The following is a 68,110-nucleotide window of genomic DNA, read 5'->3' on the forward strand; positions in this document are numbered from 1 at the left end:
AGGCGAAACTGGGCGGAGCTACGAGTCCGCAACACCTGAGACCAGGAGGCGGCCACCGCCTGCCCCTCGCTCCTGTGCCCCAGGGACCGGCCCAGCTCAGCGCCTGCCGACGGGCGGCAAGCTGTCGTGTTTCAGACAAAGACTCCACAAGAACAGGGACACGGTCTTTAATAACGTTGGAATTAAAAAGTCGCTTAGTAAAACGTTTACGAGTATTTGTTTCTATCACATCAAAAAAGTTGACAGGTGGTCAGGGTTCTGCTTTCCCGCAGAACGTGAGGAGCCACGTGTTAACACCCACAAATGGGACTACCCTTGGCAGCGTTTCTGTAAAGGGGCCACTGCGTGAGAACAACTTCAAATTAATCAAAAACAACTCTTCAGGTATCAAAGAAATGTGTCAAAATAATTCCAAACAATTAAAATAGAATATATATATTTGTAATTCCAGGCCCTCAAAAGCAATCACGGTAATTAAGAACAAAGTTTTGAATCATTATGATAGAGACCAACATGAACCGTCTCTGGTACCAGAGATGAAACTGGGAAACTGGCATTAGAACCCCCGAGTTACTGGAAATCGCCTTTCCAATGTCCTTCCAACACGCAGGAACCAGGTTAGCGTCCTCCAGCTGGGTCACGGGCCAAGGGCATCCGGGCTGGGGGCAGCTGGGCGCAACCCGGCTGCTTCTGCGCAGGTGTGTTCCAGGCCCCCCCCCACGCCCCCACCTGACTGTCCGCCCAGCCCACAGTTCACTAGAATTCTGTCCGTCTGAACACTTGAATGTCACTGAGAAATAAATCAATGCAATTTGGTTTAAATGTCAGTTTCTTCAAGAACCTGATATTTCAGTTACAGATAATTGAAGCTCCTTTTTAAAAAGAAAATTCGACTCCCTCGAAACCAAGTACTTTATGTGCAGGAAGAAGGCATTGTTAAAACGGCTCAGAACCGTCCTCGGGCCCCGGCGGTCCGGCCGGGCGTCTAGCTCGCGAACGTCTTGCCCGCGTCATCCTTCCCCTTGTACGTCCTCTTGCCGTGCGTGAACGGGATGTACCGGTACTTTATCATGTGCTGGGGACAGAGACACTCACTTTAGAGCGGCTTCACCATGAACTATGTTTCCTCCAAATCTGAATCCTGACCCTCTCCACGCACAGGGCAAGGAAACCAGGGTGCCAACCAGCTTCTAGTCCCCTCCCCACCGGTGACCCAGCAAAACCCTCCTGAGCTCACTGGAAATCCCGAAGGTCTGGGAAAGGTGTCATGACCCCTTGCATGCAGGAAGGGCTAGGGCCGGGCCGGGCTGGGGACCCCTACGACACCCCCAGAGGCGTGGGGATAATGCTGCCCTGGGAGCCATTTGAGAGTGATGTCTGCGTAACACAGGCAGGCTGGTGGGCCCTGGGCTCTGAGCCCCCAGGACGACGTGCCAGTGAGGTCAACATGGCAGAACCGAGGGCCTCGCCCACCGGGCCCCCAGGGAGCGGTCTGTGGGGGACAGCGGCACCACAGGACACATCTGTGTTGGCCACCTTGGCAGCAAGGGGCTGCGCCACGCCCCTGTGGCCCAGGGCTTCGTGGTGCTCCCAGGACAGAGCAGACCCGAGCGGGGTTCCCCGCGCCCCCCGGCGGTGCCCGCACTCACCTTTATTTGCCTCTTCATGGTGATGCAGAAAAGCATGAAGAAGTACATCACCAGGATGGGCCAGAACACCGGCACGTTGAACGCCTCAAAGAAGGTGCAGGCCATGGCCACGAGGATGCCCTTGGTCGCCGCGTGCCTTAAAGCAGGGGAGGAGGTCAGCGCGGCCAGCTGCCCGGCCACCTCGGACCACGGCAGCATCCCTGCCTGGGGCAGCAGTGGCACGGTGTTTCCTACAGAGGGCGCCACGTGGAACCACAACACGGCAGTCCCTTAGTCCCTCGAAAGCCCCCGTCACCTTCCAAAGTTAGAATATGAAATGTTCAGTGAAAACGTGAAACTGCGCAGGCCGACGCGGCGTCTCACGTCTGCCCCCGGGAATAAGCCCCAGGTGCCCGGCAGGCCCCGCCCCTGGACCGCGCGTCGCTGAGACCCTGGGCCCCCCGGGCAGCCCCCGTCGGGCTCACGGCTCTACTGAAAACGCTCCTTGGCGCTCCCGCTCCGCAAGGCCAGCTTCCTCGGAGTGACCTGCAGGGCCGGCCTGCCTGCCGTCCGCTCCCTGCCCGCAGTGCCCTCGCTCCAGCCCTGCACACCCGACGGGCGACCTGCGGAGGGCTGCCGCGTCCCACACACAGCACCAAGAACACAAAGGTGGGGCAGCCTGGGCCTTCGGCTTTTGGCTCCAACAGATACAGGACAGACGAGGTCACAGCCTCCATGGGGTGGGGGTCACCTTCATGCACGCTTCGTGCATGACAGCAGGGTCACCCGTCCACCTGTCCCACGCACCTCATGCAACATCACACAGATGTCACCGCCTCCGGGAGGCCTGGAGGACAAGCCAGTCCCATCCGAGCCCCACCCCAGCACGTCAGTGAGAGCAGGTCTTCCCAAGTCTGCGTCCGCCCCAGAAGGGCCCAGCCCTGCCTCTGTGCGGACACCCCGAGCAGGAGGGCAGGGGAGGCGGTGGGAGGAGCAGCACACAGGCCGGCCAGTCCGAGCAGGGTGGCCAGAGCCCGTGCGCGCGTCCTTTCGGAGGCCACGTCTGAACATACCCAGGACCCTCCGCCCAGAAGCAGCTTCTCTTCTGCTGGTTCCGAAGAGCCACCTGGCCCTGGGCTCGCCTACAGAGGTCCCTGTGACCTGCCTCCACGTCCCACCAAGTACTGCGACTCACATTTTGGATGAATGTTCGAAACACACACAATAAAACTCTCGTTTTTGAAGAAGTCTTTGCTGGCGAACTAGAACAAAACCCCTCTGTTCTCAGTCTTATTAGCCACACTGAGGACAAGCGTCTTTCTCAACTACCCTCAGGAATGAACTCACCAAAATTTAAACTCTGGAAGCCTCCGAATGAAGGGCCGGAACTCCTCATTCTGTTTGGTTGGTAATGAGGGGCCGTCATCTGAAAGGCAGAATCTCCGTGAGACACAGCAGGCGTCTCACCCACCTGCTCCCGTCACTCCGGCTTCTGCGCCAGCGGGCCGCACGCGTGGCACACACGTTTTTGTTACTTAACCGAACAGAACATGGGAAACCTTCAACTGATTTAGAAATCAATTCATTGCTTTAGAAGATTCAGAACAGAATTTCTTTTTTAAAAGAACTACACGTTTTAAACGATTGCATAAAATTAAAATGCAGACCAATTTCCAGACACACGTCAACTGTAGCACACAAAGGGACACGGAGAAAATGAGAACATTGACGGAAAAGGAACAGAGATGCACAAAGCTTTATCTGCCGAGAGTCCAACTCAGAACAGCTACCCCCTCCGGCACGGAGGCCCCCCACGCTGAATCCCCTAGCTGAGCCCCCGCCGAGCACCCCCAATGCTGAGCCCCCCCAATGCTGAGCCCCCCCACTTGCTGAGCCCCCCACACTGAGCGGGATTCAGCCAGACGGCCCCAGCCCTCCCCAGGCAGGCGCCCTCCCCAGCTACACACAGAATCCCAGGCCTACAGAGAAGCTCTCCTGATCATCGTCTAGTTCCCCCAAATGGCAACAAATGGGAGTTGTGTTTCCTTTCAGGTTTTCATCAAATGCTCCACAGAGAAAAACCACCGGCTTCTGGTCAGAATCTGAGCAGCCCGGGGAAGACGGCGAGTGCCCAGGAAGCACTGGGGTCACAGAGAGGAATCCACGGGCAGGCAGCTGCACCTGGGTTTTTCCCACAGTGGCAACACGTGCTGGCAGGAGGGACCAAGTCCCCAAGTCTGTACCCTACCCCCACCTACCCTTCCCCAGCTGGACAGGCAGGTGTGGACACGGCCCTCCTACCTGGCCCAGGGATGGCCAGGATCAGCTTGAGCCAAGAAATTTTCAACCCATCATCCCTGGAAACCAGGGAACGTCCCCACCCTCAGCAGGGCCCAACTGTGTGCGGTCAGAACCCCAGTGGGCACTACTGGGCACAGCACGCTGCCCACAGAAACCTCTGGGCCCCCAAGAAGGGGGCCTACCCAAGGGCACAGATAGGACTCAAGGACAGTCTTGTCCCTGCTCCCACGCATTCTGCCACGCGACCCCGGCCAATCCGGTGACCCAAGGGACCTCCACTTCCTCCTCAGCAAGCCAGGGTGGCAGGAATGTCCACCCACGACATGACAAAGTTTAAGGACTCAACCCACACCCCAGTCTGTCATCACCGACGTTCCAAGTGCACTTTAGACACCAAGAGGACAGTCTCAAAAGTTCGGATGTCCAAGGTTTCTAGAGAAAACGAGGCCGTCTGTGAAGTGCACAAGATCCCAAGCCCCGGACAGAGCCGAGCAGACGGTCTCTACCGTACCTGAGTCCTCCATCAGGGAAGGGTCCACTTTGGGAGAGAGGAAGGCTATGAAAAGATTGAGGTGGTAGATCCCCAAGGCGTAGGTCACGATGTACCAACCCTGCAAGAGAGGAGCCCCCGTCAGAGCCGCCGCCCAGCCCCCGCCCCAAGCAGCCCCCAGCGCTCCAGGAACCCTCCGCCTTGTTTGCGCTCAGCGTCAAAGCGTGCGCGACCTGCTCCCAGTCCGGAGACTGCAACGAGGCCAAAGAGGCACCGTGAGCGTGCGCGACGACAGTCCAACTCCAGGGACTGTGCGACAACGGACACGCCACGGGGCAAAGAACCACCTTCCACAAGGGGCCGCGGGGACACCCGCGCACCCGAAGCCGCCAGTTCCCCAAAGAGCTGCAGCAGGAGGATTTCCTCAGAGCCACGCGCCTGAGCCGGGCCGCCCCACAGGGCAGGTGTGGACCAGGCACCGAAGGACGCTGGCGTGGATGCCGGGCCCAGACCCTGCCTCACGGATGGCTGCCCGCACCGGCATACGGGATCCGAGCCATCCGCTGGGACACGCTGGCTCTGACGCGCGTGGTGGGCCCCTCACACCGCCACACGCTGGTCAGGGCTGTTACCGGTGTTTGCCCAGGAGAAATCCAGAACCGGATCAAGGATGAGGTTAAAAAAACTTGGAGGGACGCCTGGGGGGCTCAGTCGTTAAGCCTCTGCCTTTGGCTCAGGTCATGGTCTCAGGGTCCTGGGATCGAGCCCCACATCAGGCTCTCTGCTCAGCGGGGAGCCTGCTTCCCCCTCTCCCACTCCCCTCCCTGTGTGTGGTCTCTCTCAAAAAAATAAAATCTTTAAGACAAAAACAACAAACAACAAACACGGCGGAGCCAAAAACCCTCCTCGGAAGACACCAAGAGACGGGGTGCCGGCGCGGCACCATGGGCCCGGGGTTCGGTTCATTCTGAAAAGCATCAAGTTCAGCCTGTCAGCCTGCATCATCAATCCTAAAAGCCCAAAAACTGTGCACACAGACGAGGAAATCCTTCTGCCTCCGAACTTCCCAAGTCTGAAAACGACGGACGGGACGTGGGGGCTGAGGGGGCTTCACACCGCAGAGCCACGCCTGCGGCCACGGCAACAGCACACATGGCTCAGAGGACAACTGCGTCCCCACATCACCCGCAGCCCTCTCCCAGGTCTCCGGGTCACTCTTCCCGTCAGAGGACGGACCGAGTTCCCACTCAAACAACAATCCTGACGACAACCACGGTCAACTCCAAGTCGACGGCAGCCAGCCTGCGCCTGCCACCCGGACCCCTCCCACTCCAGAAACAAAGGGGAAAACCCACGTGCCACCAGGGCCACACCTGGACAGCGTGGAGATGGCAGGGGCTCGGCTCCCAGCCCACACCTACCTGCAGCAGGTAAACTCGAATCATGTAGACGAAGCTCAGGCCCAGCGTCACCAGCCATCGCACGGCGGTGTACGGCGTGGACTTGTCGAGCCAGGACTGATAGATCTAGAAAGACAGGGGTCACACGCTGTGGACCTCACAGCACACTTCCCGGAGCACGGGCTTTGCACGTGAAGTCAGCAACGCAAAGCAGCAACCACGAGGACCCCCAATTCCCGACACAGGCCCACCCCTGAAGCAGAATGGGTACAGAACCATCTCTCACGGCATCAGCCCGAGGGGTCGCTATGGGGCCACCTAACTTCACCCCGAGAACACGAAGAACGTGGGCACCTTACACGGGGCTCAGTCTGCGAGTCCCGCGCCTCCCGGAGCCGGCCCCAGCCCCGCCCAGCAGCCCCGGGCAGCCCCAGCCTCCGCTCTCAGGACCATCAGCAGGTGTGGCGCTCAGGCGCGGGGGGCAAGAAGCGTCGAGTTTCCAGAAGGAATCCTTGGTTTCCCCCATACAGGCGCGTGCACGTGTGCAAGCACGTGTAATTCGCAGACACGCGCTAAGTTTAATTTTCAGTTAACTTTTTCAACTCTTAATTTATGAAAAACTTCAACTGTTCATCAAAGCAAAAGTACCCGCCACCTGGCCTTCGATAATTACGAAGTTTTCCAAATGTTCTTCTGTACCTTTAAGAACACACATTTTTTTAAAATTCTAAGCCAAAACATCAGTAGGCGCAACTGCCCAATCAGACGCCCGAAATCAGCGTCTGAACGTGGCTTCAGGCACTGCTGCCCGTGCCAGGCCTCGGCACAGCCCACGGGGACGCCCGCAGGTCAGCGCAGAGCTGGGCCAGGGCCCGCGGAGGCAGTGGCCCGGAGAGAGGACGGTAAGCGCATGGCAGCGGCCACCACCACCCAGGAGCTGAGAAGCGTTTCCATGTTTTTAAAGGTTATTGGGGACAAAAAAACAACCCAAGCGTATGGCAGAGCACACGGTGGCCTCCAAGGCCTCAAGCGCTGTCTGGCCCTTTAGGGAAGGACAGAAGGCACGAGCTCGTCTGCAGCCGCGGGAACGTGGAAAGTGAGGCTGGGAGGGCGGGCGGCCGGCGCCCCGCAGGGAAACGTCCCGAGGTCAGCGGCTTCTCACTCTGTTCAACTCGTCCGCTCGTCCACCAGTCACTTCGTCAACGCACCCTCGAAAACCAACCTGTCCGAGTCTCGTGAAAAATCTGTACACCACGGAAGGTTTCCCATGGACCGAATCTCCAACACTGTCACCTTCGGACATTCTGTAACTGAGAGACAGACAAGAGACTTTAATGAAGACGCTCAGGGGCCTCGTCACTGCGCCCTAGTTTCACCAACACGACCGAGCAAGCTGCTCCGCTGCCCGCTACTTCTCTGGGTGCCTTCGCCGTGAGCCGTCCAGGAAAAAGCAGCAAGAGGGCCGCCCGCGCGGCTCGGCCGGTCAGGTACCCGCCTCGGGATTCTGGCTGAGGTCACGACGCCAGGGTGGGGAGCCGGAGCCCCACGTCGGGCTCTGCACTCAGCGGCGAATCTGCTTCCGATTCTTCCTCCCTGTGCCCCCCCCCGCCCCACGTGCTGAAACAAATAAAACTTGGAAAGGGGGGGGCGCCCCGGCGGAGAGCCAGAACGGTGTGGCACTGGGCGGACTTATGTCTCTGCGAGCGCTGCCCGGCCTGCGCGCCTCCCGCTGGTCCCCAGGAGCGGCCCTCGCTGACCATGGAGTCCTGTGGACACACTTTCCCTGGGGCTGGTCCACACCACAGGCCACTGCACCCGTGTCTCCCTCCTCCTGCCTATTCCTAGGGTTCCCCCCAGCAACCCCTCTCTCCAGGCCCAGGGCTCTGTCCAGGCTGCTCTCCAGGGCACCCGCTGTGCAAGTCCTGGCCTCCGCTCCACGAGCGCCACCCGATCCCCAGCGAGGGAGCCCAGGCCCGGGCCCCGCTGGTGGCAAGTGAAACTGAGCTGCACGCTCCAGACTATTTCAACGAGCTGCTGTGGGTCCGAGGAATTAGCTGACGAGAAGCCCCATAACCCAGGGAGCTTAATCACCCGTATCTCACTAAGGACGAGAGTCTCAAACAGTCCACGCCACTGGCCCAAGGTCAGGAGCTGCTGTGCCAGACCTCAGCCTCTCCACGTGAGCACAGACCAGACGACGGAGGTGCTGCTGAAGACGCCAGGAACGCTCAGCACTGCCTCCCACTACCTGCGGGCAGCACCTCCCCGACGAGCCCCAGGACAAGGTTGGGGCCGGGAAGCAGACGCAGACTCCAGCTCCACGTCCGTGCCCCAGGCTCCTGCGCTGTACGACTGGGCAGCCGCAGTCTCCTCACCCGGCCCTCGGCGCTCCTGGACCCAGAGCCCTCCCAAGCACACGGGACAGTGAGGCTCACAGAGGCCGCAGGGACCCCACGGGCCGCAAGGTGAACCCACACCTGCCCAGGGCCATGCTTCCCCGTCACACCCTCACGGTAAGCGCTCGGGACACCCTCTGTCCCATACGGAGTCCGCAGGCCCACAGGACCCTCAACCTCCAGGGGAAACTTTCAATTACAGCCGAGCGACTGAGACCACCTGGGCGGCCGCCCCGCGTCACGTCCACGTTCCAGGTGTAACTGACTCCGCTGGCGCCGTAGGCCGGGCAGAGGGCCAGGCGTGTCCAGGAGCGGACGGGGAAATGCCCTTTGCCCTCACGAGACGCAGGAAGAACGGATGACTGAACCGAGCTGATGACTCACGGCCCCCGGGGCCCCAGCTCCCAGGAGGTGCGTTTCCACACTCAGGTGAGAGAACCCTGTGTTTCAGGACGGGCTGGACCGGAACGCATTCCCCGGGATGGCCAGCCTCCCGGTGCAGGCCACAGCCCGGCCGGCAGAAAGCTAGAGCAGCAGGCGTCCTTGTCCTGGGGGCCCGCACAGGTCTGCTCCTACCTGCCCACAGGCCGCGTTCACCAGCAGAACACCCCGCCCCAACGGAGGCAGGGGAGGCAGTGGGAGCGCCTGGCGAGCCCTGGACGCACGCACTAGGGCCGGACGCCTGCGTCCTCCAGAGGAGCGCGCAGAACCACTGCAGACGCCCGTCCGCCGGCAGCGGCTCTCCACGTCTCAAGGAGACGGTCACAGAGACGTGAGGAAGCGCAACCTCCCTTCAGAGTCCAGTCCGGCCACTTTCGAGCAGGACGGCCAGGGCGGCCCCTCGTTCCAACCTGCGAAACGGGGTGACAGCACCTCAGCGCTCTCCTCAAAGGCTTCTCCCGGGGAGTCAGCTGTTGAGCCTGAGCCTGGCGGGGGGAGCGCACCGGCCCCGCCCCGCACAGGCCCACACGGGAGCCCCTTCCCTCTGCTCAGCTGGAAGGCGGCCTCTGCGGCGAGGCCCGGCCCGCCAGCAATCCGAGTCCGTCACCCTGTCTTTACTCCGCGACAGTCAGTCTCTGACTTTCATCCTGTTTCTACGTCGCCTGTCAGTGCGCCCCTCCCGCGGAACCTCTGGGCCCCGGCTGCCTGCTGCCCCTGAGAAGGCCCGGCCCACGGCCGGCAATCGGCAGATCACCTGTTGGGACTCCAGTTTCCTGCGGACCCGCGTACACACGGGTCAGAAGCAAAATAACACCATTCCCAGGACACACCGTCCGTGTCACGCCGGAAACCCTGCACAAAACTGTGTGCCGCGTCCTGGGCCCTGCCCCGTCTGCGCTCCCCCAGCCGCGAGCGCCGCACTTAAAGCATCGGAGCCGGCGGCCAGGCATCCGGGTCGGGCCCGCTTCGCTCCTCCTCCCACGCTCCTGCCAGGTGCGGTGCGGGGCAGGGCAGGGCCACCGGCGGCCTCCGGTGCGTCCCCTCCGCTGAAACGCCCTTCCAGACGCCACCACTCATTCTCGGCCGAACCGCCTTCCCGGGCCAGGGCTTCTCCCGCCTCGGAGCGTGACTGTCCTGGACGCCCGCGCCTGGCCGCGACCGTGGCGCCCCCGGTGACCACGGCGCCCCTGGCCGTGGAGCTGGGTCTCGCTCACGGGGACTCCAGCCGCCCTACTGAGAACTATCTTCGGGGAAACTTTGGGGCTCCCGGGCCGCCCCTCCTCTGAGGGCACGAGGGAGCGGGACCCCGAGAAGGCTCGGGGCGAGGGCGGCCGGCCATGGGCACCGTCCGACGCGAAATGGGCCCGTGGACGAGGGCTTTGCGGCCGCGCTGTGCAGGGTCTCCGGAGATCACCTTGAGCAACCCCACTCGCCGCGTCGACGCGCCCCTACCCGAGCCCCACGGACGAGCCACGGGCCCGAGGAAGGACCGACGGGGAGGAGCGGACGTCGCGCCCGAGCCGGAGGAGCGCAGCCGACCCCTCCCTGCGCGCCCGCGGGTGGGGGCGGGGGCGGTCCCTGCGCGCCCTCGGGGTTGGGGGGAGGACCCGCGACCCCAGTCTCCGCCCGGCCTAGCCCGCGCTCCCGCCCGCCCGGACACCCGCCGCCCGCCGGCACCTCGCCGCTCCCTGCGGCCGAGCGCGGTCTCCGAGGGCCGCGGGAAGGAGGACGCGGGCAGGCGGCCGCGCCGGCGCTTCGCACGGTCGGGAAGGGCCAGCCGAGCACTTCCGCTCTGTCCTGTGCGGCACCGCCTCCGGAGCCTCCAAGATGGCCGTCGGGGCGGAGCCGAGAGCCTCCAACCATTTCCGCTTCCGGTGCGGGGCGCCCGGGCCGTTGGCTGGGCGGTCCCCTCGGCGGAAGGGACGTCATGGCGGAAGCGCTCCGTGCTGCGCATGCGTAGTTGCGTCTAGGGCTCCGGGCCGGCACAACTCCATTCCAGAGATTGCTATCGCCCAGGGACTTGGCCGACGGGCCAATGGAGGAGAAGTTTGCGGTTGCTAAGGAAACCCGTAGCGGCAAAATGGCGGCTGCGGGCGGCGGGAGCCCGAGCTGCAGCCAGCCGCTCCAGGACCCGCCGAGGCGGCCGCCGCGGGACGGTAAAGGCTGCGGGCCGGGACCGGGTCTCCGTCCGCGATGCGGGGGGGAGACGGGCGCGGTCCCGGCGGCCGCCGCGCGCTCTCGACCCCAAGCCCAGCCGGCGGCCCCGGGGGAGCCCCGGCGCCCCAACCCTGGGAGGGGCGGCCCCGCGGCGGACGGGCTTCCGAGCTCGCGGAGCCGAAGAACCGTGTTGGGGTAGAGCCCGAGCCTCCCTGCGGCGGGTGCCGGAGCCCGGGGACTCGCACGCTGCCCGCGGCGCGGAGCTGGGGGAGGCGCGCCCCGCCGTCCCCCCGGGGCGCGGGTGTGGATTTTGTCCCGGGAGCGCGAGAGGCCGCGGGGAGCCGTGCCGCCCCCTCAGCCGGCCACCGTCGCCGCTCCGCACGCCGCGGCCCCCCGGGACCTGCCCCACGCGCGCGGCCCCCCGCCCCCGGGGCTCGCTGGCCGGCCCGGGACCTGCCTTACGCGTGTGCCTCCCTCCGCTTGCAGGCCGCGGCGTCTACGTGTACCCGAACCCCTTCTTCCGCTACGACGGCGAGTGGAGGGGAGGAAGGACGCACGGTGAGGAGGCGCGGCCGGCTCCTCCGCGGCCGCGCGGCCCCGCACCCGAGCCCGGGGCGCCCGCCGGCCGCGGCCCCACAGGCCCTCTCGCTGGTGCTGGGAGCGCCGGTCCCCGCAGGCTGAGAGCTCACCGGGCGGCACATGCCCGGGGCCCGAGGAGCCCGCAGCCCTCCCCGGGGCTCCGAGCACCCCGGGCAGGGGAAGCCCCGACCTAAACATCCTCCCTGGGGTTAGCTAGTCTGTCTCTGCCCAAGTGGACGTCGCCCTCTGGTTTATTTTGACGAGTAAGAGATCGCCCAGTTTCGTAGTATTCCGCGGCTACAAACGGAGACGTGCGGGGCCCGCGCGCCCCAGGCTCGCGGCGGCGGGTCCGTGGTAGCCAAGCTGTGGGACGAGCCCGGCCTCCGCCCCGGAGGACCGGAGAAGGAAGACGCGGTCCGTAGTAAGGACGATTGCTCAGCCGTCTAAAACATGAAAAATGAAAAAACCCGAAATCTTGATATTTGCAAGTATGGGGAAGGAACTAGAGGGTATTACCCGAAGGGAAATAAGTCAGAAAGACAGATACCTGTGACCTCACGCATGCACGGATCGTAAGAAACAAAACAGACGCTCGCAGGGGAAGGGGGTGAAATAAAATAACGGTGAAACAGAGAGGGAGGGAACCCACAGGAGATGCTGAGCTCTAGGAATCAGTGAGGGCTGCGGGGGTGGGGGGGGTGGGCATGTGGCAACGGGGGACCGGCATGGAGGAGGGCACCTGCCGGAATGAGCCCTGGGTGTTGTGTGCAGCTGACGAACCCCTGAATTCTACCCCGGGGACTAGTACCACAGTGTACGTTACCTAAGTTGAACTTAAACAAAACAAAAAAAATGTTTTTTAAGGGAGAGATTATCTACTTATATGGAAAATCTCAGCATTAAAAGGAAGTCCTGAGCCTGAGCAGACGGAGCCCCCCCAGGGGTGGGCCCCAACTTTCCCGTGTGGACGCACACACAGTGTGACGTCTGTTTGGGGATTCTGCCTGCTCACGTCCTCTGCCTGGTTTTCTGCTGGAGCACTGGTCTTTCAGCATTTTCTTATGTAAGCTCTTTTTGTGTCTGCTTTTGTCTGAAATCTCTGCTTCTCTTCCTCTGGGCCGGACATGCAGACTCGTGTCTGAGACCTTTGCCAGAGCCTGGCCTGGACAGCAGGGTTCCCCCTTTTTCTTTTTCTTTTTTATTTTTTTTTTAATTTACTTCTTTTTTTTAAGATTTTATTTATTTATTTGACAGACACAGATCACAAGTAGGCAGAGAGAGAGAGGAGGAAGCAGGCTCCCTCCTGAGCAGAGAGCCCGATGCGGGGCTCGATCCCAGGACCCTGAGATCATGACCTGAGCCGAAGGCAGAGGCTTTAACCCACTGAGCCACCCAGGCGCCCCTGTTCCCCCTTTTTAAATGTTTTCTTGAGTGCCGCCCTGTATCCACAGACTCCGTTTCTTCCGGCCCTGGTGCTGGTGGAGGCCGGGTGCCTGCCGTGTCCCCTCTGAGGAGGTTAGGATGGGACCTCCTGCACTTGAACGGCGCTGCTGTCATCCCGGCTGAGACAGTGGGTCTTAGTTATGTGTCAAGAGCGTTTTTATGAGAAACGTGTATGTGGGTGAGTTTGCAGAGAGCAGGCGTGGATGAGAGGCAGAGCCGAACACGGGCCTGAGAGCTTCAAAGCCCAGGTCTTCCCTCGGGGAAACCAGTCCCGCCACACGTGGGCAGTGGGTGTTTCTCCGACTCCGGTCTGACTTCACATCATGATTTCTTTCCCCAGGCCAGGGCAAGCTGCTGTTTAAAGACGGGAGTTACTACGAAGGCGAGTTTGTGGACGGGGAGATCACGGGGGAAGGCTGCCGGTTCTGGGCCTCATCAGGTTAGGGGGGAGACGGGTGCGGGCGTGCTGACTACTCTCTCACAGACTGTCTCTGCTGTAAGGTGTCCCTGGTTTCTGGGTGCAGAAGGCACCTGTATTTGTGAAGTGTGGGCCCCCCGTTTCCATCACGTCCCCCACATCAGCAACATGCCAACCTAGGGCCGGGGCAGCCCCTCCCAGACCTTCTCGGGCAAGCGTGGTGGTTGTTCTCCGTGGAGGGAAGGCCCACCCCCACAGGTTCTGACCCACGGAGCCTTTGCCCTTGGGCACCGGTATGCCGTGGAGAGGAGATCTGCGCCCGCACAAGTCATGGGAGGGCGGGACCGAACCCACCTAATCCTAGTTTCTCCCGTTAGCCACAGTGAACAGGAGATGAGGAGACTCGCTCACATGTTCTGAAATGGCACTTGCTGCCCCCGTTGGTCAGGGCTGGGAGGGGCAGGGCTGGACCCACAGGGATGCAGGAGCAGCTCTAACCCAGACTGCCCTTCTCCTCATCTGCACCAGGGGACACCTACTCTGGACAGTTTGTCCTGGGAGAGCCTCAAGGATACGGCCTCATGAAGTACAAAGCTGGCGGACATTATGAAGGGGAGCTCTCCCACGGCCTGAGAGAAGGTCCGACGCCCACAGGAGCCGAGTGCGGCAGGGTGCTTTGTGGGGAGCCCTGGGCCCCAGCGCCCCGCCCTGAGATCTGACTCAGGGCCTGACGCCCGCCCAGCAGAGCCGGGCGGCGCTCTTCCCTCTGCCCCCAGAACCACGTGCAGTTCCGTGGGGGGCCGTGGCCCGGGAACCCTGCCTGCTGGGGCTGAGACCGTAGGGCGCGCCTCAGTTCCCTGCTGTGCTTAAAACCCAGCGGCTCCAAAAACCACCGTTGAATTACTCGCCTGCAACCCTGGGGCTCAGCCGCCTGTCCCTGGCTCCGCGAGGCAAGGCTTCCGGCCCCACATGCGGTCACCCCTCCGGTGGCAGCGGCGGCAGCTCAAGCAGGCTGGGGGTCCTGGACCCTGGCCCGGAGCCTCAGAGCTGCTGGGGGGCGAGAAGCAGCGGGTCCTCTGCGGACAGGCTGCTGGACAGAGCCAGTCAGGAGGGCACAGGCTGGGGGCGGAGCAGGGTCTGCCCTGGGGGGTGGGTGGGTGTGCATCCCCGTGGGAGACTGAAGCGCTGGCCGTTGTAGACCAGCCCCCAGAGGCCAGCCCCGCAGCCCCGCAGCCCCGCAGCCCCGCAGCCTCTGCGTCCTCGCACGGGGAGGTGCGCGCGCTCCCAGCCGTCTCGCACCACACGGTGAAACCTGTTCTCACACTTGTGTCCTCTGGCCTTCGTTTTCTTTTTCTTTTTTAAGATCCATTTGTTTTAGAGAGAGAGGGCATGGAGCAGGGGAGGGGGGAAGGGGGAGACTCTCAAACACACTCCCTGCCCAGGGGCTCAATCTCGTGATGCTGAGATCATGACCTGAGCTGAAACCAAGAGTCGGACCTTCCCCCAACAGATCCCCCAGGTCCCCCGTCCTCTGGCCTTTAGACCAAGGGCCTCTGAGTTGGTCACTGGAGGCCCAACACTGCCCTCTCTCTGTGAGGCACAGTTTCCCGTGGACTGACGCCTAGGCAGAGCTGTGGGGTGGCCCCAGCCAGACAGCAGGGCACCCCAGCCTCAGATGCTAGGGCCTGGGGGAATTTAAGGGGTGCCCCTCCCACCCTCGCTCAGCACCTTTGAGAGCTGGACCCCAGAATCACTTTCACAGGCGTGACAGTCCCTGGTGCCACACCAAGTCACAGGGCTGTCTTCCCCAGGCGCCCCCAGCCTGGGAGGGTGACCCGGTTTCTGGAGTGGGGCTGACCCCGGCTTTTGTCCTAATCCACTGCCGCCCTCTGGGGGGCAGGGGTGGAAGCAGGGTCCCCCCCAACAGGAGGCAGGAGGTGACGCTCACTGCCCTGGGCTCCCTCCCTAGGACACGGGCACCTGGTGGACCAGGATGGACAGGCCTACTGGGGGTCGTTCCATAACAACAAGCGGCACGGCCAGGGGCACATGGTCTTCCGGTGAGTATGCTGTCCTCCCCTCCCCGGGGCGTCTGCAGCACTTGGGCGTCTGAGCTCTTAATTCCTGACGCTGGTTACTGGCGCGTTCAGTAGGGAGAACCTGACTCTGCCAGGTAAACGCCTGGTGGAAGCTTGGGCGGCGGGAGGGGGGCAGGTGGGGCCTCTCTCGGGCACCCCGGGCACGGTGGGCCTGCCTTGCCATCGGTTGCTCGCACATGATGCCACCACGGCCACGTGTGGGTTCACAGCGACTTTTCCTCAAGCCTTATGTGCCTGCGGGCCGGGCGGGTAGGGCCGTGGGCCGCTGCCATCACTCCCTGCCAAGCTTCGGGGCCGCCTGCCCGTCCACAGCAGGCCCTGGCAAGGCACGAGCTCATGCCATCTGCTCGGGGCCCATTTTTGCCTCGGGCCCCGTGGCGCGTGCTGAGCCCCGGCCGGAGGAGCGGGGCTGAGTCAGCGCCGCCACCTGGCCCTCCGCGGTCTGAGAGCAGCCCCTGTGTCTGTGTCCCCAGGAACGGTGACAAGTACGAAGGCAACTGGGTCCGGGACCAGCGTCAGGGGCACGGGGTGCTATTCCGTGCTGACGGCTCCACCTACGAGGTACCTAGAGATGTGGCAGGACCCCAGGCTCTTGGGGGCCCCGCTGGGGTCCTTGTGCCACCCGGACACCCTCATGGGGCACCTCAGTGCTGCTCCTCCCCCCCAAGGGCCAGGGAGGGCGGCCGCCCCGCCTGTGAGGAAGTGAGGGAAGGGCCCCAGCTGACACTTGCCCTGTCTGTCTCCTGTGATGCCCCACACCCTGCCGTGTCACCTGTGGGAACGGGGTGACGCTTCTCGTTCCCTTGAGGACACCCTCGGGGCCGGTGACGGGTTTCTGATGGGAAATGCCCGCCTCGATAGTGTGAGGGCACAGGCGAGGGTGCGCACCCCTCCTCATTGTGCAGGCCGTACCCCTCGGGTCTGACCAGGGGTGCGGGGTCAGGATGCACAAGCAGGTGAGGGAAGACCTCACTGGGACCCCAGAACCCATCATTCGTTTTTCTTATTGGACACTGGCCACGTGCCCAGGTGGGACGCAACGGAGTTGGAGCCGGCAGCGTGTGTCCCCTGGAGGGCCGGCTCCTGCGGCAGTCGGTGGCCGGAGGGATGCGTCGCCCCGTCGGCCCCACAGGCAGCTGGGGGGCTTCGGGCCCGGCCAACCTCGCTCCTGTGCTGTTCTGTGAGCTGAGCCCTACATGGTGACAAGCGCCTCCACGCCCCGGACAGCAAGGGCAGGGTGGGAGGGGCGCTCCGGGGGCAGGAGGGCAAGGGCGTGGCCTGGCAGGAGGTCCTGGAGGGGCCCAGGGAGACAAGGAGCCTCAGCAGGGCTGGAGAGGGATCGTAAGGGTCGCAGGAAGTGCTGGAAGGAAGCAGTCTGACGGTCCCTCCTTGTTCAGAGGGCTCTGCGGCCATTAGGAGATGGGAGGGGACAGAGAGCAGCCTTGGGGTTTGGACGGAAGACACCAGCCTCGTTGGCAGGTTGGATGTCAAGGCAAAGACAAGAGGAAAAGCAAGGGTGGCCTCTGGATCTGGGACCTGAGTATCAGAGGGAGGCGCTGCTGGGAGCCAAATCCCGCGGGGAGACAGGAACACCCGCATGTTACTGTGGAAATGGGCAGCCAGTGGAAGGCCCCGTGGACACCCCCAGAATGGACCTGGGGCCAGCCCGCACAGCCGGGCTCCTCGGGAAGGGAGACTCGTGGTGTGTGTGACGTTGTCACGGTGACTTTGCCACGGTGGCTGCAATGCCCCCACTGAATCCGGGGCCACGGGAGCCCAGGTGCCGCTGCACACGGCCGTTCACGCGGGTCCTGCCGCTGCTGAGACCGCATCAGATGGCCAGGGAGAGACGACGCGGGGTCCAGCTCCCGCAGCACGGAGCCAGCCAGGAAGAGTGGCTTTGGGCCGAGAGTGGTAACAGCTGGCAGCGTCACCGAGACAGCGGCTGGCGGGGCGCCCAAGGGGGCAGCTGGCGTCCCGGCCCCGCGCAGCAGAGCTCAGACACCGGCCTGGAGCGTGGACAGCCCCCGCAGCAGCCTTGCCCTTCGTCACACAAGCTCGGCCCAGGAAGGCAATACCCCGGCCTCGGTCAGGGCCGCTGGCAAGGGCCAGCGTCCCCCGTGCACATCCGTGTCGCTGCCGCCCCACTGCTTCTTTGCCAGGGGCTGTCCGCCCAGTCTCACAGGGCCAGCTGTGGGGCATAGCACGGGCACCACAGACAACCGTCCACGGTTCTCCAGAGCTGCAAAGCGGGGGAGACACTGGGGGCAGGTCTCTGTCCCCTGCCGCCCCACCGTGCCACAGCTGGCATCCGTGCCAACGTGCAAACCAGCCCTCGAGGGGCCGGGGAGGACAAGCACCAGAATATTCACGCCACAGGCACCGGCCTCTGTCCTCAGCCCTTCTCCCCACTTCACAGATGAGGACACAGGCCCAGCGGAGGGGTGGGGAGTTCCGGCCTGGAGCCCCAGTGAGAGTTGGGGGGCGGCTGCATGTCCTCTGACCCGGGTGGGTCCCCTCACAGCCAGTCGGGCCAGTGGAAGGAGCACCCCGTTCTGCGGACCCCCCAGCACTGCCCTGTTCCTAGAGGCTTTTCTGGCCCTCGGCCCCTCCTCCGCCCGCTGGGCCTCACTGCAGGGCTGTGGCTGCCCCCGGGGCCCCCATGCAGGCCTCCCCTGCATGTCAGGGCTCAGCCCGGAGCAGACAAGGGCAGCAGCTTTCCACACCGCCGGCTGACCTGGGCACCCACCGCCTGCCCAGCGCTCCACCAGGGGGCAGCCCAGCCCCGGAGCGGGGCGGCCCGGCAGCCCTCACGGGGGCTTCTCCCGCTTGGGAGACATTTTGCTCCAACTTGAGCGCTGGAGCCGGGTCTCAGCCCGAGCCGCCTCAGGCTGCTCCTCCTGCTGGCCAGGCTGCCGCCGTCCCCAAGTGAGGAGACATCCACCTGGACGGTCGCCCCTCAGTGTCACAGGCTGCTCTGTCCCAGCCTGCAGACCTCAGGACCCCCACACGCCCTCGAGGGAGGTGGCATGTCTTCGACGAGGGGCCCTCCCACAGGAGTCAACATGGAAGACTGGTCCTCCGGCCACATCTTCCCCAGGATGCAGACTCGTGTCCACATGCATATCTGTTTGCTTGGCAACTTCCCAACTTTCCGGAGCGTCGTACCCAAGGACCTGGGACAACCGTCTGCCACCTGCAGCTGTGAGTGCTGCTGGGACACCCGTCCTCCGTGGTGCTTGCGGTGTCTGTATCGGCCGCCCCCAGCCACGCGCGGGGGCAGGGATGTGTGCAGCCACCTCGCCCACAGCCCTGGCGCCGATGGGACGACTCCAGTGGCACCCAGGTCCCAGAGGGCAGGCGTGGGGGTCCCTCACGGCATTCCTTGGTCCTCCAGCCACTTTCTTAACCAGCTTCCAGAAGGCCGTGCAGACGGGGCGCGTGGAGAAGGGCTGCGCCCAGGAAAGCCACATGGAGACCTCGGACACGACGACCTCAGACTCGGAGACCTTGGACACGGAGACCTCAGACCTGGCACCCTTGGACGTGGCGACCTCGGGCACGGAGACCTCAGACCAGGCGCCCTCGGACACGGAGACCTCGGAGTCAGAGACCTTGGACACACGGCGCTCTCGGACACAGCACAGCACCTGCCGCCACCAGCACGCATTCTGGAGCCGTTGGGAGACTTCGCTCACGGTCTGTCTCCAGGCCTGGCCCATGGGGAAGGCTCAGGCCTCTCCACGTTGCAGGGACGCCTCACGCCTGACCTCCGACCCTCGGTTATCAGGGTCACCCTGTAGCCTGGGCGGCATGGGAAGAAGCTGGGCGCTACCCCAAGGCGCGTCTCCCATGCGGGCACGGTGTTCCCTGGACTCCCACTGAGCAAACAGTCGGCCTCCTTTAAAACCATCTCTGCGTATCGTGAAACAGGCCTCACGTGAAATTCGCAGTTGTTCCCGCTAAGGGCACGGCTCCGGGCGTGAAGCACAGTATACTGTCGTGATCCCGTCCCCACTGTCCGTCTCCAGGACGTTCCATCTTCCAGACTGACGTCTGCCCCCAGGAAACACTAGCCCCCCGACCTGTGGCACCCACCCCGCCACTTTGTCTCCGTGGATCTGACTCCCGCAGGAGCCGCGCATGCGGGGAGTCCCGCGGGGCCTGTGCCGTGGGAAGCGGCTTGTCTCACTGAGCACGACGCCCTGGAGCTCCGCCCCTGCCCCTTCCTCCCTCAGGCTGGATAACAGTCTGTCACATGGAGGGACCCGGTGCTGCACCTCCGTCCTTCCACCCACGGACCCCGGGGCCGCTCCCACCACTGGGCCCTCTGAGCGCGGCTGCTGGGGACGCGGGGGGCACAGCGCTCAGCCCCTGCACCCAGGTCTTCGGGGCGCATGCCCAGAAGACGAGCTTCTGGACCACGTGGTGGCTCCCCGCTGGATTTCTGGGGAACCCCACGCCGCTCCCACAGGTTCCGATCTGTCCACACCTCGCCTGCACCTGTCCCTCCTGCCCTTGAAGACAGCCGTCCCCACGTGTTCTGGCCTGCCCACAGTCCAGCACCGACTATTGCCGCCATCGAGGGATGTGGCCTCCCTCCGTCCTTGCTGGGCTCGTCTGCCCGGCCTCACCATCCTTCCCGGCAGACTGGACTGCCGGCCCCGACAGCTGCTGTCACCCGGGGAGCACAGGCTCTGTCACACACACGGCCGGGACGCAGGAACCATCCTGTGCCTACTGGTGTGGCAGGGTCTGTCCACCTCTTGCTTTCTTCCCAGGGAGTGCCGACCCCCACATGAGGCCCTGGGCAGCCGCAGACCCCACCCTCTTCAACCCTGAGCTGCCCAGAAAACTGTCCTGGGCCCCTCTCACCACAGATCTGCCAGCTTCTGATTTTTATTTATTTTTGAGGTAATTTTATTTCCTCAAAGATTAGACAACAGAGGCTGAGCTGTCCCTTGGCCATGTCCTGTGTCAGCCGAATTGGACAGAGAACCTGCCAAACCCAGAGAAGGGGAAGTTCCAGGAGGGGTGGTACCTGCAGAGGCGCACTCGGGGCCGCATGGAGTGGGGGAGCCGGGACACCCCCCGCCCGCACACGGTTAAGTCTGCCTTCCCGTGGCAAGTGCGCCTTTGCCCCAAGGTTCCTGCTGCCTCATCAGCAGATCCCCCAATGCAGACCGTTGTAAGGAGCCTTTAAGAAGTTAGTCCCAGGCAAAGTCCACTCCTGAAAATCATGTTCTAGCGTCTTCTGTCAGGACATAAGAACAATGTATCCCTAAGCCAGAACTGCTTCTCCCTCTCCCGTGACGGGGGCCGCACGGGCGGGGTTGGGGCGGGTGGTTGTAACCGGCTCATCTTGGAGAGAACGTTTCCTGCCTCTGTGACCCACTGAAGGTTCTGCCCGGGTCACCCCCGGGCTCCGGGCTCGCACCCACTGGACCACCTCCAAGGGACACGGGGGCGGGCGTGCCCAGCAGCGGCAAGCCTACTGGCTCCTCCGGGGGACGTGGCTGTAGCACAGTGACCCCCGCGGGCACAGGGCAGCTGCTCCTAGAGGCACAGCATTCGGAAATCCCTGGTGGAGCCCAGGAGCCGGTACCGCTCCGTGGAGGCGAGCCACGTACCCCACAGAATGGAAGCAGATCCAAGCTGTCGGGGAACCTCGGTGACTGTGCAGCAGAGCGGTCCCTACCGTGTGTCCGCAGGGTGGTCCCCGCCAGCAGCTGCCGGCTTCCGGCCGTCCCTGGGCGCCTCTTCACGCACGCCGGCTGTTTTCGGGTTGGCTTTCCCAGAGGGAGGCCTGCAGGTCGGTACACCTGCTGGCCACACGGGGCGGCCGGCCTTCTGTGCGTCCCCTGCCCCCAGCTCCCAGCCGCCGCTGCGCTCACCTGTGTGTCTTTGGGAATGCCGCTGGCCATTATGTCCCCAGGCCACCCTTCACAGCCCAGGAATGTGGGGCCCTGACTGCAGGGGTGCACTGCACACAGGACAGTCGGGCATCTGGGTCTGCTCACACACAGGGGAGGGGTCCGGACTGCCAGAGCCGTCGTGGGGGCCAGCGCCACGCTGTGTCCTCTGTGCGGTCCGCACGTCAGCAGGCATCAGAAACAGACACAGAAAGGCAGCAAGAGCCACAGTGCACACCTTGACATCCGAGGAACTAACGAGCAAGGTCATGAAGATCCAACACAGCCATGACCCTGCTCTTGCTGGGGACACGGATGAGCAGGGGCACACCTGTGCCCCCACATGCCGGCCTGCGTGCCCATGGCAACCCCACAGGCTGCCCCACAAGCTGGAGACGCAGGCCCCTTGGACAGTCCCAGGGCCCAGGCAGGTGGCCTGGGGACATCCGCTTATGTGACCTAACTCCAGACCACCCTTTGCTGGTCTACAAGGTCGTGACCTCCCAGACGGTGGTCCTCTGCTCCAGCTCCGAGGTTCAACGACGGGGGAGGCCGTCCCAATACCGCCCAAGGCAGACATTGGGGAGCTGGGCCATCGGGCCCTCGTGGTGTGGCCAGCCAAACCCTGGCGCCACAGGCAGGACGTGACCCATGTGCCAGGCTGGACGTTCAGTGTGTGCTGGGGGGCACCGGGTGGTGTGGGGGGGCAGGTGGAGAAGCACAGTAGCTCTTCCCTCGGAAAGGAACATAGAATCAACAGAACAGGCTCCCTAAAATGAGAAGAGAATCAAGCTCTTCTCACAGTTTATTCCCACCACGTGTGCCTGGGAGAGCACCCAAGGAGGCTCTCATCCCAGCGGCCCAACTATCCTGGGAGCTGTGGGCGCGCAAAGGTGGGCCCACCACGGAGGCATCTGCAACACCCCCTTGGGGTCCCAGGGGCCCCCCAGCAGCTGCAGGGTGACAGGCGTGGCTCCCCGCCATCCCGCAAGACCATTTCCTAATGCTGGGTCCCATCCCGCCAGTGTCTGTGGTGTGGACAAAGCCCTGTGCCCCCTCTTCCCGCATCACCCTACGGTGCACAAGCCCTCAGCAGGGCAGAGAGGGGCAGGGAGAGAGCAGAGGGAGCCCCCGCCCCGGGTGGGATGCGCCCCCCAACTGTCCTCCGGGGGAACCCCCCACCCCCTCCGTGCGACGCTTTTTAAAGTATTGGTTCATGCATCGGGTGCAAGTCAGCTGAGAAAGGGCAGAGTTTTCAAAGGTAGGATTTATAACATCAATTAAGATTCCGCGCTGCTGGGCAAGGTACGCCGCGCCCTGGAGTGCGCCTGTCCTGGGGGAGTCTGTGTTAGCGCTGCAGACACCCAGCCCCCACCAGACGCCCCAGCAGCCTGTGAACGACCCGGGAAAACAGTGGAGGGTAAGTGTAGAGCCCCGCACGCCCCTGGAGTGGGTGTGGGACACATGGCCCCACCGGCCGTCCTGGACATCTCTGGGTGTGGAGGACCCGCCAGTCTGCTCCCTCTCGGGCCAACCCGAGGCTGTGCCTTCCTCCAGGAAACAGCGAGAGGACTGGGCCGAAGGAGGGAGCGCGGAGACAAGAGGTGGCCGTTCTCACGGCAGCAACAGCTACGATGCGGATGACGGGCCAGCAGCCATCTCACGGCTTAGAGAGCCTCTTGGCCTGTCTTGAGCCCTCACGCAGTCCTGAGAAAGCCAGCAAGTGTTTATGACTAGCGTCCGTCCGTCCGTCCATGGGAGCTCTGATGCTGGGCTCCAGGAGGGCGGGAAAGGGATGTCCGCTAGGAAGCGCCACAGGCTTGGCTCCATCTGGCGGGAGCATCTGGAGCCCACGATGGGGAGCCAAGCGAGGGAGGTGTGGACGTCCCCGCTGCGGGCGTGGGCGGGGTCAGTGCTCTGTGCACACTGGACTCCGCAGCCAGTTTCCAGCATCTTGAATCCCAACCTCCCACCTGGGAGAGCCCCTGAGCACGTGGCCAGGCTCCACGGGCCCCACGCCCATCCCCAGCACACCTGCACAGGGACGGGAGCGAAGACTGGGAGGCGAGGGCAGGTGGCAGGCCTGCCCGGGGCACACAGTGGGCACAGAGACCCCAGCTCTTGCCACTGGGAGGGCGGAGGGAGGCTGGGGAAAGGTGAGGGGCCCCTCATGAAGGCTCTGTTCTCCCGGAGGCACAGCCCCCGCCCGTGGCCGCCGCCCCCAGCCTGGGCCCCTGTCGGGGCTGACCGCATCCCACTGTACCAGCTGTTACTGCCAGGCCTGGGGACTGAGCCCCGTGGTTCTAAGTAGACCGCACAGTGGGTGCTGGGGGCAGTGGACGTGGCTTGGCTCCTGTGGGGTTTGCGTTCTTTTGGCTGAGAGTCCTGTCGCCTGAGTTGAAACCGGTGACTTCTCAAGTCCGAGGATGGTATCGTGAGGGAAAGGGTTTCCTGGCAACAAACCGTTCCAGCGTCGTCTTCACATCCAAGCCTCACCCGCCGGCTCCCAGCAAGCAGAGTCCCCGGGGGCAGGGGCTTAGCGTGCAGGCCCCCTGCCCTCCCAGGATTGTCCCCACACCGACCCACGGACGGCAGCCCAGCCCAGCGCGCCCTGCTGTCTCCCACCCAGGTCATTTTGCCCATCCCATTGAGAGAGCCGCCCCACCACACACACACATGCACATGGACACACCGAGGCACACGTGTGCACACGCATGCAACAGATGTACACAATTGCACACAGATACGCAGGTGCACACGTGGGAGCAGGGGCGCGTACATCACCTCAAGCGTGGACACGTGTGCAGTGACTCCCTGATCGCAGGGCCAAACGCCCACGCTGGCTCTAGAGTGGCCCCCGCAGCTGCCAGCGGGCTCCCTGCCCCGAGTCAGGACAACAGAGCGGGGCCCACCGGTCGTGACTACAGGGCCTCACCTCCACTTAGGTCCGGCCCGTCACCTGCACACGTGAGCCACTTCCCGGAGAACGTGACCTCAGCCTCGCGTGGCCCTGAGCATCCTGGGAGAACCACCAGGGTGCCCAAGCCGTCATGGGGCTGACTCGGCTCTCTGGGCCTCCCCCGAGGTGGGGGGCAGCCTGGCACCCCAGCAGGCAGCCCAGCCACTCCTGCCAGCTGTCCAGTGCCCTGGCCCAGAGGCCAGCTGTGCTGGAGCCTGGCCACGGAGGTCCCGCCCCCACCCCGCAGCGTGACCTGGCCCCACAGCCCTGGTGCTCGGTGACTCTGTTCTCCAAGTCGCCCCCCGGGCTCGGGGCATCCGAGTTCTGCAGAGCTGCGGCTCTTGGGCCATTCTCACAGCCCCATGGCCCCTCGTGGTCCCTCCCAAGGGAGAGCCAGGCGCCAGCCTCCACTGAGCTGCCTCCCACGACACCTGCGGGCAGCGCCCTCCACGTGGCACCGACGGCGCCCGGGCCTCGGGAGAGCAGGGCAGGGACACGGGAGCCCCGTTAGCTCCCTCAGAGGAGCGCATAGACCCACACGGCTTCCGGCTGGTTTTTCTTCTAACAGGAGTAATTCCCACTTAGATGAAATACCATCAGGACCTTGAAGTTTTCCACGGAAACAGTTGTGGCTCTCGCGTTGTCCTTACGCCACTGTGCCTGTGGTTCAGAGAGGCTGCTGGGGGGGGCAGGGGGGTTGCACGCGGGCTCCGAGGGCCCCTCAGGGGGCTTGTTGCTGGTGGGGGCTCCTCGCCCGCACCAGTATAGTCTCTACTGAAAGGGTCTTTGTGCTCCCAGTGCCCCGTTCGAAGCGTTCGCATAGGAGCCGTTGTCCCCAGACTTCCCGGCTTCTCACAATTCCACTGCGGAGGGACTTGGAGGCAGGGCGGTACCACGTGATTGCCGCCCCTCGGGGGTGGTTTTCCAGCAGCCTCAGTCCTCGTCTGTTGGGGGGGATGGTGCTTTCAGGGACCCCGGGCCTCCCCCTGCTGTCTCATGTCATCCATGGGCTCTGAGTCCACACGGCTCTCTCCGCAGGGACAGTGGCACGGCGACGTCTTCAGCGGCCTGGGCCAGCTGACCCACTGCTCCGGGGCCGTCTACCACGGGATGTGGATCAGTGGCCACCCGGTGGGTAGGTGCCTCTCCCGCCCCTGCCTCCCCCTGTCTTCTCGTGGGGTCGCGGTGGGGTCTGCTGAGTTCTGTCTCCGATGGCCACAGGCGCTCGCACAGGGATGCTGAATCCGGAGGTGGTTGGGGTCAGGGGTGAAGTGGGATCTAATACCCCAGCCCCTTTAGGAGAGACACGTTCCAGTCGGGTTTCAGAAGGACTTGCGACTGGTCTGCCTTCGGCTCAGCTGAGGATCTCAGGGTGCAGGGGGTCTGGGGGCCGAGCCAGCCTTCCCCAGGGTCCACCGGGAGTGCCTTTGTAACTGTGCCCTGGGAAGAGACCCAGATCTCAGCCCACCCCACGTGAGGGGTGCTGGAACCCCTGGGTGTGAAAGCCTCGGCAAGGGGGCATAGGACGTGTCCTCGCATCCTCCCAGCAGAGTCTCAGCAACCACCAGAGTCCACCTAGGCCAGCTGAGGCGGACTCTGGCCTCCCCCTGCTGAGGGCCGGGTTGTCCCCCCTCAACGGAGCAGGGCTGTCCAGGCCCACCGTCTCCGTGAGGCACCTGCTGCCGTCCACACACACCTGTGCGAGCTCCCTCCTGGCCGCACGTCCTCTGTCAGACTCAGTCTTGTCCTAAGCTTTAACCACCCTCACCCTGGTGCCGCTACCGGCTGGGGACGCAGGGGGAGCAGACACCGAGAACGCCATCTCCAGCTGCTCCGACCCCAGAGGCGCCCTGCACGTCCAGCCTGTGGGTGGCCACGCCCCGGCCAGCTCCCCAGCTGGTGTCCAGGGCGCCTCACCTGGCACACACGGAGCCACTGACCAGACGCAAGGAAGGCGGGGCCAGAGTCCCAACCAAGCAGAGGTGTGCAGGAGTGTCCCCCCAAGTGCAAATCCGAATGCCCACGAGCCACTCGCTCACAGCCCTTCGGCGCTGGGTGGGCTTTCGAGGCCTCTGTAGTGTAACCAGCTCTGCAGTAAGTTGCTTAAAAGTCACAGCTGACCCTCAGGATGGGTCACAGTCTCACTCAGTGACGGCCCGGGTCGCTGTGTGGGGTGGCACGGGCAGGGGACTTCCAGCCACGCGTGTGATGACCACACGTCCCTCCCCCTGCGGTGCCCTGGGAAGCGCGGCTGTTCCGTGGGGGGCCCACGTGGGGGCCTGGGCTCGCGCGGACAGCGGCCCCCCTGTTCAGCTGTGCCGCGCTCTGCTCTGCTCTCTCCCAGCACAAGCCAAGAAGATTGTGATTCTGGGTCCGGAGGTGATGGACGTGGCTCAGGGCTCTTCCTTTACCGTGAGCGCTCAGCTGCAGCAGGACAATGGGGAAGTGGCCGAGGGTGAGTGTCTCCAGGGTGACGGCTGCAGACGTCAGGTGCTTAGGGTTAGGGACGAGATGCCCTGTGTGGCTTCTGGTACGGGGACACCCGCAGTAACTCTTGTTTTGTCCTCATCTCTGGAGCCTTGTCAGAGGGGGCGTGTGAGTCCCGTGTGTGTGCATGTGTGTGACATGGGCGTGTGCCCATGGCCATTGCACAGCTCACAGGACGATGTGTGGCTTCTCGGGGCTGCTGGTGTCTGCGGGGACCTGTGCCTGGCGAGGGGCGAGTTCCTGTGTCCTCCATGGGTCATCAGGGGAGGACAGATCTCCAGTCCAGCTGCGTTTTGGGGAATGGTATCAGCTGAGTGGCAACATAGAGGTTGGACAGCTGACCTGCCAGAGCCCTTCCCGCCCATGAGCAGATTGCCCGGTGCGGAGAGGGGCGTCCTGGCCTGGCGGCAGGGTGGAGGACCCCAAATGCGTCCATCAGCGCCCCGGCGGTCACGGTGCGGTGGCCGGGGCAGGACCGCTGGCAGTACATGCCTGCCTGAGACGCTTAGTGTCTGCTAGTTTGCCTGGGGTCAGCAAGCTTTGACGAGGGCGCCACGATGAGCAGCACTGAGCAAGGACAGTCACAATCGGTTCATTTTAACAACTTTATTTTGGTGTCGTTTTTTTGTGTTTTTTTTTTTTAATTTTTAAAATTTTTTTTTTTTTTTTTTTTGACAGAGATCACAAGTAGGCAGAGAGGCAGGCAGAGAGAGAGAGGGAAGCAGGCTCCCCGCTGAGCAGAGAGCCCGATGCGGGGCTTGATCCCAGGACCCTGGGATCATGACCTGAGCCGAAGGCAGAGGCTTAACCCACTGTGCCACCCAGGCGCCCCTTGGTGTCGTTTTTATGGCTCGAAATTCTCAAGTATTAAGTGACTCCTAGATTTTCAGTAAATTTACAGAGTAGAGTACCACCAGCCCCCAGTTCTGCTTCAGACCATTTCCTTCGCCTCAGAAAGACCCCTGCTGCTCGCCGCAGCCCGGCCCCCACAGGTGTGCCCTCTGTGGCACTTGGATGAGTAGAGTCCCACAACCCGTGGCCTCAGGTCCTGCATCAGTGACCGGTGTCCTTGGCTGCGGTGACCCACGTGGACGTGCTGGCGCTTCACGGACCGCGCCTGTGCCTGGTTTCCCGGCTCATCTGTTGGTGGACATTCAGGTCCCTGCACTTTGGGCAGCTGGAAGGTTTGGGGCAAGTTTCCGTGCGGCCTGTGTTCTCTGTGTCTCAGTCATGCACCCCTGAGTGGAGCTGCTGGGTCATATGCAGATTTACGTGTAACTTTCCAAGAAACTGCCAGACTGTTTCCCAGAGTGGCCACACCAGTTTACAGTCCCACCAGCCGCATGGGGCTCGGTTCCCTCCACCCTGCCCATCCACAGCCATCCCGGGACTGTCAGCCAGCCCGCTGAGGCTCTGAGTCGCACTTCCCTCCCAGCAGTTGGGGCCGAGCAGCTTTTTGTGTGTTTACTGGCCCCGTGTGCGTCTTCCCTAGGGAAATGTTTACCCAACTATGTCGTCCATCTTTTTAAATTAGGCTGTTTGCTCTTCTTGTTTTTCAGTTATTGGAGTTCTTTATGTATTCTGGATACTAGTTCTTCATCAGTTACATCTTTGCAAATCATTTCTTCTGGTTGCAGCTCATCTTGTGATTTTCCTTAAGCATTTTTTAAATATTGATTGATTTGAGAGTGAGAGCATGCGAGTGGGGGGAGGGAGCAGAGGGAGAGGGAGAGAGAAAATCTCAAGCAGACTCTTGCTGAACACAGAGCCTGAGTCGGAGCTCAATCCCACAACCCCAAGATCATGACCTCAGCCAAAATCAAGAGTCGGATGCCTTACCGACTGAGCCAGCCAGGTGACCCCATCTTGTAATTTTCTTAATGCTGCCTTCTGAAGTGCAAAGGTTTTTAATTTTGATGAAGATTTGTCAATTTTTTCTTTTATAGATCATAATTTTGGTAATGTATGTAGGAATGATTAGCCCGACCCAAGTACACAAAGATATTCTCCTGTTTTCTGCTAGAAGTTTTGCTCTTGCATTTCTGCAATCCATTTTCAGTTAATTTTTCTGGATAAGATAAAGTTCTCAGTTCATCTTTTCTCTTGTGGCCGTCCAGCCATCCCGGTACCATGTGCCGGAAAGTCTGTCCTCTCCCCATTGAAATGCCTCAGCACCTCAGTCGAAAACAACTTCACTGTCAGAGTGAGGGTTTGTGCAGACTCTGGATTTTGCTCCGTTGACCCATATGTCTGTCTCCACACCCCACACCATCTTCATTATTGTAGCCTCACTCTGAGTTTGGAAATTAAAGACTCCTTCGATTCTGCTTTCTTTTTTAAAATTGTTTTGACTATTCTGGGAGCTTCATCTTTTTTACAGTTTTTTTAGGATCAGCTTGTCAGTTTCTGCAGGGGGAAAAAAAAAGCCTGCTGGGATTTTTGTTAGGGATCGCTTTGACTCTGGCCGGGAAGAGCCACCATGAGCTGCACTGCATCTTCCCATCCATGAACATGGGACACCTCCCCATCTATTTATATCTGTACTTTCTCTCACCAATGTTTTGTAATGTTTAGTGTGCAAGTCTTGCACTTGTTTTGTTAAAGTTATTAATAATGATAAATAATTTATCAACATTTTGTTTATAACTTAGTTATAGTTGGTTCAGTAATTAACGAGTCATGTTTGTTCTTTTTATATTATTATGGATGGAATTGTTTCCTTACCTTTATTTCAGGAATTCCTAGGCTGCAATTGATTTTAAAACAACATCTTATGTCCTGTGACCTTGCTGAACTCATTTGCTAGCTCTGCTGCTTTTCCTGAGGATTTCTTGGGATTTTGCTATATGGAGAATCATGTCATCTGCAAAAACATCCAATTTTGCTTCTTCCTTTCCAGTCTGGATGTGTTTTCTTTCTTTTGTCTGCAATATTTTCTATTCCCACTGGCAGTGACCAAGGTCTCCAATGGCTCGACCTCCTTGCCGGCATTTGTTGCCATCAGTCTTTGTAGTCCTCGCCATCCTACTGGGGACAAAGTGGTGTCTTGCGCTTCTGATATGCTCCTCTAACAAGTCATGATGTTGAGCATCTTTTCAGATAGTTATTGGCCATTTCTATGTCTTCTTTGGAGAAATATCTATTCAGATATTTGCCCATTTTTAAAAAATGGGTAACTTGGGTGGCTCAGTCAGTTAAGCGTCTGTCTTCACCTCAGGTCATGATCCCAGAGCCCTGGAATTGAGTTCCACATCAGATTCCCTGCTCAGCGGGGAGCCTGCTGTTCCCTCTCCCTCTGTCCCTGCTTGTTCTCTCTCTGTGTGTCAAGTAAAGAAATAAAATCTTTAAAGAAATAAAATAAATTTAACATTTTAAAAATGGGTAAGTGCCTTTTGATTGTGAGTTATTAAGAGCTCTTAATGTATTCTGGATATAAGTTCCCTTATCAAATATCTGATTTGCAAATATTTTTTGCCATTTTGTGGATTGTCTTGCACTTTCTTAGTGGTGTCCTTTGAACACAGAAGGTTTGAATTTTGGTAAAGTGCAATTCCTTTACTTTTTTCTTTTCTTGCTTATGCTGTTGGTTTCATACCTAAGAAGACTCCCTAACTCAGAGTCATGAAAATTTACTCCTGTATTTTCTTCTAAGAATTTTATATTTTTAGCTCTTACATTCAGAACTATAATCCATTTAGAGTTCATCTTTATGTGTGGTGTGAGGCAGGGGTCCAGCTACATTCTTTTGCATGTCAATGTCAGTTGTACCAGTGTCATTTGTTGAAAGACTGTTATTCCCCCCCATTGAATTATCTGGGCATTCCATTTGCTAAAATTTTCTTTAAAGTTTTTACATGTTTTTTCATGAGGGATATTGGTCCTGAATTTTTTTTTTCTTTTTTAAGATTTTATTTCTAAGTAATCTCTGCACCCAATGTGGAGCTCAAACTTATAACCCAAGATTAAGAATCACATGCTCTACCGACTGAGTCAGCCGTGTGCCCCCAATTTTTTTTAATATCTTAGTCTGGTTTTGCTATCAGGGTAATGTTGACTTCATGTTTCAATTTTCTGGAAGAGTCTGCATTGAATTCATATTATTTCTTTCTTAAATGTTTGGCAGATTTCAATATGAAGATCATTGAAGCCTGTCGTTCCTTTGTGGGAAGACTTTTTTTTTTAAAGATTTTATTTATTTATTTGACAGACAGAGATCACAAGTAGGCAGAGAGGCAGAGAGAGAGAGAGAGGGAAGCAGGCTCCCCGCTGAGCAGAGAGCCCAATGCAGGGCTCGATCCCAGGACCCTGAGATCGTGACCTGAGCCGAAGGCAGAGGCTTAACCCACTGAGCCACCCAGGTGCCCCATGTGGGAAGACTTTTAACTACTAATTCAATTTCTTTAAGTAGCTATAATGTTATTTGGGTTATCTACTTCTTCTTGAGTGAACTTTGGTGTTTGTGTCTTTGAAGGAATATTTGTTCATTTCATCTGAGTTGTTTGATTTATTGTCGTAAGCTTCTTCATAATATTCCTTCATGTCCTTTTAATGCACTGATACCACCTCTTTTGTTCCTACTAAGGATCATTGATTTCTTCTTTCTGTTTTGCCTGACTCATCGGGCCACAGGTTACCAGTTTTATTGGTAAACAATCAACTTTTGGTTTCATTGATTTCTCTATTATTTTGTTTTCTATTTCATTAATTCCTATTGTGATGTTATTTCCTTGCTTCTTATTTTGGATTTAATTTGCTCTTTTTTTCTTTTCTTTTAGTTTTTAAGATGGAAACCAAGGTAATTGACTTCAGACCTTTCTTTACTAACACAAGAGTTTATTGCTATAAATTTCCCTCTTAGAACAGCTTTAGCTGCATCCTGAAATTTTTGATAGGTTTTGCATTCATTTTCATTCAATTCAAAATGCTTTCTGATTTCCCTTTTGATTTCCTTTTTGACCCATGAGTTATTTAGAGATATGTTGTTTTGTTTCCAAATTTGGAGACTTTTTTCATAGAATTTGTTCTATTTTGGTAAATGCTGTGTGTGCACTTTGAGAAGTATATGATTTCTGCTTTCATTGGGTAGAACATTCTATATATATCAGGTGGATTTTATTGATACTATCCTTCAAGGTCACATGTGCTGCTGATTTTTTGTCTGCTTGTTCTATCAGTTGCTGACAGTGGGATCTTGACATCTCTAATTGTAATTGTGGATTTGCTTATTTCTGATTTCATTTCTATCATTTTTTGCACCATGTATTTTGAAGGTCTATCATTAGATGTGTAACATTTAGGATTTTTATGTCATTTAATTAGATAACCCCTTATCATTGCAATATTTCCTTTTTCATCTTTGGTGTAGTCATTGCTAGGACAACTACTTCCTGTAATAATAATATAGTCCACTCCAGCTTTCTCCTAACTAGTATCAGCATTGTGTATCTTTATCAATACTTTTACTCTCCACCTATGTAAGTCTGTATTTAAAGTGTGCTTTTTGGGGGCGCCTGGGTGGCTCAGTGGGTTAAGCCGCTGCCTTCGGCTCAGGTCACGATCTCAGGGTCCTGGGATCGAGCCCTGCATCAGGCTCTCTGCTCAGCGGGGAGCCTGCTTCCTCCTCTCTCTCTGCCTGCCTCTCTGCCTACTTGTGATCTCTGTCAAATAAATAAATAAAATCTTTAAAAATAAATAAATAAATAAATAAATAAATAAATAAATAAATAAATAAAGTGTGCTTTTTGGGGCATCTGGGTGGCTCAGTCGTTAAGCCTCTGCCTTCAGCTCAGGTCATGATCCCAGGGTCCTGGGATCGAGCCCTGCATCGGGCTTCCTGCTTGGTGAGGAGGCTGCTTCTCCCTCTCCCACTCCCCCTGCTTGTGTTCCCTCTCTTGCTACATCTCTCTCTGTCAAATAATAAATAAAATTTTTAAAAATAAAAATTTAAAAATAATAAAGTATGCTTTTTATAGGCAACATATTGTTGGGTCTTAGTTTTTCATCCAGTCTAATCACATCTATCTTTTATTTTTTTTTTTAAGATTTTATTTATTTATCTGACGGAGAGCACAAGTAGGCAGAGAAGCAGATGGTGGTGGGGGCAGACTCCCCACTGAGCAGGGAGCCCGACTCGGGGCTTGATCCCCAGACCCTGAGACCATGACCTGAGCTGAAGGCAGAGGCTTAACCCACTGAGCCACCGGGGCACCCCAATAAATAAGTAAATCTTTAAAAAATGGAGGGATTTTTCAGCCTTTATTTCCTCAAATAGTTTTTCTATCACAGTTCTTCCTCCTCTCTTTCAGGGGCCTCATTACCCACGTATTAGGGTGCTTGAACTTGCCTCACTGTCCATGGATTCTTTTTCCCCTTCCCCCTTCCTCCCTCCTTTCACTTTACCTTTGTTTTTCTTCCTCTTTTTTCTTTTTTCTCTTGATGTTTCATGTTGGCGGTTTCTATAGCTATGTTTTCAAGTTCGTGAATTTTTTTTCTACAATATCTCATCTGTCATTGATCACATACCGTGTACTTTTTTATCTCATAGTTTTTGTCTCCAGAAGTTCAACTTTATTTTTATATCTTCTCTGTCTCTACTTACATCTTGAGCACATGGAGTATGGGTCCAATAAAAGCTTCGGAGAAGGGTCCTTCCTGCCGGTCCTCACATCTGGTGCGTTCTGAGCCGATGTCAGCTGCCTGCAGTCCCTCCTCACTACGGAACGTACTTTGCTGCGTTCTTTGCCCAGTAATCTTTGATTGGTGCCAGACACGGAGGATTTTACCATTTGGTGGCTGGGTATTTCTGTGTTCCCATAACTCTTGTTGGACTTTGTTCTGGAGCACAGTTGGCTTATTTGGAGACAGTCTGATCCTTTCAGGTTTTGCCTTTATGACGTGTGAGGTGTGGAGGAGAGCTCCGTCTGAGACCCAGAATCCCCGCTGTTGAAGCCGGACCTTCTGAGAGCCCTGTCCGTGTGCTGTGGCATCCATTCTCCCAGTGTGGCCAGCAGGAGTGAGCCCCACTCCCAGTGCCATGCAAGCCCAGGTCCCTCCCGCCCTCCCCTGTGGCTCTTAGCCTGGCCTCTGGGCATTTCCTCGCACTCGTGCACAGATATGTGCTCCACCGTGTCCCCGGAGGTCCCTCACCTCTCTGTTCCTCTGCCTCCAGGACTCCAGGACCCCTGCTGTGTGCTTCTCCTCCTGGCCTCCCAGCCCTGTTTGCTCACTGAGGAGTTTCCTGGGCTCTCTCAGTCCCTCTCCCTGCACCCGGTCCCCCTTCTCTCAAGGCAGTGGCCTGGACAGTCGGGGAGTCCACACCATTTGTTTCGCATCTCTCAGGGGCCGCTGTCCTTGCCTGAGATCCAGGATCTTGAAAAGCCATCGCACCATCATTATATTTTCTCTGCCTTTTTTGGGTGCTTCGAGTGGGGCATGAATTGGTTCCGGGTACTCTGTGGTGACCAGAAGTGGAAGTCAATCAAATCCCGGGGGGGCTGTGGCTCTCTACTCTCCTTCCAAGCCGGAGTGCTCGCACTGTCAGCCCTGCCACACCTCCTCTTCCACAGGGGCTGGACGGCGGGCCTGCACTGACACCGCTCGGTGGGTACCGTCGGCTGTCCTTCTGCACTGGCCCCAGAGCCCACACGGCCAGGCCCTACGCTGGGTGCGTCGGGCGCGCAGACAAGGGGGCACAGTTGGGAAGTAATGAGCGCAATGTCTCCCCGAAGGCAGGACCGTGGTGGAGACAGGCTCCTGGTGTGTCTGCTCCCAGCCAGGGCCACCCCCATGGCCCCGAGGACAACCAACAAAAAGAGGCCCCCCGGAAGCACAGCGAGGTGCCCGGAGGCTCAGGCCCCCAGCAAGGGCAGGAGAAGTCGGGGCAGGGAGGCAGGGAGCTTGAGTTGAACTTGCTGCGGCCTGGGCCAGCGTCGCTGCTGCACGCCCCTCACAGGCGTCCAGGCCAGGACAGGGAGGGAGAGACCTGGGTTCTTGTGGCTGTTCTGTCCCTTCCTTGGCACAGCCTGCTTCTCTCCCTCCCAAGGCGAGGACGGCCGGGTTTTGAAGATCTCAGCCGGCGTCCGGTATGTGCAGCTCCCGGCCTACTCAGAGGTCAGCTTCTTCAATGTGGACAAGGACGACCAAGGGACACCCATCCAGACCCCATTGTGAGTATGGGCGACCCTGGACGTCACCCAGGTGGCGTGGGGGACGAGGAGTGGCCCAGACCTGCTCCATCCAGGCCCGTCTCCACATCGCTCCCACACCGGCCAGGACCCCAAGGGCACTGGGCACACAGCGGTGACCCGCGGACATGCTATGCTCGGTCTAGGGAACAGGAAGCAGTGGGGGCCCGGCAGGGGACTGGCAGCAAGGGCTGGGACTACAGCGAGGTATCACGTGGTCCCAGAAGACTCTCCCCGCCCTTCCTTCCCACCATCTTAGTCTCAGAGTGGTTGCCTCCGCCCCTCCTCCTCCCCAGAAGGGCCCCCAGGCCATCGTGTCCCCCTCAGCCAGGTGACACCCTCAGCTTAGCATCCAGCAAAGCCCAGTCCCACCCATTCCCTCCACAGCGGGTTTGACTGCATGGCCTATCCTCTGTGGAGTCCCAAGTCTGGGGGCCAAGAGCCCAGAGCTGCGCTGGAAAGTACCGGAGACCCGCGGCTCCCCACCGGAGACCTGAAGCTGGCACCGGCATCAGACGCGTCTCGCGGCCAGAGGGCCATCCCTAGTGGCCCTGCGGGTGAGTGCCGTTAGCCGGCTGGTCCGCAGTAGTTGGCATGAGCGCTTAGGGGCGTGTGGAGTGACAGCAGGTGCGCTGGAACCTGGGCAGGAGGAAACTAAAGCCTTGAGAAGCCAGGCATGGTGACCCTGGAGGAGACAGACCATGCCAGGAAGATGGGGCCGGGCCTGAGCAGGCGTCCCTCTGCAGGGCCAGCCCCCATCGCTGTGGGCTGAAGGGCAGGCTGGGAGCTCCCTGTCCTGGGCATCCAGGCCCCTCGCGTGCAATCCCAGTGCCACGGTAGCATTGGGAACAAGCAGTCCCGGGGCCACCTCAGGGGCCGTCCTGCAGTCTCCACAGGCACATCTGGTCATCGCCATCAGTGTAAAATGAGGCGGTTTCATTCGCACCAGGAGCCTGGTGGGAGAGTGCGGACCCTAGGCTGGTGGGCTCAGGGCTGTTTCTGCATCTGTCAGACTGAGGGCTGGGCCCAGAGGCAAACCCACCAAGGCCACTGTCCCCAGGAGGCTGTGGTCAGCCTGGACAGGACACCCGAGTGTAGGAACCGGCCCTTGTGCCCCCACCGCCCCCCCACCAAGGTCAGCCACCATCTGCAGCCCTAACGGTCCTGCGGGTTCACCTGGTCTCTGGCTGCTTCCATGCCTGCTCAGAGCGCACAGCATCTCCGCATGCCCTTGGCTCCTGGTGCCTGAAAACCTGCAGCCATGGAGGGCCTGGCCTGGCTTTTCCGTGGATTATTCTGAACAACTCCCAGAGAGCGAGTGCCGGAGCTCAGGATGTGAATCCAAGTTTCACGTCTGCCATTCACTGTGCCCGGGCCCGCGGGCCTCCCACACGGCCTGATGCCTGCAGTCCCACGGCCTTCCTCTTGCCGGGGGGGGGGGGGCATTTGCGTCACCCACGGCGTCCCAGCCGAGCATGGCCGTGGGGTCCCACCTGGTCCCCTGTGCCCACCCTCGCCTCAGGAGCAGCTGCACCAGATCCTTGGGGACCACAGCAAGCTCAGTAAACGGAGCTCCGGGGTCCCCATCAGGCAAATTCACGTGCACGTGAGCTGTGGGGGCCTTCACGCGCTCCTGGGCCCTTTGAAGAGGGGCCCATCCCCGCAGTTAGGACCCCAGCCCTGGACACCGCGTGCGAGTACTCCTGAGTCACAGAGCAGGACGGGCGGACCTGGAGTGCTGGCACAGGGCCCATGGCTAGACCCAGGCCTGGGCTCTCGCCGGGGGGAGCCCCATGCCACAGGGGTTGGGGGGAGTCTTGGGGGGCCGCGACCTCTGGTCTGCTTCCAGTGCAGTTTACGGAGGCAGTTTTACACTGCAGGGCTTAAGAGTTCTCACATTTCCACATAAAAATACTCGCTGGGCCCCTTGCTTTCCACTGGGAGGGATTTCGGAGCCTCTCATGAGGTCTCCGTGGAAACCAGGCCCAGAAAGGGGGGCCTGTGTCTGCTCCTTGACGTTTGGTGCAGGCGGCCCCGGGCCCAGCCCTCTATAAGGGTTTGGGGTGCTTGCTGCTCGGGGAACGGGCCTCACCCCATGCTCGGGGGGCTGGTGTTGGGCTGCTAGCACGTTCAGAGATGTTTCCAGCTTGGCTAGGATGGGGGTGGGGCGCCGCAGAAGATGGTCCTTGGGGAGACCAGGGGGAGCAAGTCTTTGGTTTTGGGAGAGCCACTCGGGTTTGAGCTCTGCGGGCATCCCAGTGGCCTGCTGGCAGGTCTGCGGCCGAACGCCAGGTCCCGGGTCCTCGGCTGGTGCGTCTGGGGCTGATGCCAGACGTGGGGCTGATGGTTCTCTGCCTTTTCTGGCCAAGCTTCTCTGTACAGGCCTCCTCTTCTATAAAGTGACCAGGGGCCTCTGCCCCCAAGATTGCCAGTCCCATGGCGGCCCCTCCTGTCCCCTCACAGGGTGGCATGCCGGCGACGTGCACACCTGCCCACGGTCAGGAAGGGTCCCCCGTGCCGCTGCGTCTCTTCTGAGGACCAGTCCGCCCCCAAAAGCTCTGGAGGACACTCGCACTGACAGTGCTTGTCCCCGTAGCTGCCCCAGAGCTCCCCTCGCCCCACTGGTGCCCAGGCCCTCCGGACGTGTTGGCAGCGAGCTCAGGTCTGCTCTGGGTCATGGACACACAGGCCGGCCGGCTGTCCTCTGGTGCCTTCTGCGAACGGCGATGAAGCCATTGCATAGGTCAGCTCTGCACGGGTAGGTGGTGGGGATCAGCGTAAATAAGAGAAAAGCCCAGGTGATAACGGTGTGACTAACGGTGAGGGCTCGTGCTGTGTGGGGTCTGGGAGGCACTAGCTCAGCGGGGCGTGAGGCCCTCGTGCCGGCGGGACACCCAGAAAAGACCTCAGGGGGACGCAGAGCTGCTTGGGTGGGAAGTAGGCAAGGCTTTTTTTTTTTTTTTTTTTTTTTTAATGAAGTGGCTTATTCTGTCACTACATGGGGATAGTAGCAAGTTCTCTTGATCGTTATCTGGAGAGACAGCAAAAATGCGACAGTCCGTGGCAGCCCCACACGTATGGGGAACATATGTCGGGGCCCTTTCCTTCGCATGAGTGAAGATCTGTATTCGCCAAGGCAAGCCGTGAACTGCACAACTCCCCCTTACCCCTGGCCTGGCACAGAGCTTTCTTGCGTGGCTCCCGGATCCCGCCTCCCTTCCTTCCGCCCGCCAGACCTTGACCGAGGACCCCCGAGCCCCACTCAGGCCTGCACCGAGCAAAGGGGTTCCAGCCAAGGGTTACTGCGTCTGCCTACCTAGGTGACAGTGTGCCAGCCTCGGGCTGCGGAGCAGGGCACCTGCTGAGGCCGCCATGGGTGCTGGCCACACACATTTGGAAGCTCGGGGAGCAGCCACTGGCGACACCCAGCCTCCAGCCAGGACACGTGACGGGCCTCCCAAGTGCAGGGCAGAGACCACAGCCGGGAGGGTTTCAGGCAGAGAGATCAGTCGACACAATGCCTAAAACAGACCAGGGCCAGAACATCTCCCAGGTGACTGTCCCTCTCGAAGCTACTTTCTGTGGCCCCCGAGCAGAAACGTTCTCCCAGCACACAGACTCCAAGCCCGGGGTTTCTCTCTCAGCCCCGGGTCACAGGCGGCATTGGACGCCCTCCCACGACGGAACGCACGCCACCGCACAGGCAGACATGAGCCCGGCTCTCGCTGAAGCCTCATCCCATGGCGGCAGCCATGCTCTTGCTGGCCAGGAGCAGCCCTCCTTCCAGGTCCACACTCCAGGCTCACGTGAGCGCCCGCTTCTGACCGCGGTGGGGGATTCAACTCCACCAGTATTCACTTCTCACGTGGAAGTTCCATGGCGGGGCGATGGCCCCCGGGATCACCAGGGATCCCTATTCCCATTCCCTCTTCTTCTCCGTCGTCCTTCCTGCACCTCGTGGTCCCAGGGGGCTGCACAGGCACCAGCCGTCACACCCCTATTCCAGACCCCGGGAGCTAGAAGCAGAAGGAGCACAGGCCTGCCCTTCTAATAAATGCCCCTTCGAAGACACCCACCATCACTTACCCCTCATTGGCCAAAACTTGGTTACGTGACCACACCGGGCCACAAGGAGACAAGAGATGCAGTTTGCCAGCCAGATTGTTATCCGGAGCCGGGGTGGGGGGATACTTTGTGTCAACCAGCCATCTTTGCCTGAGGGTGTGGAAGCCACCGGAGCAGACCCGCCATTGGCTTACGTCTGAGAGCAAGGCCCTGGGCCTCCCGCCACCTCCAGGGATGGACGAGGCGAGTTACGCCCCCTTCATCTGTTTGTAGGAAGCCCGCCGTGCCCCTCAAGCTCGTGCCCCGTCCCACAACCAGGCTGTAAGGCAGTGGTCAGTGGGTTTGGTAAAACCAGGCCTGGAGGTGAAGAAGTTCAGCCTGTTAGACCAGCGGGAGGTGTGGGAGATGGGGTCCCCCAGCCTCAGGAGCGGCTAAGGGCACGGGGAGCCGCGGCCCCGTGGCGGGCTGGCCAGTGCCGACAGCCCATACCCTGCCCTGCTTCTCTGCCTCAGGGTTCGCTCACAGTCGAGAAACAGTGCGGGCAGCCCCCTAGCGCTGGACGGGGGTCCCCTTCCCTAACCAAAGGGGTGGGCAAAGGCAGGGCTGGGGTGGGGGTGCTGGCCACCAGGTCTGCCCCCCAAGCAGCCTTCACGCAGGGCCCGGCATCACAGGACCCCTGGCGGGCCTCCCCTGCAGCCTTTGCCCCTGAGGGTGATGCTGGGTGTGGGCTGGGAGGTCCCCCAAGCCTCCCAACCCGGCCCCGCCCGCTGTGCTCTGGCAGCCAAACTGGAAGGGTGCACCAGCTCAACGCTCAAATTTTCGAGGACTTCAGGGTTTCCATTCTCAGCGGCCAGAAGGGTGGGTGCCCAGGAGAGGAGGGAGGGAAGGGGCTGAAGCCGCCCTACAGGGAGGGAACTGCCGTGGAACCGAAGCGGAGGGGGGCGGCGTCTAACACAAGCACGTGTCTGTGTCTCTACACGTTCTTGAGCTCGTGTGCCAACACCGGTGGGGGGGGGCGGGGGACATGGAGCACAGTCCCCGGCCAGCAGAGAGGCACAGGGGGACCCCGCCTGCCCTGCCCCAGCCCCAGATTTCCCCAGCCACGTTTGCCTGGCCTCTCTGGTCACTGAGACCGTGGAGCTAGACACTGGCACCTGCCAGCGCGCGGCCGTCGCCCACACCCCGCGCCCCACAGGGACCTCCTTCTCGGCCCTTTTCTCACCCACCCAACCCACAATTAAGAAGGTAAACACTCTAAAACCTTGGTTTCCAATTACGCAAATAAGTAAAATGAAGAGAGAAAACGCTCTCTCCAGAGGCCTCGTGCCAGTCATACACGGTCGTGAAAGTCAGTATTTGATTATTTTGTTGATGTGAAATATTTCAGTCGCTGAACTGTGCTAGCTCTCGAACAGACGAGTTGCCTTCCGTTGAGAAGAACGGGCGATTTCATGGGCGTGGATCATCGCCAGGTTTTCCAAACCCTATTTTGGTGAAATTACAGCGCCCACATTTCAGTAACAAAGCACACTGATGTTATATTCAAAAAGATTTTTATATTTAGACACTTAACCTTTTGTAATTCCCACCCACAGCTTTGAACGTAGCCCCTTTATGTTAATTGCCGTCAGTGGGGTGTCTGCTCGCCCCCCCACCCGGCAATTTAGGCCCATGAGTCCTAACGCAGGTGCTGATAATTGCAGAGGGACATTGTCAGGCGGCGGAGCCCAGGGGCCCAGACAATCCGCCATAAATTGGATTTGGGAACCTAATAAAGCTGTAGCAGGGAGAGAACCTCAGACTGCTTCTCTCCCTCTCTCTCTCTCTCTCTTTTTTAAATGCCTAAAACCCTCGCAGGGAATGTGTCCAACTGACCTGAGCGGCCCCGTCTTTTCCATTTGTTGAACAGACGGTTCCGAGTAGTCGTCAGACGGGATCTACGGAGAATCACCCATCATTGTAAGATGATTTTGAAAATCAAGGTGCCCTTTGCCGCTAATTCAGTCTCACCGATAAAAGGGACAGAAAGTGTAGCAGAGAACTTCTGGAAATTTCACCGCCTCTTGAGGTGGTAACACGTTTTAATATTAATCGTCCGTGGTTAATTATGGCAGAGTAGCTGGCACGAAAGATCCGTATTTTTAAAAGGGAAATTTGTGCTGTAGGTTTCCTGCCGAGGAATCCCACCGCGCAGACGGACCGTCCAGGACAAGTAGGAACAGGTAACCCGGTGCCTCCGAGGCCAGTGCAGGGAAGACCAATGGGACCATCGTAACCGTCAGGGGCGTTTCTGCCTGAAGCAATGCCCCCGAGGGCTGGGCGGCCCCGGGGCCTGAGACCACAGCTCCCCTCCCCGCCCCGCCACCCAGGCTCCCTGGTTCCCCTCCTTCCTGCAGCCCCTGGCATGGGGCCAGGAGCACCCACAGGACCCCAGGCAGTGGGTCTCTGGGGGGACCCTGGAGAGAAAGGAGGGGGGCAGACAGGCCTGGACTTCCATCAGGCTTTGCCAATGCGGCGCCCTGTGGGCGTGCCTAGGGGGGATGGTTGCCCCGGGAGCCGGCTCAGATCTCTCTCTCCCTGGCTGTGGCCCCAGAGGCCTATTCCAGGGGGCTCACACCGCGGTGAGGAAACGCTGCTTGGGGTGGGGGGTCGGGGGGCCCCCTCCCCCACGGCCTGGGGGATTTAGGCCGTCGGCTGGACAGGCCCCAGACCACCTAGAGCCACCAGGCCGGGCGGCGATGGAGACTGTTTGTGTCCTGATCTGCCTCAAGTTTAGCCTCTGACCGTTAAGCCACCAAGTGGGGTGGGGACACAGCCCACCCAGCCGGCTGCCCTGTGCACCCTTCTCCCTCCTGGGAGCAGCTAACAGGGGCTCCTGGTCTCCCGTGGTCAGAGCCATGCTTGCCCTCACCCCACGTCGTGGAGCCTGTGGCCGCCTTCTCCTCAAGCCCAGAGCTGCCTGCAGCTATATGTCCACTATGAGAGGGCACAGCGCTTGGGTCAGGCCCCTGCACTGACCCAATAGGGGCCTGGGGCTCTCCTGGGGCAGGGTGTGGCCCCTGGGATTCAGGGACCACTTTGGGCAGGAGACTTGAGGAGGGCAAGAGGCCAGGGGGGACCCTGCACCCTGACCTGTCCAGGATTCCCTGGGGAAGGTTCCAGGGAAGGGTCGGCTTGGAGTTGCTGCCATCCTGGCCGTGGTCGGTGCGGCCCAGGCACGCATGGCCAGCACAGTCAGGGCCTGGGCTGGCAGGGAGAGGCCCAAGCCCGGCTAGAGGAGCAGGTCTGGGTGCGGCTGAGGACCTGCCCCGGGACGGAGAGGATGTGGGCCGGGCATGTGCGCACGTGGGAGGGGAGGCCGCCCACGGCTGAGGGTCTACCAGCCAGGCTGTGCCAGCATGAGGGGACCAATAGATGTGTGTCTGTATGCGCGTCTCCCGTGTACTGAGAACGTGTGCTCACACCCCTGGTCACGGCCAGCTCCTCAGGGCCTGGCCCCTCACCACACGTGGGGCTGGCCGGCTGCAGGCCCTACAAGGTTTTTCTGGGGATCTGAGATCCAGCTTCCTGCTCCTGCGAAGGCCACTGGCCCCCGGCGCTCTCCCTCACCCGCTCGCTCCTAGAGACACAACAGATGCCCCTCGTCCTTGCCCAGGAGAACGCAGGCCCAGCCTCAGCCCGCTGCCAACTCCATCCCTCTTGGGAGGCCTCTGAGTTCTGGACGGGCCCCAGCGGAGGGCCCCACACCACGGTCCTGGCTGCTCCCACCGCCGCAGGTGGCCCTCACGTCGGGATGCGGCCACTCCCCAGGCCCCTTCGTGGCCTCTGCCCAGGCCCATCCTGAGAGCCCGAGGGACTGCCGCGCTCGGAGCAGCCCCTGGCCGGTCCTCCCGGGACGGGCGGTGTCCAGGGGCAGAAGGGCTGCAGCGGCCACTGGTGAGAAGGCGCCCAGCCCACCACCTGCCAGCAGAGCCACGGTGGCAGCCTCCCAGCAGTCACCTGCCCACAGCATTGGGAGGTCCGCCTCCACGTCGGATCCCGCGTTCCTGGGCCGCTTCTAGGGACCCCCACTCCCCACCCAGACGGGCTGCGGCTTTCCAGCTGAGCTGCCAGCGCAGGACAAGAAGCAGCCGTGGTCGCCTCGGGGGTGGCCCGGCCTCCATCTGGCCCCTTGGTACAAATGGCCTGGCTGGAGGAGCCTTCTGGAGGCGAGGAGCGGGGGACTGCAGGGACAGGAAGGACCCCCACATCCGTGCCGCTGTCCCGAGGGCTCCCACCATGTCCCCCACTTTCACTGCCACTTGCAGTTCTCGCACCACGGGCTCCAGGGGGCGTCTGCAACAGCGGCGTGGCCTCGGGGTAGCACTGGGGGAAAGGGGACGTTTTAGCCCCTTGGCGGGGCACCAGGTGCAGGGCCCCGTCCGGCAGGTCCCACGCACGGTGGCGGACGGGACAGCACAAGAGCACTGAGGTTCGAGGCTTTGTTTCCGCATCAGAAAGGACTTGGGCCAACGGGAACATGGCTTTGTGTCGAGTCCGTTTTCAGGTTCAGTGAAGGAAGGGGAAGGCAGGCATCGGGTTCCTCCTCGGGAAGGTGCGTGGGCCATGCTGAGTGCAGCCCGAGGGCCGGGCGTCCTGGTCCACGCTGCCGGCCACGGGGCTGGGGGTTCTGCACGCCGGCGCGCCCGCCCCACCTCAGCCAGGCCCAGCCGCGAGCTCCCCACTGGCTTGGTTCTCACACAGGCTCCTTGGGAAACCGTGGAGCTTGAAAGCCTCCAGATAAATCCACGAACCCAGCCTTGCCTGGGGCCTGCAGTGGGGTGCAGCCCTAGGCGCCCACGCGGGGCCCATCTGTGTGTGGCCGGCCCCCCCCCCCCAGCCTCGGAAGCAGCCTGTGTGGACGCATGGGGCGGAGGAGGGGTGGGGGCTCCTGGTGGGGGCTGCCCCGTGGTCACGTCGAAGACAACATCTGGGGCCCCCCTGGACAAATGGAAGGGTGGGGTGGGCAGGGGGCACCCAGCCCAGAGGGAGCCCTTGTCTCGTGACACAGGCCATCCGAGAAGGGGCCTGAGGGTGTCCACCCGGCCCTGCCTGATACTCACGCTTCCTGCTCGCCCTCTGGGTCATGGAGACCCGGACCCACAAGTCCTCTCCAGGCCGACGGCTCTGCCTGTGGACGTAGCCCGCTCCTCGGCTAAGGGACCTGCCCTGCCCTGAAAACTAGTGGGGTGTGTCTGGTCACCTCCACGTGAGGCGGCTCTCGGCCCCTGAGGGCCGATGACATTTTATTTCTCTGATTCATGTAAATGAAGCAAACATTCCCGCCTACGCCTGGCTCTCCTCCCGGGCCCACGGGGCTGCTGGATGGTGGAGGCCCGACCCCCGCGAGGCTTGCTACCCCGGCCCCCTCCGCCTTTGTCTCCGTGTCCTACGGTGTCCTACGAGGCTGACTAGGGAGTCTAACTGAGTTGGCTGTAAAAAGGTAATTAATCGACGTTTCCTCCCAGAGAGGTCAAGCACCGACCTCCCCGTGGCGCACCTCCCGTCGCGTGTCCCCCACCACCACCCCCACCGCGCCCCCCGGAGGCAGCAGTGACCTTTATCTTGCTGATAATTAAAATCGACATAAAGGCTTTGGAAATAACTCCTGAGAGCTGGCGTTGGCATCTGCGGGCAGGGCCCTGCCTTGCGGGTTGGCCAGGCTGGGGGCCGCCCCCCAGAGTGGCCAGGACCAGGTCTGTGGGCCGCTACAGGCCCAGCAGGACCTTCACCCCAGAACCGTCCTGTCAGGAGCAGGAGGGGATCGCAAGCACTTGCTTCTCTGGGAGGCTCCCTTGGGGCCAACGGGGCACAGGTGGAGAAGGATGGGCTCCCCAGAGAAGCTGGTGCCCCTTGGGCAGCTCTCAGATGGGTGGGGGCTCTGGCTAGGAGCGCGGCCGGGGAGGGGGCGTCCACGCTGGCCTGCGCCATGGGCCTGGCGGTGTCTCTGCAGCGAGGTCCTTTATCAAGAGGTGGTCTGACATCCTCTGGGTGGCACCTATGGCGGGGCGGACGGGTGAGGAAGGGGCCACAGGAGGGGGGAGGGTTGGGGGGTGTACGTGGCCTCCCTGAGGCAGCAGGGGCAGGCCTGCCGGGACAGGGCACCTGCACAATGCCCCGGGCTCAGGGCGCCAGCGGAGACTGGGGGCCCATCAGGCAGATGCTTGGCGTGCGGCGGGGTCGTGAGCGCGGACGAGGTGTGGGACTGTCAGGAGTGGCCAGCGCTGGAGCTCCTGTGGCCACAGGGCTTGGTATGTGCTCAGGACGCAGGGGACAGTCGGGGGGGTGGTGGGTTGGAGCAGGCGGGGACCTTGCCTGGCAGCGGGTCCATGTGCTGGGAGCAAGGGCGGGCCCCACAATGGCGACTGTGGAGGGACCAGGACCGCGGGGACGCCAGTGAGGGGAGGGACGGAATCCTGGGTGTCGCCCCCATTTCTGGCGGAGCGAGCAAGAGTGGGGGACAGCGAGTGGGGTGGGAATTGGGTCTGGGGGACCAGAGCTCCCCATCTGGGAGGCAGCACATGGAGATTCCTGCAAGGAGCTGGGGCAGAGGTCTGACCCCAAGGAGGCCAGAGCAGGCCCGCTGTGGTTCTCCACTCGTGGGCAGTAAGGTGCCCACCCGAAGGGGGTGTGCATGGGACGGTGGCATTGGATGTCCACCCAGGAGGCGGGGGGGGCGGTCAGCTGTGGCTGCTGGTGCCCAGGACAGGGCAGGCCCAGGAAATGTGCACTTACGTTAGGGCAGGGACACCAAGCCAAGACTGTGGGAAACCCCAATTCTCAACTCTTCGTGTGAAGCTTGGAGCTCACGGTCCCGCCCCGGGGCCCACGGCACCCCACACAGATGCAGATTTAAGTGGGTCTCAAATTCCTACGCGCCCCAGGGAGCCCTGTTCTCTCTCGGGGGCAGAACAGGGTCTGCAGGGCCTCACCCGGACCCTCCAGGGGGGTGGGGGGGTAGGGGCATACTCTGAGAGTTCCGGCCAGCCCACAGCACCACCCACCCCACAGGCGCCCTGGGCCACAGTCCACGCACGGGCGGGTGGCAGGGGGCAGCAGGCCTGGCCCGTCGGGACATCTCGCAGGCAGGGCAGATAGAAGCTGACTGACCACTTGGATGTACGAGCCAGGAAGCCACGGTCCAGCTGAGACGCGGAGGCGAAGGAGGCCAGGGGACCATGTCCAGGAACAGGGGCCAGCACGCAGGGACCAAGCTTGGGCAGGCTGGGGTATGCCCCAAGCACCAGAGTTGCTCATTCCTGGGAAGGTGGCAGCAGGCCTTGATGTCACATCTGAGAAGTGGGGATGATGGGGGACAGACAGGTGTGTGAGCCCCGTGTGGTCACTGTACTTTGTGCAGAAGGGGCCCTCGTATGCAGGGACCCAGTCTTGCGCGGTCACCCGGATGGGAGTCTAGGCTACAGCGCCAGGGTCCTCACCATCCGGAGGCGATCGGCTCCGCCCGAGCCCGCTAGAAGCTGTCCATCGCTCAGAAATAGAACTATGCCACCAGCCCCGCGGCCCCCAGTCACTGCCCAGGACATAAATAGCGCGAGGACTGCAAAAGCTAATGGAGAGAAGGTCCTTCATTAAAGAGTGTCCTTGCAGAAGGACAGATTTTGCTTTTTATAATGCGCCATAATGATGAAGACACCTTTGAGAGAAGTAATTCCCTACCTGTGATCTCGAAATACTTCTGGGGCCTGTGTGCTCAAGCTGGGTCCAGGGAAAGGGCCTTAATACCCTGCAGCCCCGGGCCCCATCCAGTGCATGGATGAGAGCCGGCCCGCCGCTCACCCAGGGCGCCCCCCAGGCCTCCCTACAGACTCCGTTAGCGGGAGCCTCCAACCCATCTTGCCCACCCCCGCTGTCCCCACGGCCCCATCCAGCCACCGCCCTGAGGCCTGCTGGTGGCTTCTCCCTGACAGTGGGTGAGTGCAGGACAAGGACCTCAGGACAGAGGTCCGTTGAGAGAGCCGGGACCCCAGCCCCCACAGGAGAGCGGACCCTGATGCATGTGTGTTTGGGACAGCCCTGGTGACAACCCCGTCTCAGCCACCAGCTTCCTGTGCCTGGGACGGAAGGAAGGGGACAGCAGGGCCGCAGCTCCATCTGCCAGTGGGTGGAGCCTGGGGAGGGGACTGCCAGAAGGAAACACTCCATACCCCCCAGGAGGAGGGTATGAAGAAAGCCAGGATGGACAGGGTACATAGCGGGGTTTCCACTGCGGACCGAGCCCAGCCCACCGCCATTCTTAGATGCCAGAGGCTTCTGTGCTCCACACTCATCATGGATGTGACCTGCGGTCACCCGTAGCACAGAGCCATGAGGTAGAAATGTCCTTCTCAGGGCGCACCATGCAGGAGAGGCCCAGCCCGGCCCAGCACAGGGCCTTCAACCTAGATCCTCTCTAGGCCCTATCCCTGGTGCCCAGGACCCTCCCAGCCCCAAAGAATCCTCCTGCCGGGCACTCACAGTGGGTCCCAGGATACACCCGCGGGGAGACTGCTATGTTCCCCCCGCGCCTCTCGGGGCATGCTAGGACCAATGTGTGTTGTGGGCCAGGCCCTGCCCCCTGCCGGCCACTCACCTGGAGAGAGCCACACAGCCAGTGTACCAGGCAGCAGGGCTCTCGCGCCCACATGGCCGCCCGTGGCCCCGGCCAGCTCCGCTATAGAAACCGCCCTTTGGAGAGGCCACGGGACGGGTTCTCTCCAGTCTTGGTTTCCTGCTGCTTCAGAGTGTCTTTCTGCTCTCCACTTCCCAGGAGAAACCTCTTCTCCCGCTTCCTGGGGACGCGAACCCCACTGCCCTGAGGACTGCCGACGCGTGGAACAAGGTTGCGCCCAATTCTCGGACGTCCGCCTTGGGCCCCCACCTCCCGGGTACAGCCCTGTCCTCTTCCTCGACAACCTCCGTGAGGTAAGGGCACCCGCCGCACCCACCGTGGCTCAGACCACACGCTGCCCAGCACGAGGGCCAGACTGCCCGGGAGCCCCTCTGAGCCCTCCCTCGTCACTCCTTCCAGGAGACAGACAGCAGGTCCAGAGGCGGCCTGGGCCCTGGCAGGATGACGCCCAACGGGCAGGACCCTCCAGGAGGCAGCAGGTAGGAGAGGGTGACCGACTCGGGACATTTGCCGCTTTGGCGTAGCCTCCCAGGTGCATGTCCTCAGGGGTGGAAGTCAAGGCGCCTGGGGTTGCAGGTGCTGCTGTGGCCGCTCCTTTCCGCCCACCTCCCGGGAGCCCGGCTCCGGTCCGGGTCGGCCTGCTCTGGGCCATGGCTCAGACAGACCCGAGGTGGGCAGAGCAGGGTGGTCTGCTTCTTCAGGGGACGCCCATGACAGGGAAGCCAGCTGGGCAGAAAGGGATGCTCCTCGAGTGGGCACATGGGCCGGGAGGGGCCCACTGGGTGGGCAGAGCAGCCCTCACTGATCTGCGCCTGGCAGCCACGGGCTTACCACACACCAGCCACATACCCGCCACGGCCCGGGGTCCGCAGCAGCCCATCCCGCGGCGGAGCAGACCCTGGACAGGGACGCGTGCCCCTGTGGGGCCCGAGGTGACAGCATCTGTCAGTGCCTCTCGGCCGCACGCTCTTTCCAGCCCACTGCCCTGCGGGGAGGAAGACTGACTTCCAGAGAAGTCTTTCCCAGCATCGGCTTGTGGGAGCAGCCCCTCCCCTGCCAGGCCTTGGGGCCCGACTGGGAGCTCCCCTCTGGGAGCCGTGGGGGGATGGCAGCAGCGCCACGGGCCGCATGCGGAGGCAGAGAAATCACTGCTCTTGAAAGACAGGAGCCCTCCCCCAGGGCCCGGGCGCACGGGGCCCGGCAGGGGTGCGGCAGGGGAGATAGAGGCCCCTCGGGGGCAGGGAGGGGTGCCAGGCCTTCCCAGATGTCCACCTGCCAGCAAGGGCAGGCCTCTGTCCAGTGCGTGTGGCCCCACCAGGCCTGGGGGCCGTGAAAAGAGCCACGTCTGAGGGCAGAGGCCTTTGGGCACAGACGCGACGATGAAGCTCGAGGAAACTGGGAAATGCAGGAGAAACGGGAGGAGGCCGCGGCGGCCGCCGCTCCCGCAGTCAGATGGCTCCCGGCTGACGCCAGCGGGCGGGGACCGGTCCGGGACACCCGGAGGCTGGCACGGGGTCCGCCGACTGACAAGCCTTTGATCCCACTCCCGCGGCGGAGCCGGGACTCGCTGCTTGCTGGGGAATGTGCCTCCCCGCATGGGCTCTGAGTCGCGTTTGCGCGTTAGCTGTGAGGCCGCTCGGCTCGCTGAGGGGAGAAGCGCAGACTTAGGAAAAACGGCCAGGATCCTGCTGAACGTGGAGACGCCACCTTCACCCAGTGTTTCGGTGACAGGGACGCGTGTGAGACCCAGAAGCTGACGTCCAGCGTGCAGGGACCCGGTGCTCAGGGCGGAGTGGAGCCCGCTGTTGTCACCGCGGCAACTCTGAGGCCCACCGCCAAGGCTCCTTCCAGCAAAAAGGAGGCCCTCGCTATCGCTGGCCCTGTCGCTGGCCCGTTCGTCCTGCAGGAGGGGCCCTCATGCTGGAGGGTCGCAGTGCCGGGAGGGAGGGGCCCGGCGGGGGTCCTCGTGCTGGGGGATCGCTGTCCCAGGAAGGCACATTTGCATGTGAAATGCTCCACATCTCGGAGCCTTTCAAGCTCGTGACATGGCCTTGACGCAGGCCGGCCGTTTGAGGTTCATGGGGGCTGCTGCCCTGTCTCCCCAGGGAGCCCGGATCTCCGGGCAGAAGCCTGGGGAGATGGCTTTCATGGTGAGCTCTGGCGGCTCTGGTGACTTGGCGTTGGACGGGTCATCTGTAGGCACAGGTCTGAGCCTTGGTGCGGCTGCAGAGTGCCCCCCGGAGCCCACCTCCCTAACCCAGTCACAGGGTCTGTGTGGCATGACCCCTCTCTCAGACCCCAGGTCCCCCACGACAGCGGCCTTCAGGGCCCCGTGCTCTGTGTCGCATCGGGGCGCCTGGCGCTCCCCTGGCCCCCATGCGGAGGAGTGAGGGGGAGCCTGCCCGATGCCCCCGGCCAGCATCGCTCTGCTCTGGGGACATGGGCCCTCCCCAATGCCCCCCGCCAGTTCCTGACTCTGGTTCCGGCACCGGCTCCCCACACCAGCAAACTTGGCTCCTGACCCCCAAAGCCCACCTTTTGGAATTCTAAGAAAACCATCCTTCCTAGCGAGCAAGGCTGGCCCTGGCAGGTCAGAGGGCCTAGATTTCACACGGGGTCCAGTTTGCCAGGTCTCGGCCAGGTCTCGGGTGTGTGGCTGCCCTTCTGTCCACCCCCCCGGTCACCTCCACGTGAACGAGATGCTCCCGACACTGCGAGCCCCCAGCGGCCAGGACCCATGGGGGAGGGGACAACAGGAAGGGGCTCTAGCAGCTTCCTGCCCCTGCCAGCCCCCGCCCAGCGTGCTGCCCCCGCCTTGCTAACCCTAACCCCAGACTGTGTCCCGCCAGCGGGGCATCCCAGCCCCGAATTCTGCATTTCTGGCTCTGCGTTTGCAGCCTGCCCCCCAGTCTAGACTGAGCCCCCTGGAGGGAGTGGCCATGGGGAGAAAAGGCTGGGAGGGGGCGGCTCCCCAACCCTGTCTCCCCGTGGCAACAAAGGGGCCGTGCCCAAAGCAACCCCAGGGACACAGAGCCGTGGGCCCTGGTGCCCACACCCCCAAACCATAGGCTCTACCGACTTCTCTCACCTCCCCAGTGACCAGAACCGTCCTTTCCGACCCAGTTCCCAAAGTTAAGAACTTCCGTGTGTGCAGATGGCTTCCACACCCAGAGACCCTCCACATGCTGCCCCCTCCCAGTGGCCAGCGACCAGGGTCGCAAAGCGGCCTGCGGGTGTTGGCACCAGGTTCAAGAACTCTGCAGGCAGCGGGACGGTGGGACCCACGGGCTGAGGTGACTGTCCCAGCCGTGCACAGCCTCAGACCCCAAGGTCGGGAGGCTAGGATAACCAAGCGGTCCGGGTGGCTGCCATCCCATCCCATCCCACTTGGTGTGGCCCGAGTGGGAGAAGGAGTCTGTGGGAGCAGCCACCAGGGCTGGGCTGCGGGCTGAGGTACAGCTCGCACCAACATAGGCCGTCTGTCCTGCAGGACAGCCTCGGCGTGCCCTCACCCCCTGCAGCACCCCCCCCCCCCACTGCCAAGAGTCCCTTCTGCGTGCTCCTGGGCCCCTGGGAAAGGCCAGGCCTTGCTGCGCCTCCTGTCGCCGTCAGCTGTGGACCTTTGTCCGTGCCTGGGGCCGGTCACCCCTCACAGCCGCTGGAGGCCACGTGCTCGCCCACAGACTCACTTTGCCTGTGAGCAGCTCCTTACCACCATCCAGGGGCTCACACGATAGACATGATTGAACAAGATTAAGAGAGACTCGCCACCCCGTAATTTTGGAGCCTGGCAGAGGTTTTCATCTCCGTAAGAAGGGTAGAGTGCTCCGGAGGACTCCCCATGTCTTGCTACAACTTCCAGGCGTAATTCCGCATCAGCCTCCGTGGCGAAGAGGAACCAGCTTCGTGCGTTTTGGCGGAGGGAAGGGAGGTCAGATGCCGTGGCCCCTGGGCTCCCAGAGGCTTCTCCCCTCCAGCACACACGCTCTGATGGCTTTCGCTTGGGGTGTGTGCCCACCCAGGGAAGGGGCGCTCAGGGGCAGCCAAGTGCTAAGGGGCCCAGCCCCCAGCCCACTCGGGGCCCCTTGCGACGCGCGCCTGGCAGAGTCCCCTGCCAGGAGGGCCCTGGATGTGGATGACAGGAGAGGGGCCTGCTGAGGTCCCGAGCAGGGTCCCAGGGTCCCAGAGGGTCACAGCCCCGCCTGACTCTTTCCCCAGGGAATGGCATGGATCAGGCCTGGAGTTGCCGCCTCCCCTGGCTTGGGTGTGGCTGCTCCAGTCCCCGAGTGCCCAGGCCAGCTAGCTCCTGCAGGGCGAGGCAGCCTGTGGACGGGGCCCCTCGGTGTGGACCCAGACAGGGCGGGGCGGCAGATGGCCATGGGAGTCCCACATCTACCGTATCCCTGTGGCAGAGCGTGGCAGTTGCCAGCTGGGCCCAGCCAGGAGCCACAAGGCTGCATCTCCGTGCCCGAGGCCTGGGGCGAGGCTGTGTCCCAAGGGCCCCAGGGGCCTACTGCTGTGCTCCGTGGGCCCAGGCCAGACCTAGCGGCACAGGCAGGACTCTTGGGCTCGCACCCAGCTCTGGCTCTTCACCGGCTGGGCCTGCCCGACTGGAGCCCATGGCCCTGCCGGGGCCTGCACCCCGAGCCTGTCCTCGCTGGGACCCCGGTGACCACGGAGCATCGCCCGGTCTGCGGCTTGTCCCCGGGAGAGTCCAGTTTCCACCGCAGGCTTCTCGCTGCCTTCCTGCGGAGGCATTCCTGGCGCATCACGGGCTTTCACAACGTGATACAGAGCCCTGTCAGCTCCTGAGTGATGTGAGATCGTGTCGACTGCAGAGACAGAGATGGTTTTGGAAACGTGGCCGTGAGCGTGCCCGGCCACCCACGAGGATTCCACTGAATCAGGGCATGGCCCCCTCCCCAAAATCCCAAGCGTGTGCTCTGTGGTGGGACATGGCCACCGTCCACAGCCCCAGCTGGCAGCCTGGGAAGACCTCAGGGGCGACCTTGCCCCTGCCTGCTCGCTGCCGGCTCAGTACACGGCCGGCCGGACCCTGACGCGCACTGGCCAGCACAGCCCCTCCGCTGCTCACTCAGAGAAAAATGGGTTTAATTAAGACTTCCGTGATTAGTCATTTAATCAGTCATCAGACCAACACAGATGGAGCCAATTAATCGTTTTACTTGAATAGACGGTTGGGGCTGGCGGCCCGTCCACGCAGGGTCACACAGGTGACCGCCGAGCACCTGACGCAGGCCCCCACCTCTCCACGCTGACCCTGCCCCAGGGACACAGGTCCACCTGCCATCCCCCACCCCCGTCTGTCCTGGGGCCTGGGCACTATCCTGTCCACCCCCAGCGGGCCCATCACGACCCAGAGGTGCTCCGGGCAGAGGCCTCCACAGTCAGCGGGGTCCCGGCAAAGACAGGCTCGGGGTGCTGACCCCGGTGGGGACACAGGCTCCAGGCGGGTCACCCTTCCCTTGGCCACAGGTCCCTCCCAGAGCGGGCTCAGTCTCTGCCCCCTGTCCCGAGGCCAGCGGCGCCTCTGGGTGTGTTCCCGGATAACAAGAGATGGGGATTGATGACTTTCTCTGCTTCCTCCGAAACTCTGGAGATGAGAAGCGAGCACCGTCCCGAGCAGGAGTAACCAACGGAAGCAGGGGTGAGGGCCGGGAGGGAACGGCCAGGCCGGCATCCTAGGCCCCCCGTGGCACAGGTGGGATGTTTCCCGCCTGATGCTGGGCTGGGATAGTGACCTGGGCAGCAGATGGAGGCTGGCGGTGGGGGGCGTCCTCACAGCTGCCCCCCCCAGCAGGGCCCCCCTTGGCTTTCTGGGCCCAGAACTGACTGCCCGCTGGGGACAGGAGCCCCTAAATGGTCCTTGGAGCTCCGCGCCCCCCGCTGCCCCCCGGGTCCAGGCCGAGATTTCCCAGGGGCCTCTGGGGCACGTGCGTTCAGCCGCTCTCCTGCCGGCGCGTGCGGGCCTCACTCCGAGGCGCCCTTGTACCCGTGTAACCCGTGGGCCCAGAGTGAGCTTGGGTGAGGACAGGCCTGCCTGCTGGGTGCCCATGGAGCCAACCACCCTCTGCTGAGGGGGAGAAGCCGGGGCTGCACTCCACGGCCTATGTACTCTGTGGCTCTCGCTCAGGGCCCGTGGGTCTCAGGGGCCCCTGGCAGGCCGCGTCCCAGCGCAGCCCCAGATCCAGGCCAGCCGTGCTCCCGCAGTTACCAGACTGTCCTAATTTTGCAACTTTCTTCTGGGCACTCGGTGGGAGCCATAGAAAGCCCTGGGGCTCGCTTCCCATGTGAGTGGGTCAGGATCGACCCCCGATCGAGCCCTGAGCCTGCGCCCCCAGCCCCCCGCCACCTGTCTGGACGTCAGTCAGTGCTCTCCTCGTCTAACCGAAGGGCCACCAAGCCCACAGCCCTGCCTGTCCCTCGGTGACCTGGTGGACAGGCCTGAGTCACCTGGGCTGCTAGAGATCTTGGGCTCACCCGAGGGAACCCCCTTCTCCTGCCGTCCACTGTATGCTTGGCCGTGGGGTCTTCACACCCCCTCCCCAGCTGCCCCCCCTCCCCCGTGCAGTTGCCCAGTTAAAGGTCAAGTGCACACATGGGCTCCAGGCCCACTGGGTCAGGGTCAGCTGACCGGCCTCAGGCTTCCTCTCCAATTAGGGCCATTTCTTCAGCTCTGCCAACCTGCCCTCCCCAGCCAGGGCCATGCAGAGAAGCACAGAGAAGCCACACGCCCCAGGGTTTGCCTGTGGCCCCCAGGCCCCGCCCAGGCTGCTGCGGACGGACAGCGCCTCAGTGACAGTTCTGCTTAGGGTCAGACGTGTTCGTGGGAATTCCAGTGGGACAACATCCCCAGGCCCCTTCTTGGCAGGGCCTTGTGACTTGTCAGTGCGGCCCTGAGAAGAGGTGGGGTCAGGAGAGCCTGTTGAGGTCACATGGCTCAGACAAGGACATTCTCGGGGCCTAAGAAAAAGAAAAGACATGGGGTCGTGGAGGGCACCAGGGCCAGCTGTGCGGAGGGGAAGCAACTGCACCGGTGAGCCCCTCAAGGAGCTGGGCACAAGGAAGAACCTGCAGGTTTACCTTGTTGACCTTGGCAGGAGGCCATCCGGTTCCCCTCCTGGGGCCCGCTGGGCCACGCATCCCACGGGGGCAGGCAGAAGGTGAGGCCCACGAGGCCTTGCGGGGACTGGGGCCTCAATACGGGAGAGTCACGTGGGGCCAGCCCCACCTCACAGGGCCACAAGCCATTGGAACAAGATGCCATTTGAGGACTTTCGAGGACAACCCCAATAGCAGGGGCAGAGGCCTCATGCTCGGCCTTCCACAAGGAGGCCCAGCCCTTCAGGAGTGGCCACAAGGACATGAGCTGGGGACACCAGGGCCCCACATCTCAGTTCAGCCTACAGACGCAGAAACAGGCTTCTGCTCCCAGCCAGGCTGAAGTGCGGGGGCTGGATCCCCCCGGCCCCTCCAGGTGAACAAGAAACAAGTGGAACAAGATCCAGGAAGCAACAGCCCCGCCGTCACGCCGCCGTAAGGCCCCAGCCCAGTTCCTGAGCGTTTCCAGGTGTGGTGCAGGGAGGGGACCCAGCAGGTCCCGGGGTCCCCACAAGGGCAGACATGGAGCTGGGATTCCTAGGGCAGCCAAGGCAGCCAGAGTCCGCAGGAGGGAGCACGGGAGAGAGCCCTGGAGATCTGCAGAGCATGAGGAACGTGCCTGAAGCCTGGAAGACCACAGGGAGGGTCACGACCAGTCCTGCCCAGAGCTCACACGGAGCTGTGGGGCGTTGGGTCCAGCGGTCAGCCCGGAAGACCTCCGGATTCATCCCAAGACATCAGAAGAGTATTTAGTATTGGGGAATAACGAACCCTGTCTTGAACTATGCCTGATACACCCTAGGAGCCAGACCCAAAAGGATCAAACCATCTCCAAGTAACGGAACAGCGTCCGAAACGCGGGAGCCAGGAGAGGAAGCCATGGTGTTGGACGTCCGGCTGAGGGTGACCAGGCACACAAAGCAGGAAAGTAGAGCCCATAACCAGGAAGAATAAACCAGTCAAAGCCAACCCAGAAACGACAGAAACGGGAGAATCAGTGGACGGGGACGGGAAACGCGGAGAGGAGATGCTCGTCCAGCAGGGAAGACCGGCCGCGCTCGGCCGATGCGGGGGTGGGAGGGAGTGGAGTCGCCCGCGGGAGCCGACACGCGTGGGCAGGGACGGGTGGAAGGAAAGGAGAGCCGTGAGCTTCCAGGGACGCCACGGCAGCCCCCCAAATGCAGCCCGGAAAGAAAACCTGGTGAAGGTCACGAGCAGAGTCCCACCGGCCAACCACGCACAAGGTCAGAGGCCGAGAGACGCAGAAGAGTAACCTGTGGATTCAAGACACAAGGAGCCCCAAACACAGGAAGCCTGAGGACAAGGACAGCAGCTGCGGGTACAGAGAACACGCAGGACGCGGCTCCGGGCCCGGCCCCAGCCCAGCTCCCAGCAATGCCCCCAGCCCCCCGCCCGCCCACCGGGGGCTCCTGTGTCTGCCCAGGAAGCCAGTCTGCTCCCCCCGCTCTGACAGCCCCTGAACCCCGAGGCTCAGCCCGCGGCTGTCTACACGGCCCGCACCCAGTCCGAGTTCCCGCTGCGTCCCCGGCTCACGCGGCCGCCCAGCGCTGCCGCCTCGGACCCGCCCCTGCTCTCCTAGGGCACCGTGTGCCCACGCCATCCCCACGCCGTCCCTCTAACGGGCGCCCCTGACATCTCACTCCGCAGCTCCCCAGCTCCTTCCCGGCTCTGCCTCTCCTTCTCTGGAAGCTGGCAGGCGGACAGACTCTGGTTATTCTTAGTGCGGAATTATTTATCCGCGTTCCTGCTCACCCACACTTCAGAATTCGTAACGTGGCTCCTGGGTCCAAGCCAAGGCCCATTTTCCCCCACTTGAAATGAAGTAATTTTAAAATCTTTTGTCTTTAATTTTTTATCACCCAAACCATGCCTGTGGTGATTAAGCTTGGCAAAGGGTCGGAGCCTGGCGGGTCGCTGAGCCGATGCCAGGGAGCCCCCCGTCCTCCACCTCCCCCACCAGTTCTGATGACAGGAAACCGCCATCCACGGAGGGCAGGGGTGGGAGGAGTCCCCCAGCTCCCCCCAGGTCCCACTGGGTAGAGAATTCAGGGCAAGGCCCAGCCGGCCGCACTCGGGACCTCCATCCCGCCAGGAAAGCTTGTCTGGCAGCGGGAGGAGTCGGGTGGGCCGTCCCACCAAGGTGGCGGGGGGCGGCTGAGGGCCCGACCCAGGGCAGAAGCTGAGGACTTGCACCGGGGCTCAGGGATCCTGCACCAGGGGTCCCCTTGTCCTCACCGGCGCACGGCGTATCCCCCTGGGCAGGCGACCGCCCCTGTGGGCAGGCAGAATGGGCACAGCGCCGCGCACCACAGAGAGGAGAACCTCCCGTCAGGTCAGAGCCTCAGGCTGCCCACCGGGCCCTCCTGTGGCGGCCATGGCCAAAAGTGAGGGTCTCTGCCCCTCAGACGTGGGGCCAGGCCTGGGCCCATCCCTCTTGCCTCTGCCTGCTACCTTTCCAGTCCATTCCCGTGAGTCTCCCAGACAGCAGCGGCCTCGGTCCTTCTGAGGGGACCCACGGGGAGGCACCGGTGCCCCACAGCCCCCGTCCCACGGCGCCCAGCTGCCTCGGGAATGCACGTGCCAAGTGCAGTGGGCCCGGTGCGTCGGCCCTTCCCGGAGCCGCTCCCCTGCCCAGCGCTGCGCGGCCTCGTGCGCCCAAACCTGCAGCTCGGTTCTGCTCGCAGCGCTGCTGGCTGTGGGCTCATTCGGGTGTAGACAGGAAGGCACCAGCCGAGGGGCGGAGAGCCGTCCGGAGGGGATCGCGCACACTGCCCTCGGAAGGCGGGGGTGGGGGGGTCTCCGAGGACAGGATGGTCGCAGCTGTGCCCACGCAGGGCCGAAGGCTGGGGCAGTCATTCAGGGCTTTCCTTCTCTTCTCCCTGCAGGCCTGACGGGGCGGCCTCAGCCGAGCCAGCGGCAGCTGCCTTCCCAGGTAGGTGGGCACGAGGAGGACCCAGTTGAGCGGGCCAAGGCCACCAGTCACCTCACAATCCACATGTATCCTAGTTGTGGACCTTTTGGAAGGTCCCCTGCACCCCCTTCCCCTGCACGCACCCTTAAATTCAACAGCTCCCAGCCTGGCCACCCGGCATACCATCCCGGGCACCCCCAGAGGCACCAGAGGTGGAGGGGACCCTGATGGGCCCAGGGCCTCCACTAGGCCCTCTCCAGCCTCCGTCCCTTCGCGAGGGCTTCAGCACGGGGCAGGTATGGCGAGGGGTGCTTGCCCATCCTGCAGTCCTCTCTGTCCCTGTGGGCAAAGCCCCACCTCTTTGTGTCCAGGGTCCTGAGAGGAAGGCTGGCGGGCCTCCAGGTCTGGGCCTGCTCTGACCCCGTGTACGTATGGGAGTGTCGGCAGGACCGTGCCCCTGAGCCCACCTTGTACAGGAGGAGGGCTGGGTCCTGGTTGGCGCCCCCCACGTCCCCCTTTGGGCTGGCACTGGGGGTCCCAGCAGCAGCCCCACGAGTCTGGTGCCATGCTCCCCATATCTCATGCCCCTGGGACCCTCGTGCCCCAGGAGGAGGGTGGGCAGAGGGGACGCGCCGAGTTGGGAGGACCGATGGGACTGGCTGGAGGAGGGCCAGGCCCTGAGGAGAAGCAGTTTCCAGACTGTAGGGACAAGCCAGCGGGTGGCCAAGTTCCTGGGATGTGGGCCGTGTGTCTCTGTGGGGACTCCGGGCACAGGGCCCGCGACCAGAGCGTGTGGGCCGGGCCTGGGGTGGCCGGCAGCCAGACCCTCTCCTGGCCACTGGGAAGAGCGTCAGGAGCGAGGTCAGACGAGGCTGGGCTGGGTCCCGTGGCCGCTGCCCACGCAGCCCGGCTCCCCGGCCGGGCCGCAGGCTGGCGGAGCTGTGTTCCCGGGAACACCTAGAAACCCCAGCTGCTTGGAAACACTGTGGCGTTGCCATGCGCGGGTCTCCTCCAGGCCGGCCCAGGAGGCCTGGAGCCCAGGGCTGTGGAATGTGGGCCCCCCCGGGCCCCCCGAGCTGCTGAAGGGACTGACTCAGAGCCCAGCCAGTTCCTGCCACCGAGCGCTCCCTCACCCGGGCCCAGGAGCACGCGGTGTCCGCAGGCGTGGAGAGGAGAGGGCCTGCGTTCCAGACCGGGCGCTGGAATGTTCTCCCTGACGGTGTGAGCTGTGTCCTGTGCCCCATTTCAGCTGCGGCCGCATTCCTGGTGTGAGCAGGGGCCAGCCCAGCGCGCTTTTTCCACGCTCGGGTGCCAGCCCCCTTGGGCTCATGGGGGAGGAGAGAGGACGGTTTCTAGGGCAACCGCACTTTCTGTTATTTCTTATTTTCTTTTTTATGGCTTCTCCAACTTTGAAACCCTGCAGACAGTTTACAGACGGTGAGAGGGAAACTGCTGCCCCTTCTCCTGAGCCCACCGGCGGGCGGCCTCCTGCCCCAGCCCCCAGCCGGCCCAGCGGCCACATCTCCCCAGCCGTCACTGCTTAAAAAAAACATCTTAGAGAAAATGAATTCTTTTTCTACTAAAAAGACGGGGAGTATTTTCAAAAGAATCCTTGCACTCAGCCATGCAGCCCCACCAGCACTGAGGGCTCTCCGCCCCCCCAGCGCCCGGGTCACCGGCCAAGGAGTAGGCCCGGACCCTCCAGCGGGGCACCGAGGCAGGGTGTGCGGGAGGACAGGAGCCGAGGCTGGACAGAGGCAGGGGCAGGAGCCTGGGCAGACGGGGGCTGTGGGGGCCGCAGGGGCCACGTCTGAGCGCCTGTCTTTTGCAGGGGAGTATGTCATCATGATCTGTGACGTGACCAACCCTCCCTTCCTGGGCCACACGCTGCCCACCGCCTTCAAACACCTGCGGGTCTTGGGGAAGGGGATGGACCAACGGCCCCACGTGGCTGGAGAAGGCCCCGACACCCAAGCTCGGACAGCCGCCCCGTGCACCTGACAGCCCCCAGGGTCCCTCTCGGGAGACCATCTTCACTGTGAGGGGAAGGAAGAGCCATGTCAGCTCCGCGGGGCCCCTTCCCCCACTTCCCCGGCGGGCCCGAGGGCCACCCTCGCACACCCCATGGCTTCAGTAAAACGCTCAGCACCAGCTCCTGAGAGACGCCTGACCCACACAGCCAGGACCCCTTGGGGGGCACCTCCACTCCCCCTGGCTGGGCTGGGGAGAGGCTGGTCCTGGTCTCCCACCCCAGAGTCTGGCAGGACTGCCTCCCAACAACAGTCCAGCCCCTGGAGGGTGGCTCCCCCACCCCACCCCGTCCCACCCCTGCCGCAGGCCACTCAGGGACATGGGGACCTGCTGCCATATGAAAACCCAGAGGCTCCAGCGGGTGATTGGTTTTCTGGAAGCGAATTGCGGGTCTGGGGGACAGTTCTTGAAGTTCACGGCTGCCTCTGAGACCAGCCCAGGGCCTGGGAGCGGGGAGACCCCGGGAGGCTGTGGCCATTGGACGGGGATGGGTGGGGGACGGGCCAGAGCCAGGACCCAAGGCCTCCACCGGCTCCTGCCTCCAGGGCCACTGGGGCCCACCCTGTGCGCGCGGTGTGGGCGGGAGCTGGGCTGGGCCCTCGCTGGAAGCCCGTCACCTCTTCTCTGAGGAATGGGGAGCAGGGAGGGACCACCCAGCCCCCAGCCCCGGGAAACACATTTCTGCTTCCTGTCCCCGGAACCCTACGGACCCCGCGCCCCTCCACCCAGCACCCGCAGCCCTCCTGTGCTTGCGTCTGCACTCTGCCTCCCACCCTCCGGCCGGAGCCCCCCACCCCTCCCTCGGGCGCCACACGCGGTCCGCGTCCACGTAGCCGAGGCCTCCTCGGCCCCTCCACTGGGCCGCCCCCTGCCCCTCGCCCCACAGTCCTCATTGTTCAGGCACAAATGCTTGGCTCCTATCTCTGCTTCTCCCCTGCCCTGTGGTCCATGGCCAGTCTTGTCGGCTCTGCTTCGAAGTGCATCCCCAGCCCGGCCCCACCTGCCCGCACCCTGCACACAGCAGGCGCCGTCAGGGTTCACTCCCCATGTCTGTGCCAGGACCTCCAGGCCAGCCAGAGCGGGTCCCGCGCTCACTGCCCTTACCTCCTGTGCTCCCCTGGCTCCCTGCCCTCCGCTCACACAGGCCCCTGCAGCTGCCCCGCCCTGCCTGGTTCCGCCTCAGGGCCTTTGCATGCACTCTTCACGCTGCCTACACCGCTCGCCTCCCTGAAGCCACCTTCTCATGAGGCCTTCCTTGGCCACCAGCTCTGAAGCCTCACCCCACCTCCAGCGAACACTTCCTGCTCCCCAGCCCACCTCACGTGCGCAGGTCAGGGGGCTGCCCGGCCTGGCCATGCGTCTGGTTTCAGCCTCCAAACAAAGGGAGGCGTTGCGTCAGTTTTGCTCCCTCGTGTAGCCTCAGCATCTAGCAAGGGTCTTCTCCTCAGAGGAAGGTGGCTTTTCCACGTCTCACTGGGACCCAGTGTGACCCCCACAGTGTGACCCTTAGAGGCCCTCAGCAAATGTCGGCTGAATGAGTGGGTGAATGGGAGCCCCTACTCTGTGCCAGGCAGAATGGGACAGTGGAGGCAAACCGGGCAGAGGAGGTGTGCAGGGAGACTGGTAGCTGAGTAACTGGAAGGAGGGAAGGATGGACAGAAGGGTGGGTGGACGGACAGACGCGTGGGTGGTGGACAGGTGGATGGACAGTGGTTGGGTGATGGGTGGGTGGATGGATGGACGGACGGACAGTGGTTGGGCGGGTCAGCGGATGGGTGAGGATGTGCACAGAAGGACAGACGGGTAGACAGATGTGTGGCCAGGTGGGAGGACGGTGGGGACGGATGGACGGAGCAGAGGTCCGTCCGTCGGTGAAGGAGGAAGGCTCGCGCAGAATAGTTGTGTTCTCACGCTGAAGGCAAAAGCGGCGGAGGAGGAAAGGATCCCTGGGTCCAAACCAGCCCAAACCAGACAGCCTTTCTCACCCAGCCAGCCGCCCCTCCCACCGCCCTCCCTGCCGTTCTCTCCTTCTCTCGTCTGTCTCCCAGCCAGTTCGGCCCCGGTAGGACTGGCGCGGTGGGCCGACCAATCGGCCCCACTGACCCTCCACCCAAGTGCTCCGTCCCCACCTCCAGAGCCGGTGGGGCAGCCCCCCAAGAGCCAGCTGTGACCACAGCGTCAGGCCACTGGGGGACACGAGAGCCCGAAAGGCAAAGGCACTTCTGGACCTCCCTGACCGGGGAATGAGGTGCGGGGGAACGAGCTGCAGCCGCCGCCCTTCCCAGCCCGTGAGCTCAGGCGGCCACAGATGCCGCCAGCCTGCCCGAGCCGGCTTCTGCCTCGGGCCGGCCGCCTGCGTAGGTGTCTCCAGCAGTGAGTCCCCAGGAAGGATCCATTCCCGGGACCCATGGACTCCTAGGTCAGAGCGCCTGGGTCCTCAGGGCTGCGTCCACAGGGGTCTGCATGTCGTGGACAGACCGGGGTCAGGAGGCCACCCACTCCGGAGACCCCCAGCTTCATCTGCGCTCACCATCCACCTGGGTCTGCCCCTGAGGCTCAGCAACTCGTTCCGTGGCTCTTTCCTCTTTTCCAGATGAAACCATACTCCCGGCAAAAGAAAAACAATGAAAATGATGTTTATGTTTAGGAGGAGAAGCGTGCTGGGCACAGAGCGCTCCTGTGTTTCCCAACTTGTCCGGGGGGTGGGGCGGGGGCCTTCGCTATTTCTATCCAAATCATCACCGTGGGGCTCAGTCACAAAACCCAGGGAACAAGTTCAGAGTCAGAGCGCTGAACAGACCTAGGCCCCCAGAGCCCTGGACGCGGGGGGAGGGGAGGAGGGTCAGCCCCCTCGGCCCCTGGGCAGACGCAGAGGAAGGCCGACTCTGCAGGCCTGCACACACACAGCCCCCGAGACCTCCTACTTTCCAGTCACCCCAGCAAACCCCAGAGGGCTCTCCCCACCCACCCCCCAGCGCCCTGGATGGCCTACAGGGACAGGGGCCCCTCAGCGAGGCCTGGGGAGAGCTCAGATCCCATGGACCCATGTTTGGGCAGGTCCCCTGCCCCGCCCCACTGCCCCCCTCTGCTGGGATGCCTGGGTGAGGTGCTTCTGAGCCAGGGACCAGCATCCCTTCCCGGGCCTCTGCCCTGGGACTCGTGTGTGCGTCTGCTGTCTGCGCGGGGCCTGCTGGGTGGGCACCAGACGCGGCTGCTCTCACCCCGACCAGACCCCTTGTCCTCACACTGGGCCCCACAGGCAAAGCCACAAGAAATTTGAATTCTCAAGAAAAAAAAAGAGGGAGGGTGAGCAGAGGCCAGGCCGCAGACACCGGTCCTGCCTGTGCCCTCCAGGCAGCACAGCCGACACGCGGCCCATCCCGGGGTAGGACAGAGCCTGGGGTGGTGCCTGGGGGAGAGCTCCCCCGGACCTCCAAGCAGCTGTGACACGGGTCCTCAACAGGGGAAGGAGGGGCCTCAGCCTGGTCACCACTCCCTGAGTCAGGGCAGGGAGCGTCCGTGCTGTCCCAGTGGCCTGGGAGGCGGGGGGCAAATGACACCCAGGGTCCCGACTGAGTGGCAATGTGACAGCCCGTGGAGACGGCCCCCGCAGACATCCCAAGGGCCTTCTCCCCAGAGGAAGGCGACTTCTCCGCGTCTCACTGAGTCCCAGCAGGCAGCAGGGGCTACAGTGCGGGCGGCAGGCGGCTGCCCCCCACATGCCTTACACACCGAGAAGCGACCCAGCCTCAGGAGGCTCGGGGAGGGGGTACTGGTCCCAGCAGTATCTGGAGAGCAAGCCGTCCCTCCTGGCCAGTCTCTCCCCGTGGTCTCTCCTCCTGCCGTGCCCTTGCTCAGTGGACAGCGACAGAGGGGAACCCCATGCTGAGCACCTGGCCAGGCAGGGCCTCGAAGAGAACATACTCGTTCTTCACAAGGACTTGTCCAGCCAGAGTCAGAGCCCGAGAGCTCAGAAATCAGGGAGAAGGAAAAATCAGACGCGTGTCCCTCTGCCTGGCCCACCTCCCAGCAGGGCCTTGGCGAGTGTGATGTCCCCAGCCACCCCTCGCCAGCCTGGCGTCGACATGGGACCAAGCCCACCCTCCCACAGGGCCCCACCTGGCACAGCTCGCCCAGCCTCCTCTCCCACTGGCCGGCCGGTCACCGGGGAAGCCCGAGGGGGAGGCCTCCTGTCCGCAAAGCCTGGCCAGGCTGCCTGGTCTCCGTGCCGGGAGGGCAGCAAGGCTGGCCGTGCGGAGCCCCGGCTCCCGGGCAGGACTTCCTGGGGTGTTCCTGTGAGGCCTGGCTCAGTCTGCCAGCCACCTGCGTGTCCCAGGTGGCCCCCAGCTCCCTGGGGTTCCTCGGTCCTGAGCGAGTGTTAGTGGGGTCACCAGGCCAGCTTCAGCAAGACCATCTCTGGGCAGGCAGCTCTCAGCACGGGCAACAGTCACAACTGCGTGGGCCGTCCCCTTCCTGCCCCTGTCCCCTCAAGGCAGAACACAGCCACTGAGAGCCATTCCACAGCCTCTCTGACAGAAGGCTGGGCCACAGTGGGCACAGGACACCTTGAGAGGCAGACGAGGGCCTGAGCAGGTGCAGAGGAGCTGCCTTGGGTACCCTGCCCATCAGGTGATCCTGGGGGCCCACAGCCTCAGGCCGGGGACCACTGTGGTTCCTCCACAAGCTGAGGGGATGGCCAGGGGCCATGAGTGGGCCAGGCGGCACCCCGTACTGGCCGAAGCTGCCCTGGCCTCGGTTCCCCTTGGCATGAGGCCCTGGGTGTCCAGGGGCAGGAGGCCACCCCACTGCTGTGGCCACGGAGTTTTCTGATGGGAACTCTGCATAGGGCTGTCGTCGGCTGGTGGGGCAGCTGGGTAGCCTGCCAGAGCCTGCCCAACAGGCTGGGCTCAGCCGTCCCCACCCCCATGTGACCCCCAGATGGTGGTACCCCCCCAAATTCTAGAAAACTGCTCCTCCTGGCAACTCTGCCCCGGGGTTCAGGGAACTGCCAGCTGCCCCCCAGCCCTGCTCCCTGGAAAACCAGAGGTAGCGGGAACCAGGACAACACCCCCCCACAAGTGCCCAGCAGGGTGGACCCCAGTCTATGGGCCTTTCTCCTGGGGCAGTCTGGGGAAGGGCGTGTGAGGGGTGCTACCACTCCCCCAAGTATTCAAACCCTCCTCAGCCCTGCCTGCACACGGGTGCTGGCCACAGGCCACGGAAGTCACCAGAGCCTCCGTGCAGGCCAAGATGAGGGTGGGGCTGGCCTTCCAGGGGTCCCTCACTCTCTCTGCAAATCTCTAGTGAGCCCCCGCTTGAAGAGCACCCTCCCCCCAGGAAGGACGGCAAAGGTGGGCTGACAGGGAGGTGAGAAGGCCTTTGTGTGGATGCCGCGGGGCAGGGGCAGGGTTCGGTGCTCACTGGGTGGGGGGCACGTGGGAGTGAAGGGGTGGTGGGAACAGGCGGGGTGTGGGGGGCTGGGCCTGCTCTGTGTTAGCAGAGGAAGGAGAAGGGAGCAGCCCAAGGGGCTGGGGCAGGAGTGGGGGCAGGCCAGGATGTGGACTGGAGGGTTGGGTCAGTGGGGTCCCAAGTGGGGCACAGTGCTAGGGAGAAGCAGGATGTGGGGGGGGGCGGTGCATCACCCTGTTGAGGGTGAGCCCGGGCCCCAGGAAGGGCCGGTCCTGGAGGAGAAAGGGAGAGGCAGGAGGGGCTCACAGTTCACCATGTGGCTTTCCATGGGTGTTGGGGTCTCCGGTGGCCGCACCTGCTAAGGCCCACAGCCCACTCCCCAGCCAGGGCCCTGACAGCGGCCCCAGGACTCGGGCCAAGCCACCGGGGCGGGAGGAAGAGGGGCCTAAAGAAAGCGACTGGGCCCGGGGTGGGGGGTGTCCCCCTCGCCCCCCCGCAGTGACTCGGGGCCGCATTAGGACCCCTGGGGGGCACAGAGCCCGGGGCCTCTACGGAGCCCCGGGAAGGAGCAGAGTTCCTGCGGCACGGGCGCCTTTCCGCCGGTGCGGAGCAGGGAGGTGGCGGTCCCCCTCGGCTCTCGCATCCCCGGGGCGCGCTCAGGCCCCGTCCCGGCCGCGGCTGCAGTTCCCGCCTCCGCCGCCGGGGGCCGCAGGTGAGCTCGGGCTCCCGACACGTAGGCACGTCCGCGGCCCGCCCGCCGCCCGGAGCAGGGACCGGAAGGGTTAACCGCGCCCGAGACGCGGGGTCGTGAGGAGGGGGCACTTCCTGCGCCCGGCGCCCCCGCCCCCGCGCACGCGCACGCGCCCGGCCCGGCGAACCCCAGCTCCCTGCGCCCCCGGCGGCCCTCGCCGGGGCGGGGGGGGGGGCCGGGGGACGGGGCGGGGGCGTTGGGGGAGGGGGGGCGGGGCGGGGGCGTTGGGGGAGGGGCGGCCCGGGGACCCGGGCGCGAAGCTGCGGGAGGAATTCCGACGCGACGGCGGGCGGGGAGCCGGGGGGAAGTGAAAGCGGGCGGCGGGGCAGCCCCGGGGGGCGTCCAGTCGGGCTCCTGCCAGACGTAAAGGGAAACTGAGGCCGCGCCCGCCCCATCCCCGTGCCGGTCCCCGCACCGGGCCCCAGAGAGCGGCTCCGCGGAAGGAAGCGGGGACCGGCCGGCCTGCCCGTCCCCCAGGGGCGCGCCCTCGCGCTGACCTGGCGGTCCGCGGCCTGGACCCCCGGACTCGGAGCGCCCGCCGTGTGGACGGTCGCAGGGGCTTGCGGCTCACCCCGCGTCCCGGCCCGGGGGCGAGCAGGGGGACGGCGCGGCCCCCGCCCTGCGCACCCCTCCCCGCGCACGCTTCCGGCCCCGGCGGAAGGAGCAGGAATCGCGGAGGTTTTGGAACCGGCGCTCCAGTTCCCCGGAAGGTTCCAGCCCCGGCCTCCCCCCTGGGGCGGGGGTGCGGAGAGGAGCGTCATCTGCATCTCGCTGGGAGGGGTGGGGGCTGGGGGACCCGGTTTGGGGCAGGAGCCGGCACCCCTCCTCGCTGCCAACTCCAGACCTGGGGGTCCGAGGGGGGGGTCTGCTTGCCGACGTGGGTGCTTAGGGGGAGGCTAGACCCGAGATGGCCACGAGCCCTGACCTGGGCCCCTGTCCCAGCTGACCGCTGCCCTCCTGCCTGGGAGTGCAGGTGTCCAGGGAAGGCAGATGGCCCACCAGTGACGGGGGCCAGTGACACCAGCCTGGCCACACCAGCTGCAGCCTGCCCCTGGTCCTAGGGCCTCTGGACAAAACAAAACCCCTTCCCAGCCCCTCCCCAGACCTTGGCCAGTAGTCTCCACAGAACCCCAGCGCCTTTGCGGGGGCTATTTTTTCTTAGAAACGGGAAATTGGGGGTGTGGGCCACCTCCATAGGGTCAAGGCCCCACCAAGGGCCAGGGAGGGGGGCTGGACCCCAGGGGAACTCAGCACCCTGCCCCGTGCCTCCAGCGCCCAGTGCCCGTGGGAACCCCAGGTACCTAAAGCAGAGAAGGTCCAGGATATCTTCATCTCCCTGGTGGGGCTGAGCTGGGGGGTTGTGGGAACACGGAGGGAGAGCAGAGGTGGGGGACATGGGGACCCTGGTGGGCACCCTGTCACTTGCCAGCTTCTGTGTAAGCCGGCCTGCCCTTTGCACTCACACAAGTGTGCGGACATCACAGCAGTGTCCACGGCCCACTTGGGTTGCCGAGGGGATCTTCCGTCTTTGCCTGCCCTTGGGCGCTTTCCTGCCTTCTCTCTCCGCCCCCCTGCCTGGGCCTTGAGCTAGACTCAGGTGTGTCCTCTGGTAGGGGCCAAGCCCTGATCTCAGGCTCCATCCCTCACAAGGTGCCTACCCCTGGAGGTTTCCAGAGCAAGCTTCTGTGGCAGGAGGAGTGACCTGGGTAAGAGCTTGGGCCAAGCTTCCTGCCAGTAAGGGCTCCTGGGCCAGGCTTGGAGCAGGAAGGTCTGACCCCAGCCCTGCCAGACACCTGCCTGGCATGGGCCGCTCCACCTGCCTGTCCCTACCACCTCCTACAGTGGAGCCACCTGCTCCAGGGCTGGGAGCCCCAGCCCCCGCGGCCCCCAGCCCCTGGCATGGGTCTGAGCACAGATGGCTGCGCGTGTGAGGCCTACAAGGCTCACGTCATCACTGCATGTGGGGAGGGGGTGGGGGGGATGGGCGGGCAGGCATCCAGGCCCCGAAAGTTCTGCACCCCCGTGCCACGGTTGCCTGGCAGTGGGCAGAGCACACAGGAGGGCACAGAGCACGGTGGGTCTCCATGGGTAGGGTCAGGGTCCCCCTCCAAGGCCCTGCTCTTACATCCGGCTGGGGTCAGCACACCTGTTGCTGAGGGCACACTGTCCCGCGGGAATCTCCGGCGCACTTTCCCTATAGGACCCCTGCCTTCCTGCAGGTGGTGGGGACTCAGACTGT

General features: G+C 62.4%; 2 protein-coding genes across 3 annotated transcripts; one reads left to right on the forward strand and one right to left on the reverse strand.

The window, feature by feature from the left end:
• Positions 1-817: 817 nt before the first annotated feature.
• On the reverse strand, positions 818-10,466 carry LOC111154685 (retention in endoplasmic reticulum sorting receptor 1). 2 transcript variants are annotated; one of them, XM_022514513.1, is made up of 7 exons: positions 10,334-10,466; positions 7,042-7,129; positions 5,841-5,945; positions 4,441-4,540; positions 2,976-3,054; positions 1,650-1,785; positions 818-1,075 (listed from the first exon to the last, which is right to left on the reverse strand). In XM_022514513.1, the coding sequence occupies exons 2-7, from the start codon at positions 7,120-7,122 to the stop codon at positions 986-988; spliced, it is 591 nt and encodes a 196-aa protein (XP_022370221.1). In that variant the 5' UTR covers positions 7,123-7,129; positions 10,334-10,466; the 3' UTR covers positions 818-985. The 2 variants fall into 2 exon arrangements, with proteins under 2 accessions (XP_022370221.1, XP_022370222.1); XM_022514514.1 differs by lacking the exon at positions 10,334-10,466 and adding an exon at positions 7,911-9,950.
• A 270-nt stretch (positions 10,467-10,736) lies between these two features.
• Positions 10,737-59,742, forward strand: LOC111154738 (MORN repeat containing 1). Its single transcript, XM_022514621.1, has 14 exons — positions 10,737-10,812; positions 11,300-11,371; positions 13,176-13,274; positions 13,782-13,892; positions 15,223-15,313; positions 15,826-15,913; positions 25,262-25,358; positions 26,568-26,678; positions 34,752-34,875; positions 35,281-35,395; positions 47,740-47,919; positions 48,026-48,105; positions 57,655-57,701; positions 59,512-59,742. The coding sequence occupies exons 1-14, from the start codon at positions 10,737-10,739 to the stop codon at positions 59,679-59,681; spliced, it is 1,461 nt and encodes a 486-aa protein (XP_022370329.1). The 3' UTR covers positions 59,682-59,742.
• Positions 59,743-68,110: the final 8,368 nt, after the last annotated feature.

Source organism: Enhydra lutris, unplaced genomic scaffold (assembly GCF_002288905.1).
Source record: "Enhydra lutris kenyoni isolate GAN:26980312 unplaced genomic scaffold, ASM228890v2 scaffoldscaffold38, whole genome shotgun sequence".
Classification (NCBI taxonomy): domain Eukaryota; kingdom Metazoa; phylum Chordata; class Mammalia; order Carnivora; family Mustelidae; genus Enhydra; species Enhydra lutris.

What these genes read in the sequence shown, in the direction of transcription:
- LOC111154685 (XM_022514513.1), bottom strand. Translation starts at nt 7,122, where the DNA reads ATGTCCGAAGGTGACAGTGTTGGAGATTCGGTCCATGGGAAACCTTCC. An exon ending in TTTTCACGAGACTCGGACAG is followed by an intron (nt 5,946 to 7,041) that starts GTTGGTTTTCGA and finishes CTGTCTTTCTAG; the next exon opens with ATCTATCAGTCCTGGCTCGA. An exon ending in TTCGAGTTTACCTGCTGCAG is followed by an intron (nt 4,541 to 5,840) that starts GTAGGTGTGGGC and finishes CCTCTCTTGCAG; the next exon opens with GGTTGGTACATCGTGACCTA.
- LOC111154738 (XM_022514621.1), top strand. Translation starts at nt 10,737, where the DNA reads ATGGCGGCTGCGGGCGGCGGGAGCCCGAGCTGCAGCCAGCCGCTCCAG. An exon ending in CTGACGGCTCCACCTACGAG is followed by an intron (nt 15,914 to 25,261) that starts GTACCTAGAGAT and finishes CTCTCTCCGCAG; the next exon opens with GGACAGTGGCACGGCGACGT. An exon ending in CAATGGGGAAGTGGCCGAGG is followed by an intron (nt 26,679 to 34,751) that starts GTGAGTGTCTCC and finishes CTCCCTCCCAAG; the next exon opens with GCGAGGACGGCCGGGTTTTG.